A 72,089-nucleotide genomic window follows, 5' to 3' on the forward strand; every position below is an offset into this window, starting at 1 on the left:
ATATTGGAGTTAGTCCATACAGATTGCTAATCGAAATATTAGGTGAGGTTGTTAGACCCCCGCTTTTTCAATTGGTATTAGAGAAGGAAAACACGCTAAAGACCTTATAAGTCTGTGTTTGTAGCGATCTGACTATGGACGAATCCATCTCTAATAACGTACCAGTTTAGAAATTACCAGATGATTCTAAAACGTGGATTCACCTAAGAGAACTGTCACATCTAAGTCAATATATAAACATTCTCTTGATGTAAAAACTGTTGATTAGGAAACTCTCCTAGAAGAACAGTTAGATGAACTTTCTGATGAAAATGATTCAGATATTGATAGAGATGTTGATGAGGAAGTATCAGAGTATGTTAAGTTTTTGGATTCGTGGAATATGAAGAAGATTACAACTTCTCATGTCTCTCCTCTTCCGACTCCTCTCTGTCCAGAAAACAAGAAATTGAGAAGATGTTACGCAGGTGCTTATTTTTCGAATCGTTCTAACGAATCGGTCCTCAAGGATTCTGAGGAAAACCTACGTATGAAGTCACTTGAATATGATAATCTTTATCAAAAGTACTTTTTGTTGGAAGAGAAACTTGCAGAATCTGAAGCAAGGTTTAACTCTCAACAAATTAGTTTTGATGACAGAGAAAGTGCTTGTCTCGTTCGAGAAAAACGCATTGAGGCTGATTTAACTGCTGCTCTTGATAAAATCAAGTGTTGGAAGATGACTTGAAAAAGTTCGATACTAGTTCAAGCAAATTAACCACTATGCTAGGAGCAAGTAAAAATCATCGTGATTCACGAGGATTGGGCAATAAGGGAATAAATGCTCCAAATATTATCAAAGAGGTAACATTTGTCAAGGCTAGTGATCCTTCTCAACAAAAGGTTTCCACCGATGGAAAAAGTGAAATACCTTCACCGCAAGTTAAGGTTCAAAAGAGCAAAGTATATCAACCTCCAAAACCAACACACATGAATCCGGGTAAGAACGTTCCTTATATTTTTCATTATTGTGGAAACAAAGGTCACCTGGAAAGGAGATGTTGTTTTCGTATAAGAAATGAAAAACTTTATGATATTCTTGTTTGGGTGTCAAAAGAAGTGATTAAACCGGGATCATATGTTAAGGCTAACACTCTCGACATTACAGGTTGTAAATGTCCAACCTTTAGGCAAAGGAATCAGCACTGTGATAATCCTAGATTTGCCTATAAACATCATACGAAGTCTTTTCACAATCGTAATGGTTATCAAAAGGATAAATTCTTTAATACTAAGACAAGATCTTATGCTCCCAATTGGAGAAAGACTAACTTGCAAAAGAATAGTCAATCCAATTCTCTTCCGAGAAATCTTGAAGAGAGTAATGAGAAGAAGGTTTCAGTTGTTCCTAAATGCACTCAGAAGTGTGTACCAAAGAAATCCAATGATGATTTGAGTGTGAAAATGAATGATCTTCTAGAAAATTCCATGACTATGGAAAAGGCAGTATCCATGATGTTGGAACTTAACAAGTTTTTTAGAAAAATGGGGATGTGAAAGGTTCTAAAAGCGATCTCTTTCATGATAATCCAAAGGTCACTTGTGGTGAGCAAGGCATTGTTCACCCCAACGCAACTTGATTGTGTTGTAAGTGCATCCTCACCAAGGAATGTCCGGCTATGTATACGGTGAGGGAAGCACGAGATTAGGGGCACACATATTATGTTCGGTAAGGGTATAGAATTCGACTGGATTCTTCTAAAAAGGTATGCCTATAAACCTGAGAAAGATTTATGTTTTTATTTGCTTAGAGTACTTATAATGATCCATGTACCTTGCTTATCGTTCATTTCTACCTAACTTGATTTGTATTTAAGGTTCTTATATGTTTAGGTTTGAAATAGTAGTTTGGGATGTTTGGACTTCATGGTACACCTACCTGGTATGCATAACCCCATTTAAAATCAAAATACAGGGTTTTAAGTACGCATACCCGTTTGCATACTCTCCCAGGTCATGAAAATTCGTTTTCAAACCCGTATGCGTACTTAGTGTCGATATTCGGTAAACTTGTTTTTGGTCGTAACTTATTCGTCCGAACTCGGAATGACCTCATTCTTTTGAATTATCTTCCTTTTTGGATTCTCTTCAAAATAGAAATGAAAATTCCTCAATTTGGATGAGTGAAGAATGGTCCTTGTCCTGTGTCTTGGTTTTGATTGTTTTTGCTCCGTTTCGTTGCACTTGTTTCATTTTTCTTGGACTTGGGCACTTGGATTCTTGGGGTACCTCTCTTCTAAGATCTTTTGTAGCTTCACAAGAATGTTGTTGGTGAATCACAAAGAATGGGCAATAGAATGCGTTGCTATGGGATTCTTGAATGTTCACAACCATCGTATGTGAACTATGGTCCATGGTCGTTAATGACTTTGTTTGATCTTCCTTTTTAAGAAAATGTTTTTATACGCCTTTGGTAGCTATTCTTGGTGTAAATCCGTGCGAAAAAGATTGATTCTACCTTCTAAGGACAAAGGTTGATTTTTGCAGTATTAATCTTTATGGTTTTATATATTGCAATTTGTTATGAGATATGTGTATTTGTGTCTGTGAACTATTATTGTCCCATACCTTGTCGAAATTTATCTCTTTCATATGTCGATATGAAAGTATTAATAAAAGATTGATGAACTTTTGACAAACAAAAATTGAACCTATTATGTCGTTATGCAAATAATTGATGAAAGATAGGATGAATTTTGTCTACAAAGATTATGTCTATTATATGTCGTTATGCAAATATAGATGGAAAATAGAATGAATCCTTGTCTATTCCGCAGTATTGATCTTCCCTGATCCATATTTTATGTATATACTGTGTTGCTCCATAAGTCTTCTTATGTGAGCATTCCCGACTAAACTAATCATAGATTTGTTTGTGATTAATTTGGTTGTGTATTCTGATTAAAATTAATTATGGGCTCTCTTGTGATTAGTTTGATTGAGAATTTTTGGATACAAAATCATTTCCTTATGGTTTTTGGTATCCAAAGAAATCCTTCTTTTCTCGTAAAAGTAAGGTCGCTCTTGTTGTTCTTTCGGAAATACCATCAAATGGGGGAGAGTTCTTTTGAACTTGCGCTTAATTTTCATATCATTTTGGGGAGTGCGGCTGTGGAATATTTTAGGGGTCATCTTGTATCTTTATAAACTCCTTGATGAATGCATTTAGCTTCGGCTATATGATTGCATCTAAACAAGTTGATATGAAAATTTCATTAGGATCCCGTTTTCGTACCTTTGCCAATTTTATTGACAAAAAGGGGGAGAATTAATATGTAGTACACACTACAAATACATATGTTTTACGTGTTTTACAGATCATTATGTAAGGGGGAGTGGTTTTCATGTTGAGATGAAAGTATTGACTAAGGGGGAGTGATACATATCACCATAATATTGTTGTCGAAGTTGTGATATAAGAACTTTGATACTGTGTAATAATACTATGACACTGTATAACAATGATCGAGAGCTTTTGTTTTCTCATTGTTATGGCTACGGATCTTCAACAACTATGATGCTGAATTGAACATCTATGGAATCATGGGAGTACTTGGAAAGACTAGGTTTTCGAGTAATGTTGAAGCACCAAGGAGATCAAGCATGTGGACGAGAAGCTACAAAGTTTTGTTTATTTTGTAATCCATATGTATTGATAGTTTCTCCACTAAAATTGACAAAGGGGGAGATTGTTAGAGCATTGCTCGGTCGAACTCTTATGCGTTTCCATATCAAGCATGTTTGTCAAGTTTAGTTGTCAAAACTATATGTCTTGATTTCTAGACTACTTATAGCTAAGTCTCGTTTTAGGACAATTTAGTGTAGTTAAGCTCCAGACTCCGTGGCGATCATATTACGAAGATGAAGAAATACTCAAGGAACCAGTGGAACTTCATCCGACTAAAAGGAATGTGGAGACTTGAACTTATCTATCACTCAAAAGTCTATCTACTCTATCTCCTACTCTTGAGACAAAGTTGTATAAATTTGATAGTTTTCATACATATACATTTGCTATTTCGATCCGAGTTTACTCGCCTATCTTTTTCTCGAAATATGTTTTGGTAAGCTTTCTCTCTAACCACTTTTCATCTTAACCCGTGACGAAATTCATGATAACGTTTCAATATCGAAAATATCTTTGATGACGATAGTTGTGAATAACGACTGTTATAACGTTATAGAAGAATGTTTCAATGATCGAAATGTAGAGTTGAGATTACGTAACCAAGTATGGATGTAAGCATATATAGTGTGTCCACACATTAGTGTATAAATGCATGTGCCAGAAACCAAGTGTATGCATACGTGTGCATACGACATGGTGAAGGAGACAGGTTGAGTACGCGTACCCGCGGAAGTTTTCGAACAGAAAATTTCTGCTGAGTTTGTAAGTTTGCAAACTGTTAAACTAGTCACCTTAGGTACGCATACCCGTACGCGTACCCACGGAAGTTTTCGAACCGAAAAATTTCTGCCGAGTATGTAAACCCAAATCCGGTACCTATGGTACACGTACCCGTACGCATACCCAAGCTGGTTATATTTCTCAAATCGGTAGTTTCATGAACATAAACAATTAATCAATAAGGAATGCAATCTTTTCAAACCGTGGCTATATTGTTCATGAATTGATTCAAGTGAATCAAACCGATTTTGTTTCAATTGTGTCTATTCATAAAGACCTAAGCAATTGAACAACTCTTCAACTAGTTCTTATGAGTCATTTGAACTAGTTGTGAAGAAGATGAATACGGTTAATATTGAAAGTGCTCATATGGCTAACCATTGATTAACTATTTGTGAACCAACTAAGTGTACACATTTAGGTACGGTTACTCAAACCTAAATGAAGTACATTTCATTTGTGTGTGAAAAGTTAAGTTTCGATCTAACGGTTGAAAGATATTAGCTTGGTTAAATCAGGTTTTTCATCTAACGTCGAATATTGAATGCTTTGTTACCAAGGTAACTTGGATTGCAAACCCTGATATGAAAACTATTTAAAGGAGACATCTAGCAACTGGAAAAACTAATCCCCACACCTCTCGTGTGATACTAGTTGGTTTTTCTAGAGTCGATTCTCCTTTAACCTTAGGTTTGTTCTCGAGACCCTGTAGGTTAACGACTGAAAGACTTCATTGGGATTGTGAAGCCAGACGAAACTACTTCTCTTGTAGTTGAGCATTCTGATCTTTCCATTTTCCGTCATACGAGTTCAATTGAATAATTGACTTGAGATTATATCTCCGATAGGGAAAGATAAAAAGAAATCACAAACATCTTCGTCTCATCGTTTCTGATTCCGCAATATCTAGTTTCGCTACCAAACAATTTAGATTATTGTGAGGTGATTGATAATTCTAGGTTTTTCTTTGGGAATATAAGTCCGGGTTATAAATTAGTTCATGTTCACCTTGATTTTATCATATGACAGAACAAAACTCATAGGTTTATCTGTGGGAGATAGATTTATCTATTATCGTAGACTTTTCTGTGTGATACAGATATGTTTATTAAAGTCTTCGACTTTGGGTCGTAGCAACTCTTGGTTGTGGGTGAGATCAGCTAAGGGAATCAAGTGCACAGTATCCTGCTTGGATCAGAGGCATAAGGAGGAGCCCAACTGTATCTTGAATCAGTGTGATATTTATTAGGGTTCAACTACAGTCCAGGCCGAAGTTAGTTTGTAGTAGGCTAGTATCTGTAGCGGCTTAATACAGTGTGGTGTTCAATCTGGACTAGATCCCGGGGTTTTTCTGCATTTGCGGTTTCCTCGTTAACCAAATTTCTGGTGTCTATGTTATTTCTATTCCGCATTATATTTTGTTATATAATTGAAATATCACAGGTTGTGCGTTAAGATCAATCAATTAGAATATCCAACCTTTGGTTGTTGATATATATTGATTGACACTTGGATATTGGTCTTTGGTACCATCCAAGTTATCTCTCTTGTATTTGATAAAGACTCGCAGAATTTCATTTTCTTGAGTATATATCAAATCGAGAGATCGAGATATTAACTCTTTGATATACTTTTATCTAGATTGAGTCTGACTCTACAGTCGGTTCTCTAGAAATTATATTGGAGTTAGTCCATACAGATTGCTAATCGAAATATTATGTGAGGTTGTTAGACCCCCGCTTTTTCAAAAACTATGATAGGAGGTATTACATTTGTTGTGGATCATCATATTATTGGCTATCTGATGAATGTACCTATTGGGGGTGATCGATTTCCTCCTCCTGAGAATGAAAGATTAACTCCTCAAGTGATGTCTAATCGCCTCTTTGATAGAGATTTTTCTCGGAGAGATGGAAAGATCAATGTTCGTGGTACTGAATTGTTTCTGAAAGTTGCAGCAAAAATTATTGTAGCCAACATGATACTAAGCACCATCGACAACAACTTATGGACGAGATCTCTTGCAGAATTGGTTTTCTATATTGTTGAAGGGAGAAACATTGATTTATGTGGACTTATTGTCAATCAGATGATAAGTGTGAAACATTCCCGAAGAAAACTCTAGGTTTCCCCTGCCTCATCTCAATGATTTGTGGTAATTTTAATACCACTCCTTTCGGATCTGAGAGTGATGGTCCAAAGATTCTGAGTATGGCAAGTATCAATGCAATGAAGCAATCCTCATCATGTGCACCAGCAAGTTCTTCTGCAGCAACTAACACTGAACTGATTCGTCTCAAAATGAAGTTGATTGCATGAAAGAGTAGTTGGAGTATGTTGAAGCAGAAAATCCAAACCTAATCAAGAAGTTTTATGAAATTGCTAGAGATTATTATGGGAGAAGTAAGTGATCTCTGCTCTAGTTAATCTCTTACTGGCTTTTCTTGGGTTGTTAAACTGGTTATGTTATTTTTTAAACTTCTTGAACTTAATTTATGGTGATGTAATAACTTTAATGGCACCTTAGCTTTGAATGATTATTGCTTCTTTCAGTTAGATCGCTAAATGGTGCTAAGTTCATAAGAAGTACAAACATACTTTGTCAAAAGTTAAGTCGTTCACATGTCGATATGTAAGTACTGATAAAAACATGAATGAACTGTTGACATTACAAAAGTTAAAAACCTTTTATGTCATATTTTGATGGAAGAAAGGATAAAACTTTTGTTTACGAGGATTTTGACCATTGTATGTCATTGTGCAAATAGTGATGAAAATTGGACGAATCTTGTCTATTCCCCAGTATTAATCTTTCATGATCCATATTTTTTTATGAATATATTGTGCGGCTCCATAAGTTCTCTTATGTTGAGCATTTACGATTAAATTAATCATGGGTTTTCTTGTGGTTAATTTAATTGAGTATTTTTGGATTCAAATTCATATTCGTATGTGATTTGTTATGTCCAAAGAAATCCTTCTTTTCTTGTGAAAGTAAGGTTGCTCTTGTTGTTCTTTGGGGAATGACATATTATGGGGGAGAGTTCTTAATTGAACTTGTGCTTAGTTGCCAAATCTTGATGGGGAGTGCGGCTGTGGAATATTATAGGAGTTATCTTGTATCTTTATAAACTCTTGATGAACGCATTTAGATTCGTCTATATGATTGCATCTAAAAAGTTGATATGTGGTTTCCTTTAGTCATGAAATGTCTCTATGGAAATTTCATTAGGATCCCACTAGTTTTCGTACCTTTGCCAATTTTATTGACAAAAAGGGGGAAAATTAATGTGTAGTTCACACTACAAATACATATGGTTTTCGGATCATTATGTAAGGGGGAGTGGTTCCCATGTGAGATGGAGTATTGAATAAGGGGAGTGATACATATCACCATAGTATTGTTGTCGAAGTTGTGATACAATTGAACTTTGATGCTGTGTAATAATACTATGACACTGTTAACAATGATTGAGAATTCTTGTTTTCTCATTGTTATAGCTACGGATTTTCAACAACGATGATACTAAATTTACAACCTTTGGAATCATTGGAGTACTTGGAAGTGACGAAGATTTCGAGTAATGTTGAAGAACCAAGGAGGAAGTTCACGTCCCGTGAAAATCTGTTGGAGTTTGTAAACTGAAAACAAACTCATTCTGGGTACTTAAGTCCGCGTACTTAGGTTGGTTATTTTCTAAAAAAGATTATTCGTGAACTTAAACTTATATAAACTAAGGAATGCATGTTTGCAAACCGTGGCTATAAAGTTCATGAATTGATTTGAGTCAATCAAATCGTTTTTTCTTCGATTTTTTCTTGTATACTTCTATAAGATCTAAGCAATTGAACAACTCTCTAACTAGTTTATTTGAGTCATTTGAACTAGTTGTGGTAAAGAAAAATATGGTTGATGTGGAAGTGCTCATATGGCTAACTATTTGGTTAACTATTGTTGAACCAACTAAGTGTACATGTTTGGGTACGGTTACACAAACCTAAATAAACGTGCATTTCATTTGTGTGTAACAAGTTAAGTTCGATCTCACGTTTGAAAGATATTATCTTGAATCTAATCAGGTTTTCATCTAATAGTGAATATTGAATGCTTTGTTACTAAGCTAACATCGATTGCAAACCCTGATTTGAAAGTCTATATAAAGGAGAACTCTATCAACTTGGAAACCTAATCCCCACACCTTCTGTGTGATACTAGTTGTATTAGCTAAAGTCGATTCTCCTTTAACCTTAGGTTTCTTCTCGAGACCATGTAGGTTAACTACTTGAAGACTTCATTGGGATTGTGAAGCCAGACCCAACTATTTTCTCTATAGTTGCGTGATCTGATCTTGCTGTTTCTATCGTATTTGAGTACAATCGTAAGATTGGCTTGAGGTTGATTTATCTGATAGGCAAGATATAAAAGAAGTCACAAACACCTTCGTCTCATCGTTTGTGATTCCACAATATCTTCTTTCGCTTGTCGATTAAGATTATTGTGAGGTGATTGATAATTCTAGGTTGTTCTTCGGGAATATAAGTATGGGTTATCAATTGGTTCATGTTAACCTTGATTTATCAAAAGAAGAAACAAAAAATCGTAGGTATTTCTGTGGGAGATAGATTTATCTATTACCGTAGACTTTTCTGTGTGATACAGATTTGTTTATTAAAGTCTTTGACTTTGGGTCGTAGCAACTCTTAGTTGTGGGTGATATCTGCTAAGGGAATCAAGTGCGTAGTATCCTGCTGGGATCAGAGACGTAAGGAGGTCAACTGTACCTTGGATCAGTGTGAAATTGATTGGGGTTCAACTATAGTCCGGACCGAAGTTAGTTTGTAGTAGGCTAGTGTCTGTAGCGGCTTAATACAATGTGTGTTCAATCTGGACTAGGTCCCGGGTTTTTTCTGCATTTGCTGTTTCCTCGTTAACAAAACTTCTGGTGTCTGTGTTATTTCTTTTCCGCATTATATTTTGTTATATAATTCAAATATCACAGGTTCTGCGTTGAATCGATCAATTGGGAAATCCAACCTTTGGTTGTCGATTGAAATTGATTGATCCTTGAATATTGGTCTTTGGTACCTTTCAAGTGATTTCTCTTGTATTCAATTAGACTCGCAGATTTCTATTTGCTTGAGTAAGTATTGAATCGAGATAGTGAGATATAACTCTTTGATATACTTTTATTAAGATTGAGTCTGACTGTCTAGTTGATTCTCTTAAAAGTATATTGGAGCTTGTCCATACAGATTGCTAAGCGAAATATTGGGTGTGGTTGTTAGACCCCCGCTTTTTCAATTAGTATCAGAGCAGGCAAACACATTTAAAGACCTTATAAGTCTGTCTTTGTAGCGATCTGACTCTATAGACAGAAGTTATATCTCAATAAATGCACCATCAGATCTAGGGATTCCAGAATTCTCTTCCATGATTGATTTAATAAAATCTGTAGAATAAATTCTGTCAAAACCTCCACCGGGTTTAAAATCCCTTGAAGTTTTTCAGGAATTGAAAAGAAACTTGAAAGCTTATCTTCTCATGTTGAGTCTTATCTCCAGAAGAACAAGTTTCTCTTGACAAGGTAAATCAAGTTATGAGGAATAACATTTATGTTGAGGTCGACATTGATTTAGTGAGAGCATTGGTCCTCCTCTAAGTAATCCAATTAGTTGTAACAAACTAAATCATTTACAAGAAGAGTTTAAATCTCGGTCATCTGAGTATATCATCTTAAAACATGAATTGATTCAGTGCTCAACTCCTGACATTCCCTATGTGTGTAAGTTCATGAAGACATTACAACTATCTTGGTAGGGAATGTCAGGAGTTGAGCACTGAATCAATTCATGTTTTAAGATGATATACTCAGATGACTAAGATTTAAATTCTTCTTGTAAATCATTTAGTTTGTTACAACTAATTGCGTTAGAGCATTGCTCGGTCGACCTCGCAAACGTTGCTATCTCAAGCTTGTTTGTCAAATTTAGTTGTCAAAACTATATGTCTTTATTTCTAGTCTACTTATAGTTAAGTATCGGACTAGGATAGTTAAGTGTGGTTGAGCTCCAGACTCCACGACGATCATCTTACGAAGACGAAGAACTACTCAAGTAACCAGTGGAACTTCATCCGACTAAAAGGTATGTGGATACTTGAACTTATCTATCACTTAAAAGTCTATCTACTCTATCTCCTACTCTTGAGACAAAAGTCGTATAAGTATGATAGTTTTCATGCATACACATAAGTATGATACATTTCAAGCCGAGTTTATCCCGCCTATCTATTTCTTAAAATATGTGTTGGTAAGCTTACGCTTTAACCATTTTCATCTTTACCTGTGACATAAGTCATGATGACGTTTCAATCTCTTGAAAATTGCTTTGATGACAATAGTTGTGAATAACGACTATTATAGCATTATAGAAGAATGTTTTAATGATTGGAATGTAGAGTTGAGATTATGTAACCATCTATGGATATAAGAATATATAGTGTGTTTGCACATTAGTGTATAAATCCATGTACCGGAAACCAAGTGTGTGCATACGGAATTGGTAAAGGAGACAGGTTGGGTACGCATACTTGCGGAACTTTTCCACCCGGAAAATTCTGTTGAGTTTGTAGTTTGCAAACTAGTAAACCAGTCAACTTAGGTACGCGTACTGGCGGAACTTTTCTACCTGAAAAATTCTGTTGAGTTTGGAAACCAAATCCAACTCAATCCCGTTTCTAAGGTACGCATACCCAAGCTGGTTATTTTCTCAAATTAGTAGTTCATGAACTTAAACAATAAATTATAAGGAATGAAATCTTTGCAAACCGTGGCTATATTGTTCATGAATAGATTCAAATGAATCAAACCGATTTTGTTTCAATTGTGTCTATGTATAAAGTGTTTATTGAAGATCTAAGAAGATTTGAAGACAAAGAAGATATTGAAGATTTCTGATTTGGGTTTATAATCTTTGGTGTGCACAATACTTGTTTCGGTATAGAGGATCCAACTATAATCGGTTTATTCTTGTGGTAGATTAGATTGATTAGTTGTGTAGATATGCATCAATATAATTCTTTGTGATTAAAAGTATTGATTGCAAAATCTTAACAATTACTTCGGTAGTTAAGAATAAGATAGATCTAAGAACCTGATGAAGGAGTTTATTGAGATAAACAGAAGAGCCTTTGTTGAACTCATATCACTTGGTTGAAGAGAGTTGCTACCGAACAGATTTGTTGTTCCTTTACTGTTTGAAATACGAACCAAAGGAATTATTCACAGTACGTGACTTATTCATAAGTTGGAGGCGTGGGAATACAGACGAAACTAGGTGAACTATAGGTTTAGTTGATTGGTCTCAACTATACGAAGTTGTTTAGTTTTGTGTAGCGGCTTAATCTTGAGATTTTTCAATTCTGGACAAGGTCCCGGGGTTTTTCTGCATTTGCGGTTTCCTCGTTAACAAAATTTTGTTGTGTCATTTACTTTTATTTTCCGCAATTATAATTGTTGTTATTATAATTTAAAGTAAATTACACAAACGTTAATTCCTATTTACTTGATAACAATCCTATTGTGTTTGGTTAAGTCCGAACCTTTTATCAAGTAAACATACTTCGTTGTATTGTCTCGATCTCGTATCCGTATACGAATACACGAAGTCTGAACCGATTAGTTGTATTGTCTCGACTCAGTCCATAGACAATCACTTTCGGAGAAAGGACTTATAGGTAGGAAAAGTTTTAGCTTGAGGTATATTTGGGTACTCTCGCCTTTTCAGTCTCAATATTTCTATGTCCCTAATCTAACCTAATGGAGTTGACTCTAATAATCAAGCGTCTTCAAGTTTTGGAACTAAATTTGACAACCAAGCTTGACAATCCAACACTCGGTGGGTTCAACCGAGCAATGTTCCAATAGTTTTTCATACCAATACCAATTTTTTAACAAAATTACTAATACATTCAAATTAGCATGGACATTAAATTGTATTTAGTTGCAAGAACAACAAATAAAAGTTTAATATGACCAGAAATTTTTAATTAACATTATTATCCACACACTTTAAGGTTTTTATATTTCAAGAATGTTTTTTTAAATATGTACTTATAAGTACCTGATGAAGATTTAAAGACGAGTTTCAAATGTCCCACTAAGATTATTTTTTTCCTCAGAGTGTCAGTATGAGGACTGAAGAAAAATCTCATACTCTTAAGAATAACGAAGATATATTTTTAAATCTTTTAATATCATCGAATGCCCTTCAATATTGAAGACTCGAGAACAACAAAGACATCAGCGAGAACTTCATCAACAAAGGTACGTGAAGACTGATTCCTAATTCTTCATTATTTTTACTATTCTATCTTCTGAGACAATGATTTGGCTTTACTGTATAATAACTTACAAAGAACAAGTTTCGAGTTCAAGTGTGTACTTGACTAATCTTGAAACACGAACATAAGCAATGGATGTTCATAGGACTAGTCGCTTTTGAGGTTGAGAAAAAATCTTATTATTCAATAAACTATGTTTGTGAAAGAAGATCGTAGCAACAAGTTACATTCATATTCAAGAACTGATTTTCTTGTTTGCAAACTATGCAATTTCATGATGTTCCTGCAACTTGTGAATTTTCCCTTGTATGCACGATCTAATTTTTTAGTTCGCGAACTATGCACTTTTGGATATGTTCATGGGAATTCCAAACACTTCGAGTTTGTGAACCAAGTTTCTTAGTTTGGGCACTGGACAATTTTTTGGTGATATTAAAATCCAACTTAACTAGCTTGATGGTTTATGAACCATATTGGTTAATACGTGAGCTAACTTTTGTGCACAATCTTTAATCGACAAATACGCGGGTGAACATTCATCTTTGTATTACAAGGAAATTTTTTCAAAATAAGATGTTAAATTTTGTTGGGATCAAAGTAACTCGTAAATAACAAAACTTGTTCACGAACTTGTTTAAATTCAAGTACTAGTTGTTTAAACTTTAAGCAACTTTGCACGATTCATCATTATAAATAGATGACTCTTTGAAACTAAAAAACTCAATCCCTACACGATATGCATTATTTGGTGCTAGAGTCGTCCTCCAAAGACCTAGATTTCCTCGAGAAAAATAATTAGGTTACGACTTTGAAACCGTCACTTGGGATTCAGAAAGCCCGACCATTCTATTTTTTACTTGATAGATCTTTGTTATCTGAAATCTTATCATGATCATAACAGTTCTTTTTGTATTCTTAAAGTATGTCTCTTCGTATGCTATACCACCATTCAATAACTATCAATTAGGATAATCACAAAAAATGCATCGAAGTAAAGGAACACTTGTCCATCTACTGGAAATACATAGAGTGAACGAATGGGTCGTAATAGAGAAATTAGGAAACGCTTTACTCAAATCAAAAATTTCTGATAAACTACCGATCAAACAATCAAAAAAGCTGCAAACTCCTAAGAAATGCAATGTTAAGACTCATGATCTAGATAGCCTAATTTATGACACTGACCCCAGTTTGTGTATTCATACGTATATGCATTTTTATCTGAGCAGTTCACATTTTTCCCTTTACATTTCTTGTATAAACATGCTCTTCATCCGAGGGTCCATTTTCTTATACGGATGTTAAGACGTTGTGTTTGGGGTAGGTTACTTGTTGGGCCGACCGAGCGAGGCGAGTGAGGACCTTATATGATCACTTTTTTGTAAAATCTAAGTGATCAATTGACACAAAAAAATTGAAAATGATTAGGGCCGAAAATTCAAAAATGTCCCTCCGTCCAATTACTATAACTCCTTATGTATCATATTTTTTCAGGGATGTAATTGGAAAGAAAACTTTAATATAACATATCTAAAAATCCGTGTCTTTGAATTTTACAAATTTTATCTCGTTGAAAGGTTATAAAAAACTCTACGCAATGAGTACAAACAACAATATCAAATTTAGAGTTTTTACGAAAAATTCAAGGGGTTTATCCTTTTAGGCTCAATTTTTGAAAATTGAGTGCATAACAATTATACAAATCCCATCTTCAAATTCTTCTTCGATCGGCCCTCCCACCGTGTCAACTGTTGTACTAGTATTCTTGTATGGACACGCTGTGGATAGGGCCGCACAAAACGAACCAAAATTGTGAGCCGAAACCAGAACATGTTATTTTTGAACCGAACAAAACCGAATCTCAAAGTTGTATTTATGGTTGTTAGTTTTAGAAAAACAACGGTTTTTTGGGGACCATCCTTTTTTCGGGGGACCATTATTTTATTTTGGGTAAGACATTAGAAGTAAATTTAGGTCACCCCTTATCTAAATATTTATATTAATATCAAAATTACACATTTCAATTAAGTTAGTGTAATGATTAGTTGTATCATTAGGTTAACATAATTAGTGATTAGTGTGAAGATTAAATCAAAAAAAAAACTAAATAATTGAGAGAAGAGTGTTATCCTTTTGCAAAAAAACTAAAAAAAAAGTGTTTTTTGCGAAATAACCGAACTAAGGTTGGGTTGGGATATGTTTTTTGCAACTAACCGAACTACCTTAGTTCTGTGGGAAAATGTATTTTGCAACTAACCGAACTGTTGTTCAGTTGGGAAATACTTTGCGAAATAACTGAACTAAGGTTCGGTGGGAAAATATTTTTTGCAACTAACCGAACTATTAGGGTACGGTTGGGAAATGTTTCTTACAACCAACCGAACTATTGGGGTTCGGTTGGGAATTCTTTTTTGCGACGTAACTGAACTGATGTTCGGTTAGGTATTTTTGCGAAATAGCCAAACTGTTCTTCATGTTCATCATAAAGATGGAATTTAGATCAGTCACCTCTTTCTTTCGAATCTCAGCAAGGAGATGAATACTACTCAGATCCAGATGAATTTTACAGTTGACAATACATGCTCGAATCTTGATGTGCTCACTTCCTAATGATTCTACCAGTGAAGGTGAGGATCCGTCATCATCTTCATGAAAGAAGAAGTTAAAATAATATAAGAACCAGATGATGCAGGTAACTATGATTGATTAAATTAGTTCTGAATGTGTAGTTTTTGGAAAATGTATAGAACCAACATTAACCAATATTAGTGAATTTGATACAGTAGGGTCAGAATCCAATTCAAATTTAGCAAAGAAGAAAAACAAAGAGTAATTTTACAAGCTAGCGGGGAGGAGATGTAGTCTGGCAAGCTAATGGGGCAACAGCACTAACTTGATACAATAATTCTGGCACTCACCACCTGCACATACAACCAAGAAACGGGTGGTTTGGCTAGCTTCGAAGAACCCATTGATCTAGTTATTTTTTCTTCTCTTATGTAATAAAAAAGGCTGAATTTTATGGAAACAAGTGATGCTTTATTCCAAGACATTCAGAAATTTATCAACCAATCCTTCGTATTTCTTGTTAATAAGATTTCTAAAACAATAATTTGATGGCCCTTAAGCAAAAAAAAATTGTTCAGCTATGTTTTCAGGGGCTATTGGAAACGTAGACCTTTGCCCAGATAAACCTATTAAACTACTACTACTTCAAACGCGCCACAACCCTTTGGTTTGAAGCTACATGACACAAAAATATAGAAATTCTGATAAGTGCGCACAGACATTAGAAAGAATCCCTATATCAGTTTTTGATAGACAGCAAATCTAATGACACCCATAATTACGCATAAAAAGAAAGGCATATCAAGATCAAACACTATTCATCATAATTGGGTTTCTTTGTGCAACTGACAGTCATCTACTTTATAAGCTTTTGACTATTAAGCACACTGGAAATAGTGGTCACCCAATGGGGTAAGCCTAATGCACCAACAGTTCTCATAGGCTCAACTTAAGAAATCATCTCGGCAGAACTTACCAAATACAATGCGCCTATTTTCTTCATAATCACTAACATTTGTAGTTCATAACTAGCACGGCAACAATCTATAAAATAAATTTGTAAAGCTTCGAAATTTAGGTAAGTTCCCCTCACAAAAACACGCATTCACCATCTCATCTATATACGTTTTTTTCACATGCAATTATTCTAACAATTAAGATTCACAAACTTAGCAGTTGAATTCTTGTCAAAAAAAAAAACATTTAGCAATTGGACATCGTTTTCTTTCAAGCAGCAAATCAAATTGTTATTGTAATGCAACCAAATAAGGATCTAATCATGATTAACCCGAAGAATTAGCATAAGAGAAGGTTCGGTTCATTACCGTAGTTAGATTGAAGGAGAGTGTAATATGCTAGTAGGATTTGAGTCCTGTCTCGACTAAATTCTCTATAGATTAAAGTATCTCAATTGAAACCCTAATGACGAAGATGAAAACCAACCTAATTTATCATCAATTGAGCCACCATCTTCATCAATACAACCTCAAATTAGGTCACTGAAATTTCTCAATTTCAATCTAAAGAGGGGAATTAACTTGAAAGAGTAAATAAATCTGGTTGCCGCGACGGTGATGGTGGTAATGGTGCGGCGAGGTGGAGGTGACGTTTCTCTGTTGGAGTATGTCTGTTGAGTTTGGGGACGAGAGTTCCTCTGTGAGTTTGGGGACGAAGGAGAAAAAACAATGAAGGAGAAGGAAAAAAAAAAGATGTTGCCAGGATTCGAACCCGCGACTGTTAACTCAGTTTGACAAAAAATCTAACTACGAAAGGATATTTTTGGTTTTTCAGCACGGATACTTCTCAATCTTTTCGTGGTAATTGATCACTTAGATTTACATAAAAAATGGTCATATAAAGGTCCTTCCTCGCTTCGCTCTGTCGGTCCAATTAGATTAATTTAAATTTAAATTAAAGTAAAGGGTAAATATGTATTTACCTAACTTTAGGACACCCCTTATAAGTATAAGGAGGTTGGCTTAATAAGATCATGGTCCCAAAAAAATCATCGTCCCTGAAAAATGGTTCTAGAAAAATGACATTCTTGGGTTTACCCAAAACCGTAGTACTAATAAGCCCAGTTTAGTTGGAGTTGGTTCAATGTGGCTATTGCCTAAAGTCCTTGTTGTAAAAGGTTCAATGTGGCTATTGCCTAAAGTCCTTGTTGTAAAAGAAAGAGTTGGAGAGAAGGGTGATTCTGTGAGTTTTTGCAAATTTTAATTGACCGATAGTTGCTGAATTATTATTGCACTAAGTGTTGTTCTCGTAGGTTTTGGTGTATGCATTGACTTGTAATTGACTTATTTATTTGTAGATTTTAGAGATTAAAACAGATATGGATTGTTATCGTCGGTTTACCAGAAGCAGGCAGTGGAGATTGTTTTTGAAATACAGTGGTTCTCTATGAACCGAGAAAAAAAAACATGACAAAACCGCCACTCACAATTTTTATTTCAACTATCAATTGTAATTGTGCATAAAAATTATATTTCATCATCAATAAAAACCATTCTTTGGGTAAAACTTCTTTGTTTCTTCAATTTGCTTTTCTAACAGCTGGATCATCCAAAAAAAAAAAACATTATGAAATTGAAAGTAGAAACAAAATCCAAAGGAAGCTTCAGAAATCTCACCAAATTAGAGCAGGAACACAACAAATTTTTACAAGAGGATGTAAGAAAAGATACAGATGATGTTAAATTCAGTCTTCCAGTTCCACCAATATCAGCAGCAAGGATAATTTCTACGTCTTACTAATCCATCAAACTTCAATAGATTTTGTAGAATTTTCACATGTAATAGGTTGGTATTACCCAAAGCTACTTCTGATATGTTCCACTCTGCATCAGTTACGTTCATTCTTGATGGGTTTGTTTGGAGTTGTTTTTAAATCAGACATCCAATTTTTGGACTTTGTAGCCATTGAATTGAGAACAACTTCCACTAGATGCATTATAAGCAAGAAATATATGTCATTGTTATAAAACATAAGGTTTTAAGAGTATCCACATGGGTCAAACTCAAATATAACAGTATTTATTATTAGTTTTATGTATTTCCTTCTTATAAATTCATGGCTCAAATCTCTTGTCATCCATGTTCTCATCCCTTTCAATTTTTCTCGCTCTAACTATCGATCATTTATCTCTCTATTTTTTTACAGACTTTTGCCCTACTCATACTCTTGTATGGATATTGATGAATCAGCTGTCAGGAAGAGTGGTGGGTTTTTCGGACGCGGGTGTTGGTGCCTCAAGGCATTACCTGGGAGATCCATAGACAATATGGTTGACTTTGCACACAAGGTCGAGAAGATTGGAAAGGATGACCCATCTATGGTGGCTTTGGCTCCTCTACTATGTCCGCTATCTTAACAGTGGTAGTCGTCTTCGAATTTAGTGTTGGTAAGTTTAGCAGTACTCTGTATAATATTTTTGCAGTCGTCTTCATATTATCGTTCAGAGAACCATCAAATGATTGTTTTGGTGTTTTGGCTTGATAACTAGAAACAATAAACACATTTTTGCAGGGGCTAAATTGGGTAAAGGATTTAATCGAGCGCTGGCAACATTTTTAGCTGGTGCCTTAGGATTTGGTGCTCATCACTTGGCAACTCTAGCCGGAGACAAAGGGCACCCTGCAATTCTTTGGTTGTTTATCTTCCTTCTAGGTAAGGCCACCTGAGAACAAAACAAACTTTGTGGTAGAAAAACTCGTGAGATTTTTTATTTTGTAACTAATGATCTTTTATGAATTTATAGCATTTATATATGGTAACCTTTTTCTTTCATTTATTGATTATTTTGGCAGCGGTTGTAGCATTGTTTATCCGCTTCTTTCCAGGGATCAAAGCACGATATGATTATGGGGTATTGATGTTTATACTAACATTTTGTTTGGTATCGGTATCTGGTTATCGAGAAGATGAGATCTTAGAACTTGCACACAAAAGGGTATCAACTATTGCTATAGGTTGTTTAACGTGTGTGATCTTTGTGTTCCCTGTATGGGCTGGTCTTGACTTACACAAACTGATTGCTCGCAACATAGAAAAGCAAGCAGATTTCTTACAAGGTTTGTGACTGCTGTGTTGATTATCTTATTAACCAGCTAATAAATGCATTTATTAGTTTGATCTGTAATCTTAATTACCAACAGTAATTATTCTACAGGATTTGGAGAACTATATTTCGGAACAAAGAGGGACATGGATATGTCATGGCTTCATGGATACAGAAGTGTTTTGAATTCTATGACAGCTGAAGAAGCAATGGTGAGGAAAATATCTTTTAAGTGTTCATCTCTTTTATTAAGCCCATCCTTTCAAATGATTTGACCATCTACAGTAAATTTCAATAAGTTTAGTGGCTTACATGTACCAGACACTTGTAATTAACTATAATATTTTGCAATAAGTCAATAAGTTTAGTGGCTGTAGCACAGTACCAGACGTCTACTAATCTACCAACAGTGTAAGCTCATAATTAAATATGAATTTTGATGTGCAGTTAGATTCCGTCTGTTGTTTTCTTATTCAGAACTTCGTTTAGTTTGTCGACATTACCAAAATTGAATATTTTCATTGTACAAATGGATTATTTGCTATTCAGTGATCAATATCTACATTCTGAAATAAACCTTGAGTTCTGAAAGATATGCTTTTCTTGGTGTAATTTATTTTGTAGGCAAATTTTGCTAGATGGGAGCCAGCTCATGGAAAATTCAGATTTGGCCACCCATGGAAGCCATATTTGAAAATTAGCGGAATGACTCGGCAATGTGCATACAGGCTGGAAGCACTAAGCAACAGCATCACCTCTGAAATGAAAGTATGTTCAGGCAAATCTTTCTCCTATTGTTCATGTCCATGTATGTCATCTTGATTTGTAGGTTTAATAGCTGGCGCTTTGGTGTATACGACTCTACTGCCTATTACTTGCATCATTTTGTATTTCAAAGACTCTGTTATATATTTTCTGTGGTGCACTGTATTTCTCCCTAGGGTAGACCAGCATTCATTTATCAGCTTCCTTAACCGATTTGTGCTATCCACTTGCAGGAGCCATCGGAGTTCAAGAAGATAATTACACTGTCATGCATGAAAATAAGCGTTGAGTTAGTTAAAGCTTTGCAGGAAATTTCCATGGCAATCAAGAATATGACATACCCATTTACAGTTTCCACACATATCGTGAATGCTAAAACTTCTGCTGAGGATCTGCACAGAGCCTTAGAAGCCATTTACACTGGATAACACTAACATCTTGGAGGATGTCATGCCAGCAGCCTCAGTCACTTCTTTACTACTTGAGATTATTGAATGTACAAAAAACATTGCAGAGTCTGTAAAGGTGCTTGCTTGCTTGGCAAAGTTTAAAGGTGCAGATCTCGCCATTTTGCCAGAGAAACAAACAAGAAGATTGCTTCGCAGTGGAAACATAAAACCACATCATGCCGAAAATGATTCAACTCATGCTTTAATTATTGAGTATGCACCTTCAGCTATGGTGGAGTGATAAAATATTGTATGAGCCAGTTAGCGCGAAACTGAGGTGAAATTTGTTACATTTCAGTAAAAATATCAATATATGTTTTGTTTCTTGGTGATGAAAGTGAAAAGGGGTCAATTGTGGATCCTAGCTTTTAGTGTAAAGGAAGAATTACAATCTGAGTCTAACTTATAGATGAAAGCACCAATCTATATAACAATTTGTTCAATCTTCAATAATTGCAAGAGCATTAAGTTTCTCTCTTGGGGTTTTCATTACATGATCAAGTAACTTGATACAACAAGTAAGCAGAGAGCAATACGCTTCACTTTCATTTGGATGTGACAGGACAGCATTTCATGTTTCTTGTTTGCCCTCACATTTCACTTTACCTCGATTTGTGTTGTAGACCAAAAAGAAAAGCATTCTCAAAACAGAAATCCTCACCAAGTTGGTTTCATTTGGTACATAAAAGTCTTTGCTGAATCACATGCACAAATTTGTTACTCCATTTTTCAGTAAATGAGTCTGATCAAGAAGTACCACTACTTATCACATGACTATCAATTCCCAAAGGCCAAAGGGGCATGAGCTTCTCCTTTAAGCTTATATACACACACAATTGCAGTGTCTCTCCACACACTAGGCTTAAACAGTTCTGGGAGTTAGAATTCAATTGATCAAAATTTGCTGGTTTCTCTTGAAAGATAACAAAATGTCTGGAAGCGACTCACCAAAAGTTACTTGGACGATCAAGGAAGACCAGATACTGGAAACTGCATTTTTCATGCATGATGAGAACTCACCTAAACGCTGGGAAAAGATTGCAAAAGATGTGGGTGGGAAGAAAACTGTGGAAGATGTCAAGAAACGCTACATGGTCCTCCAAGATGCTATCGATTCTATTGAATCAGGGGAAAACTTTAAGATAGTGTATGAGGAGGATAATGAGGGAGACAAGAAGAAGAAAGGGAGCAAGAAGTAGTAGCTGAGCTGATGATTAGTAGTACTGTGGAGCCGTGGAGGTGCATTACTAGTAGTAACTAGTTAAGAAGCTTGGTAATATGTATCGGCCACGAAAGTAATGATAAATAAAGATGGAAGGAAAGAAATAGTCTTTCTGTTCCCATTAGTGTTATGATTTAGGCCTACTTGTTCATTGTACTGATTACTTCTTAGTCGTCTAAAGGAGTGATTTAGCGTAACAATGATATGAAATTCAGTACTAAGTATATCTATATGTTAATCACTTGAGTTTGTCAGATTGTGTGTTTTTCACCATTTTTGTTTTATCAGTCTTGAATCTCCAACATGAACCAGTAGTGCAACATAAACCTGTACAGAAAACCATTAAACCGAACATTTACAGGTTTTTTGTTACTGATAGAAGAGATAAAAATCATCAGGCCGGCTTGTAATGTCACCGGGTGTTTCCTGTGTCTGTCCTTCAAAATTAAACCAAAAGGGGTAGTAGTTCACTATTCTGAACCAGGTCAAATAGTGTTGACTAGCTAAGTGTTGATATCTTTTGCACTTGCAACTATCTAGGTTAACATTCATGCTTTTCATCAATCAATCACCTGCACAAATTGTTATGAGAAAGAGAACTGTTTCTCACTGTCATTATTGTTTCCCATGTACGAATACATATGCTTGTTACATGACTAACTGTTCCAACTTCCTAATTGTGTCTATCAAACTTTGACTGTATTTTACTGCAAACAAAAAGGCCCTCAGTGAATTCCCTAATGTCATTTGGATGGACTGTAAGTTTGTTGCATTTGGTACATTCACGGTAGACTCATGCTTGATATACAGGAAAAGAAAACAGAACTAAAACCGTTCCCCAAATGCATGTTACAGTACTTCCATGACCCAATTGGTGGCGACAGATCTGCTCACGAAGCTAAGACACAATCCGAGTTTCTTCTCTCTGAAGGCGACGACAAACCTCTTCCTCTCAAAATCAAAGATCTTAGCATCAAAGACTAGGAAGTGGGTGATGCAGTAGTACTGATCTAGGTTTAGGTGAATGATCTTAGCATCAAAGACTAGGAAGTGGGTGATGCAGTAGTACTGATCTAGGTTTAGGTGAATGCTGGCTAGTACCTTTAAATCGAATAAAAATGGAAGGAAGGAAATAGTCAATTCTCTTCTATTAGTTTTCAATTAAGACAGCACAGTAATCACTGTACTAAAACTTTGTTATATTCTAAATAGATGAATACTGTTGGCGTTAGATTTAGCTAAATTTCTTTTGTTTTGTCAATTTATCATAATTTGAAACCAAACAATGCCACAATAAAACAAGAAGATCAAATAAACACTGCAAAAATCACTGCTATAGAAGACTTTCTGTTTCATAAAACCCCATCTCAATCTTCATAACTTCAAAGCTAAAAGTTGAAAAGAAACCATAAAAAGGATTGAACTTAAAACCATAAGTGGGAAATATCAGTGTTGCTAACTCTGCAAACAAAACTTCAATAACAGATTATTGAATTAAGGTTTTTCTCTTTCCCTCCCTAATTATAAAACTTATTCACCACTCTTTTTTTTTCTGGGGCAATGCAAAATGATCTCTGATCTGTGATCTGATTCATAACCTAGTAAGGCTCGACTGGTGTGCGGAAGTTGTGTCCGGCATAGATTGCTTCTGAACCCAACTCCTCTTCAATTCTCAACAACTGGTTGTACTTGGCAAGACGCTCAGACCTGCATGGAGCTCCAGTCTTGATTTGGCCCTGGTTTAAGAAAAACGACAACATCAGAAGAGTTCCAACTCAGAATTAGCGAATCTTGTAGTTAACCAGTAGAACTTATACTAAAAAACAGCTCGAGTTAGGACTGAAAAATTTACCGTGGCTAGCCCAACAGCAAGATCAGCAATGAAAGTGTCCTCGGTTTCTCCACTGCGATGGCTGGTCATAACTCCCCATCCAGCTTTCTTGGACATCCTCACGGCTTCAATGCTCTCGGTCACTGATCCAATTTGGTTAACCTGTAGAATGAGAGGGTTCATAAGAAAGAGTCTCACGTAATTCAGGCCATAACATTACGAAAACAAAACTGATGTTTTACCTTAAGAAGGAGGGCATTGCATGACTTCTCTTTGATTGCTTTCTCAACTCTCTGCAAAACGTCAATTTATTTACTTCCGAAAGATGAAGAAATCAAGGAAAGTAATCACATTTCTATCTCTTTCTTCTTCTTCATTCCATTCTTAGATACCCATAGTTGCTAGATTACTAACCTTTGGGTTGGTGACCAAGAGATCATCTCCGACAATCTGTACTTTGTCTCCGCATTCAGCAGTCATCTTGGCGTAGTGTTCCCAGTCATCCTGGTCAAAGGGGTCTTCAATAGATACAATTGGGTACTCAGCGGCAAATGATTTGTACAGATCCTTCAATTTCTCACCGGAGATCTTTGCTGCTCCGTTGTTGTTCTCTTCTTTGAAGTTCAAGTCATAGGTTTTGTCTGATCCGTAAAACTCTGAGGCAGCAACATCCATTCCGATGACAACTTCTTTAGTGTAGCCAGCTTTAGCAATAGCAGTCTTAAGCAACTCAAGTCCTTCCTTGTTCTCTTGGATGTTGGGAGCAAAGCCACCTTCATCACCAACATTGGTTGCATCTTGACCGTACTTCTTCTTGATGACGGACTGCAAACAAGATGGTCTATTAGGTTAGGCAGTGAATTAGACAATATAAGCCACCATATGATTTAAGTTCAGATTTCCCTGTTCTCTTAGTCATGTCTATTTAATCAGAAAAAATAGTAGGCACATGTACAAAGAAACAAGAAACCATGACAAAATGATAAAGATATGCATATAAAAATGAAGTACCACCAACATAATCAGTTCAATAAGCAGGAAATAGATGAAATAGTTTGGTATGAACCTTCAAATTGTGGTATACTTCAACTCCCATTTTCATTGCCTCCTTGAAGGATTTGGCTCCAACGGGAAGGATCATGAACTCTTGCATTGCAAGCTTGTTTCCTGCGTGCGATCCTCCATTAATAACATTGAAAGCAGGAACTGGAAGTACCAAGTTCTTGTTACCAGCAAGGTTGGCAATATGCTGCAGAAAAAGAACAAAATCATATTAAACCTGCTACAGAAATAGGAATTAATTCATTTTTACATTCATGACAACATAATGATAATACATATTTATCAAGGTTGTTATTATACCTTGTAAAGGGGAATGTCCAAAACACTGGCTCCAGCTTTGCAAACGGCAAGAGACACTGCTAGGATAGCATTGGCTCCAAGCTGTAAAACAACAAACATGAACCATCAACAAATGCTTTTGATGAAGTTACAGAGTTAAACCACGGTATTCTTCTGTCAAATACCTTTTGCTTGCACCAACCCCACTCGTTGGTAGTTCCGTCAAGTTCTCGCACCATGAAGTTATCAATTTCGGTTTGTTGTGTTGGGTCCTGCATAGACAAAAGATGAGTTCAGATACAAATTTACACTCTAAATAGGAGACATTGTACTGGCAATTTCGTCTGAGTTTTAACAAGGCTTTCTATCGAAGAAATAGTACAGGAATTTGAACATCAAATAATTAATTTCTTCAAACATATAAAAAAGCTAACTGATTACAATTAAAGTCCAAGGACGATATATACCTTTCCGATCAATGCAGGCCCAATGATGGAGTTAACATTGTCAACAGCCTACACAAGAAAAGAACAAAACACCGTAATCAGTACAACTTCCCATAATGTAATTTACACAAGAAACTTCAGAATTTTAAAGCGATTTTCAAAATTAACCAACAAACCTTGGAAACTCCCTTTCCTAGGTATTCTGAACCTCCATCACGTAGTTCAAGAGCTTCGTAAACACCTAAACATCAAAAATCAATCACATTAATAACCTTAAATTGAACATTACATCCCAAATCACAATCATACATGCAGCTCAATGAACTCCTCAATTTCCAGTCAACACTCTTGAGTATTAAAACTAAATCTCTTTTCCTTAAGATCTATATTCATAATCAACGGACTCAAAAACACGCATCTAAATCTACTAATCACACAATTTCAAACCTAATTTTCTCCAAATCCAATAATTTTTATTAATCAAAATCTACCTAACAAGATCCATAAATTTAAAGGTAAAATTGAAAGGAAAAAGTAAGATTGACAAAAAAAAACAATTGATTAAATTGAATCAAACATAAATCCGAGCTTAATTCTTACCAGTAGATGCACCACTTGGAACAGCGGCTCTGGCGAAAGTTCCATTGGATAGTTTAATATCAACCTACACATCAATCAATCAACAAATCAAAATCCAAGTATCAAATATCTATAAAAAAATCAAACCTCAAAAAAAAGAAAAACTATCGGAATCATCGAAAACAATTTTAAGATCTAAAATAGAAGATATCGAAAAACACGAACCTCAACGGTTGGGTTACCACGACTATCAAAGATCTGACGAGCCTTGATGCATTGGATTGTAGCCATGACTGTTTAAAGAGAGATCGAAGATGAAGATTGAGAAGTTTTCTGAGAGAGTGTTCAAAGCAGTTAGAGACAAGTGATTGGTTTTTCTGAGAACCAAAACCACATCCTATTTGTAATGTAAAGTGAGTTGTTTAACACCGTTGGATCTAATCATAAACCACCACGACAAGTCTAGATTTTATCGCCGCTTGTTTTACTTACCTTTTTTTACTGTTTTTCTTGGTAATCAAGAACAAAAGGTTAGTTTGGTAAAGATTTGGGACTTGCGAGTGAATTAATCACGTGACGCTTACGTGGTTAGGTGATTACACGTGTAGTGGCATCATTAGATTATATCGGAATATTCGAGTGGCGTACTAGAATTGTTTTCGACTTATTTACGGGAGTGTCATTGAGGGAGTGTTTGTTTGGTGGTGTGCTCATTATGACCACACGATGGGGTCTTGAAACTTTTGGCCAAATTAGACGGATCTGGAATTTGAGATCGATTATTCCCGGAACAGGTGGATCTTGGTCCATGAGGGGAATATTACCAAGTCGACCGTGCTTCCCAACTCGCTGGCCACTTCCTAGTTAGAGCTAGCACTATGGAGAGGGATAGTCCCTCAAAATCCAAAATTATCATGTACTATGGTCTCCCAGATTCTGTGTAGGGAAGGGAAATCGTACGCGTACTGAGTACCCATTTATTTTTCACTTTACGAGTGCTGAGTACTCGTATTTTTTTTTGGTTTATAAACTTCCCATTTTCACTCCTTTTTTTACTAAAACTCGTATTTTTTGCCTATTTGAGTTTTTTTACTCTAAAATATTTTTTTACCTAAATAAATATTATACCATGAAAAAAAACGCGTACTAAGTACCCGTCTGGCACTATTCATACGGATACTGAATACGCGTCTAGTGTAAGGAAGGGATGAGGAGGCACCATAGCAAGTTGCCTTTCAAGTGCCATCCCTTCCCTACATTTGAGTTCTTAGGCTGAGTGTAGTGGAGTGACAGAAGGGACGATAGCGCCAGGTGGTAGTGGCCGAAGATCTAATTCAAAAAGCTTGATTTTCTCTCTACTCGAAAGCAGGGAACGTTAGCGGGGATTTAAACCTAGGCGAGGAGACAGTCATCGCCAGAATAAAAAAATAAAAAATGAGGAAAGAGTTCTCACTTTTAAAAATTTAGCGAGGTCACAATCCTCTCTCTTATTTAAAAGACGGTTTCTTTGGGCCTTAATTGCCTTTGTCTTGATTTTTATGTATTCAGACTAGAGCTGGCAAACGGGCGGGCCGGGGCTGGCTTGTTACGGGTTACACGGGTTCGGGTTAACACGGGTCAAAACCCGCGGGTTGATATTCTTCACGGGTGGTCATTTCACCAACCCGCACCCGTAACGGGTAAAACCTGCGGGTTCACGGGTTAGCTGGTTTCTGCTTAGTTTCCTCTGATTTCTGGATTATTTCCGGCCACATTCAGGCCATCAAAAACTCTTGCTCCTCCAACCTAATATTCATCTAATTCATTTGACATTTCCATTCAATTCAATCAACAGATTACAGATTCAACAGTCAGTGACTCGGTGTCGCACCGAAATTAAAAAACTTAATGAAAGAATCAAGAAAATTGCAAAACTTAATAATAATTTGACACTAGTTTTGCATCATGAGAGGAACACAGAGTCACAGATACACAGTATGCTATTGCTAATCATTATAGTTTAGTACTCAACTACTCATCAGTCAGTTCATGATATCTTCAAAAAAGGAAAAAAAAACCTTCGAAACCGTAGTAATACCATTGTTTGTAACTTTGTACTTTGTATCACCAAGTGCAACAATAAAGATATTAATAACCACTTCCTGCACAAAATGTATATTGTGGTTAATCAAAAAAAAGTGATAACTGTCCAAAAAACATCTCCAACATCTTTTTTATACAAAATTTGGAGACACTGCGATAACTGTCTGTCCAAAAAAAAATCTCATTTTCTATGTCTATCTTTGAGTAGCTCCAACTATTCAATATGAATCTGTAATTTCAAGTAAAAATAAATCAAACAAAAGAAAATATTCAAGTAAAAAACATGGAATTTGCATAATTACCCCGCTTTATATTGAAGAAGTACGCATACTAATTAGACGCATAAGAACTTACTTCCCCATTCTCATCTGTCCTATCCTCCACTGCACCAAGTTCAAATCCTAATACATCTTCTCCAATAATCCCATTGTCTTCATCCATATCTTCTTTTCCTACATGGATAAAAACAATCAAAGTTATATATGAAATTTACACATTCAACTAAATGAAGTATTACTGATTTACGCGGTGCCACTTAGGCACACTTACCAACTCCATGTTTCCAACCACGAGTTGTTATCAACGCCTCAGCATTTTCAGGTAATAAAGAACTGCGAAATCGATCAATTACTCTTCCACCAATGCTGAATGCAGATTCCGAAGCGACGGTTGAAATAGGAATTGACAAAATATCCCCTGTCATTCTTGAAAGTACTGGAAATCGTTGTTCCTGGGATTTCCAATACATTAGGATATCAAGCGGTTGATTAACAAATCCATATTTCTCGCTAAGATATTGATCCAACTCTGACAAGTCAGATTGCAGATCACCACCACTTTCCTGTGCTGCAACATATTCCTGCATGAAACAAGTAATAAGTGAGTGCAAGGACCAGTTATCTTCTATAATGAGGAGGACATATAATATAACTTCATAAAGTTTGCACCAGTTTGAATACCAAAATTACCTGGATCCACTCACTTCCTTGATGGGCAGAATTTGCACCAGTTTGAATACCAAAATTCTGTGTTCCACTACCAGAAGCTCTTGACAAGGTGTAATACTCATTATAAAGTTTTTTCATATCTTCACGCACATCATCAACTTTACTTTCTAATTGTCTTACATCAGGATACAACTTGGAATAAGCAAAGTTTAGATACTTCAGTTTCAATCTAGGATCTAACACAAGTGCCATAGCTAATATAGGACTTAAGTTCTCCCAATAACTGTTAAACTTTTCTTGCATCTCTTTCACCATGTCCCTAATGAATTCAATTTCATTTGTGCTTTCTTTTTTTAATAACACCTGAACTTGACAAACTCCTTCAAAATATAGATTGGAGGTAGGATACTTACTACCAGAAAACAAAGTTGTGAGATCATAAAACGTCTTGAGAAACTTTGTGACCACTTAAATTTGATCCCATTCTTCGTCAGTTGGGCAGTCTGTATAGTCTGAATCCACCTCCTTAAAGTGAGCGAAAACACTTCTATACACAAGACAACTGTCTAACATAAGATAAGTTGAATTCCATCTGTATAAAAAAAGTAACAAACATTCAATGAGTATATTATAAACAATAATACCATTCTTTAACTGTATAACAAAATAAAAGTGGAAACCCACCTTGTCTTAACATCTTGACGAACACCCCTTCTTACTGCAGACATTCCTAAAGTATCAACAATGTCCAAGAATTTTTGTTTTATTACTTGGGACTTTTTAAGCGACTTCACTGACTTTCTTAACTCAAGAACAACTGGATCAATCTTCACAAGTCCATCTTTTACAATAAGAGCTAAGATGTGAGCACAACAACGCACATGAAAGTATTTTCTTTGCAACAAGTCTACTCTGCATAATTCTAGCACAAGCTCCGTTATTTGCAGCATTATCCAAGGTGATGTTGGATACTTTTTCTTCAATTCCCCAATCTTCTATCATTGCAAATAGCTTGGCATAAAGGTTTTCACCTGTATGAGGTAGTGGAACACAAAAGTTAAACTCCTTTAGTTCCCAATTTTGATTAACAAAGTGGACAGTTAAAAGATCTGAACACTCAAGTAAGTGCTTCACCTGTATGAGGTGGTGGAAGTTCACAAAAATTCAGTAGATACTTCTTTAGTTCCCAATTTTGATTAACAAAGTGGACAGTTAAGCTTATATACCCTGTAGTCGTAACAGAGGTCCACATGTCTGATGTTAGACACATCCTACCTGTAAGGATTACACATACATATCATCAAATCTTATCATAATTAATTACGATGCGATAAATTAGATTCAGATGAGTCAAATCCATACGAGTCAATTGAGTCAGGAAAAAACAAACAACCCGTCAAGTTATTGTCATCCTCTGTTGTCCCAACGGTGCCTATAGCTATATGATCCAATACAAAATGTCTACTTTTTCCTTGTGCACGAGTGATAAACACTTGATGAGTAGTTGCATCTATTCTACACAGATATTGATGAATGTAAATAACCACACAAGTGTGGAGAAGATGTTATATGCAGCAACACGCTGGAAGCTATAACTGTAGTTGTCCACCAGATGAAAAATTAGAGATTAACGAGCTCATAAACTATTGTACACCTGACGAACAAAGACTTCCAGCTGATCAAGAAAACAAACGAAGACTTCGTATCGTTGTGATTGAATCATCAGGTAATATATAGAGTATATGATAATGATTTTTCATTTAGATACAGTTTCTAACACGATGTACATTTACAGTTTACTGAAATGGAACATGCGAGGCATATGTTTAACCAATCCTTCAAACTGATCCAAATGTATTGGAGTAAGCATAGTCATAATACTTCTGCTTGGGATAATTGGCTATTGGTTAAACAGAAAATTTCAGAAGAGAAAGCAAATGAAACTGAAGCAAAAGCATTTCGAGAGAAATGGGATCAAAAGTATAAAACAAAACATATGGTGTGGGTCAGCAGGATTTGAAATTTTGAATCGTACCTGGAGCAAGTTTCAATATGTTTCGAATAACTTCTTTTTGTGCATTATGTTTTTTGACGATATCGGCTTTCCCAGTATTCCTTGATATTGGTTTAGCATCCTCATTTAGATAAGCACATATGTCCCTAAATTCTTTCCACTCCACCAAAGCCAATGGGACATTTCTTGCAATGAGTAATTCTGAAATAAGATCCCGAAACTTCATCTGATCAATTTTGCGTAAGCGGGAAGACAACTGGACATTCTTTGCAGATAAAATCATTTGCCTTATGTCCTGAGAATGACGCTCACGGCACTTATGCCTTTTCATAGATGAGGTTCCACCTTTCTGGCTATCATATTTATATCCCACTTTACAAGCCTTGCACACTCCCTTCTTTGATCCATCTTTATATTTAATGAGATCAAAATATTCCCAAACATCAGATCTAAGTTTATGTTCCTTTTCACCTGAAACTGGTGCAGGTGCACAATCAACAGTTGTAGAGCCATCCAAAGGATCTACCATCTCAACATCATCATCCTCACCGTCACTACTCATAACATCGTTATAATTAGTTTGTTCTTGTACACTTGACATCCTGGAATCTGGATGGATCCACAAAGAATAGGTCAAAGACACAAAAATCAGTACATTACTTACTAGTTACTATCATGGTTAAATAACAAAACACTCACAGAATTCAAACGAATAAAGGAAAATAACTTGGACAAGAAAAGAAAACAAAATCCATCAGATTGTTAGTACTGTCTACTATCATGGTTCATGGACTAACATCAGCAATTGACTTGCAAAATGACTTGCTGAAAACCATAAATCGTAAGTGCCATTTAAAAATCAGAGTCAGAAAGTGCTGGTAATATAGATAAGTTCATAAAGTCTAACGAAACTCCTTGAATACTACAACATATAGATAAGTGTTTTTCAGGTGTGCTCAAATAATATGGATCACTATAAGGCTTCAATTGCACAACACAAACAATATGGATCACTATAGTACCTCTAACTCCTGCACTATCAGTTCAGCTCCATCACAACTATGACCTCACCACAACAACATCATCACCAAATGTAGTTTAACTTATCCATTCCTGCACCACTAGATCACTCAAAATACACACAGAACAAGTAAAATCTTCATCAACATCTTCTCAGTCACTATACAACAACCCAACAGCCACACTAAAGCTATCACCATTACCATTTCCTTGTCCAGTTCACTACAACAAACAAAGTTTTGTGTAACTGATGTCAATATCACTTCTAAAACTCAGTTTCTGTTTCATTCTTAATAAGTACCAACCTATGTAAACCAAAATAAACCTAAACCCCAATCAATACAGCTCCATTTTATATAGACATAATTCTTAACATCATAAGCATTCACATAATCTTAATAATGAACTGAAGGGTATACTAATTTACTTACATAAATATTTACCTTGCAAAATGACTCAATCATCAACTTTGGTCATTGATTGAGCAGTGAAAGTTTGAAACATAACCAATCTAGAGAAATTATCAGACATGACATGAATTACATAAACATAACCAATTTAGGATTAGAACTTAGAAGATTACCTGTCCTCAACTCTGAATCTTCCACAACAAGATGAAGAATTAGCAGAGATTATTAACAAAACCCCAATTCGAAAATCTAAAAAAACTCAAACTAATCGAATCACTATTTGCAGAAGTTAAGATGGAGAAGAAGACTCGTTGTTTTGAAGATTAAAATCAATTAGAAATCACATTTAGTTGTTATGGTTGGGATCCATGTTTCCCCCGCCTATTTTCTTCTACAACCAATATACAAACAACATAATTTTGGATACCATGAATCAAAATATATGAATAACATCCTAAGAAATTAAACAAAATAGAGGAGTTGACAGTAATTTCAGGTTGAAGCTAAAGGTCAAAACCAAAATCATCAGATCTATGAAGACAATGTAGTATCCATGTAATTTAAACATGTTTTTGTTGAATGATCTTCAATTCATACATATAAACATTGAAAGCAAAATCGTTCGAAATATTAAAATGATGAAATTAAAAAAATCAGAATCTCTAAAATTGTTCTTCTAATGATCAGTTTACATAATAAAGATGAAGACCAAAAGATAAAGAGATGAAGAAGATACCTGTAGATTATTATAAGTTGTCTGTAAGAGATGATGATTTTCCTTTGAAGATGTTGCAGAAGAAGAGAAGGGATACGAAAAAGGTATTTCGCTTTATTTATAATCAACCAATTCATTAATTTACTGTTTACCCAGGAGTTCGGTCAGGTGATTGCCGCTGCGGACGGAGAAGAAGAAAGAAATCAAGCAGAGATTCAGAGAAGATAACGCTGCTACTGCTAGGGTCTCTTCTTTTTTTCTTTTATGTTTTATTTATGCTCAGGACACGTATAGAAACTGATATGGACACGCGGCATAAATGGACTACGGGTATACGGGTTATATCCGCGGATTTACGGGACGGGCCGGGTTTATCCGTTCTCACACAAGCCGGCGTTTCTCCAACCCTAACCCGGCTTGTTAATACAACCAGCCAAGCCGGGTACGGATTTTCACGGGCCGGGTCGGGTCGGATTTATCCGCGGGTTTTAACTGGTTTGACAGCTCTAATTCAGACCCTTTAGAAATCAAGTGCTAGAGTAATTCAATAGTTTGATTAGGGGTAATGAAAAGTGGTTACTGCAACGTGTCAATGAGTTTTGGAAATAAACTAGTGATTCACATGTTTTGTTTGAACCACGCATCCTCACTTTCACTTTTTCTGGCAGGTTAGGTCCCTTACCTCGCCCAGGCGAGTCTTCCTTCATCGCCCAAATCCAAGTTACCTCCCACATCACTACACTCAGTCCCAGCTTCAACTTGACGTGTCACCACTGTACAACCCATACCTTTCCTCCTCCACTACACTCTGCCTTAGTAATTCGTTATGCAGTTGGTAATGTGTTCACCGGTTAAAGTTCTTTGATTAATAAGGCAAATAATTTACCAGTTAAAGATCTTAGACTGATACGGTAAATAAAATAACTGATCAGGTAAATGTCATGATAGGAGAATGTAGCCAGTAATTAAACTAATAATAAGTAGGTGATATCATTTTTTAAGCAGTGGCCTCTAATGTGGTTTAAATCTAACACTTGAAATGGTGAAATCCGACTGAAATGGTGTACGGGCAGTAGGACCGTAGGAGTGAACTAAACTTGTGTACGGATAATAGGAGAAATCTTATGGTATTGCTGCATTGACTGTTGGGGTGAACCTAGGGACCAACCAAGGAAAATGGCTCTTGGAAGATTATATATCCATATAGGGGAAAAGGGTGTTAGGTTCACGGGTACAAATATTTTTTGTATTTGGCCATCTCCAAAATCTAGGTACTTTTGGAGATCTTCTTTGGCTGTGAACCAACTTGGGAAACAAGTTTGGTATTAGATACTTTTTGGTCTTACTCAATGTTGGTCTACTGATTAATAATGGTCTTTTACAAAATGTCAAAAACATTATTTCAGCCAGACACTTTGTCTGTCTAGCCTTTGGAAATTTATGTAACAGGTAAACAGATCATAAGTAACACTGTGACACTATACAGTACCAAACATGTAGCCATCACCAACTATGACAATCTAAAAAAAATGAATTGAACCCAAAAGAAAAAAAATAAAAATAAAAAATCAATTTTTGGATTAATGACATTAAATAGTAAACCTGCCGAGATTGGGGTATGCCCAAACTAATTGGGGTATATCCAAATTTAAATGAACATGTGCCCTTACTAAGGGAGGTCAAAATGTGGTAAAGTTATTTTAATATTCCTGCACTAATTAATCTAAAACTAAACCCTAAACTTAAAAACTAAAAACCGTTTAATCTTCTTTTAATTATCTTCTCTAATCCCTCTCCTCTTCTCCTTCCTTCATCTTTTTCCATCCACCAAAAATGGTTCGATCCAGTAGCAAGAGAGATTCAACAGGTAACATGAGAAGATCCAAATTAGAGGGAAAAGGTAAGGAAAAAGTTGGAACTAGCAAACCCGAAAATCCAATCCCTGAGAATGTTGAAAAAACCCTCCACCGGTGAAAACAAGACTGTAAGTGATTTCTAAACTCAAACCCGTTATTCTGATGTGTTGTATGATTGTTATATAAGGTTAGAAATCGCAAATTTTGATTTTCATTGTTTTTGGTCGGCAATGTCGATACTTTAAAACCACGCCGGCTGTTGTTTGTTGAGTAAGCGCGGGCATGGTATTAGGATAAATAACCTGCCGACTTTTCATAACAGCCATGAAGATTGTTAGAAAAAACCCAGGGCCGGCATGTTATCCAATAACAAACCCTGTCGACTTTTTTCTTGTCGGCATGGTCTTAGACTTGTACCATGCTGACTTTAGGTCACATAAACCTTAATTTCATGAGTTAACCGTCGGCATTGTAGATAAATAAAACCCTGCCGGCTCTTTGGTAGCCGACATTGTTATGTTTATCGACCGTGCCGACCAGTACATGACCAAACCATATGAAAATTTGTAACAATTTTCATCTCTCTCCCGCTTTATGTGTATGGGTAAGTGGTGAGGAATTGATTATTTTTCTCTGAGAAACAATGAGAACAGTAAATAATTCTTCGCCATTTCCCCATACACGTAAAGTGGAAGGGAGAAGAAAATTGTTATCCAAATTCATGAATGTACCGACAAATATCGTATGTTCAACAATGTTGTTTGTTTTCATATCTCTTATTTGTGCATTGTTTAGGTTCCAGAGGAAAAAAAAAGAGGATCCACCTTGTTCGGTTACTGCAGAAGAGCTATTACAATTTATTGACGCAATTTATCCCAATTTGGAAGATCTTAAAGATGAAACTGAAAAGAATTGCCCTGTAAGAAAGTTACTTCTGAGGGGTAAGGAAGATCCTGAAGAATTTTTGAGGTTTATGGACAGTCCTAGCAATCCCCTCAACTATCAAGAATGCACATCATCATAGGAGGAAGAAGAGGAGGTTGATCCAAGGACTTTTTTCAGGGCATGTGACTTTTCTGGATTGAACCCTTGTTACAATGAGGACGGTGACTACATAGGTCCATATAAGGGAAAAGCAAAAGTTGATGCTGCTGAAAAAGCTAGTGATGGTGAAGAAGCTAGTGATGTGGAGGAAGGTAACAACAACAAGAAGGATCCATGAAATTCTTAAACTTTATTATGTTTCACTTGCTTGCTTTAGAAACTTAGATTATGGTTGGAACTATTTGAATTGTTAGTTGTTGGTTTTAGACTTGTTAAACTTATGTTAATTTTCAGTTTCAGTTACTTTAGAAGTTATTCTTTTTTGTGCGCTTTTAGAAAAATTTCATGTTTTTCTTAGTCGGCATGGTGTGTAAATTATACCTTGCCGACCGTATCAGGCTTTTACATGCCACTATGCTGTCAAGGAGTAGCGGTCGGCATGGTTTGAAATCTCTACCTTGCCGACTTAAATGTTAGTTGCACTTTTTAGTACAAAGTACAACCCATTGAATGCTCAACGGCTAAAAATTTCAAAATCAAGATATTATGTGTGTTGTTATTATAAAAGCATTCTCAACTTCATCTTCAACCTTGCATAAAGAATGGAAGTTTCACCACCAAATATTTGTAGTTTTTGTACACTAAGTGGTCATTTTGCAAACGATTGTCCCCTTGAAGGAAGCAAATGCACTATTGAAGGTTGTAAGGGATTCTTATTTCTCATGAAAGCTGCAGTAGGAAATGTATATCAGACGTATTCTTCAAAATGCACTTGTTGTGGGTTTTTCTATTGGATAGATGAGAGCCTAGCTCCGTATGAAGATGAAGTTACTAAAATCAACCTTCTACCATGCACAGATCCATGTTGCGACGGTAAGATGAAGCTAATTACCTCTCCTAAGAAATTGTGTACCGGAAAAAGATATTATTTATGTCCCAAATGTGTTAGGGTTAAGTTTTTAACGTGTGTATGCTTTAATTAAGATTTGTATCCGATGTATAGTCGGCATTGTACTAAATTAAAAGCTTGTCGGCGGCATAATAGTCGGCATTGTACTAAATTAAAAGCTTGTCGGCGTGCATATAACCGGTTTGTTCTCCTAATACACCTTGTCGGCTCTGGTAGAAGATAACATCCAGGAATAACTTTTTTGAGGGAGTTATTAGTCAGCATGGTTGTCCTCATAAACCATGTCGGCTACATAAAAGCCGACATCTTGGCAAAAACAAGACCTTGCCCACTGTCCCAGGAAGGTTTTTTCATGTGCTGTCATGCAGTACCGCCGACAATCTGACGAAAGAAAATATTGCCGACCCTGGTACGGTCGGCAGGGTCTTGTAACAAATACAATGCCGGCCAAATGAGTATACACCAAAAAAACCACATCCATTTCATTCATTTGTAGCACTCCAAAGTACATTACACAAAATACGCATGCAATTACAAAAGTACTCCAAAAAGTACGAATGTTTTGTGTAGTACTCCAAATTACATTACACAAAAGATTCCTTAGTTCCTACCATAATCAATCATCACTCGAATCTATTGGAGGGAGTTAATTAAAATCTATTGAACTTCCTTTAGTCAAATCTATGGGACATTCCCTAGACTCATCTAAAACATTCCAAAGGGTCATGTTGTCCTCATAAAGTTTCATCCATTCCTTGCTCTTGTTGTTTGTGAACTTCTCCCAAAAACTAAACCTACAAAGAGGAGGTAATGGACATTCCTTGTTAAGTTGTAGACCAATAAAATGATTTTTATCCACCAAAGCCATGACAATTCTTCTATGCTTGAGTTGCTCCATGCAAACCGCATGTTTCGGTGCAAATGCTATAGATAGTCCCTTACTAAACCACGCAATTCCACGTATCCGACAATAGATGGCCACACTCAGTCATTCTCAACCAATGCTCCCATTTGACCGGTGCATTTCCCTCCGGGCCTTTAACACTAGTTAGCAAATCTTTAAAAGTTGTTTTTTTGTCCTCCATGGAACCTTCTAGCATCATTGAGATATGAAACTCCTTGTTGTTTTCTAGTCGGGCAACCATCTTCTTTCTTATGTATTGGCATTGGGTGAGATTCTTCTTGACCGCTCCACTTAGGTGTCCCAATTGTTGCGAGACAACGTGAAACCCACAATTTTCATATTTCGGGACGTCGTCGGTACCAATAACGAACTCTTGAATAATTGGAGGGAGCTGGACGCGATACTTTTGCAACACCGGTTGTACTACCTTCCTTGGACGACCTCTTTTCTTCGCAACATCTCCTTGGCTTGCTTGACTCTCAAGAGGTAGAGTGCCGTTTGGATTCAAGTTTGAGACCGTTGGTGTAGTTGAATCCTTCCTTGGCCGACCCCTTTTCTTTCCAAAAAATTCCACACTTGCTTAGACTCTCAAGAAGTGGAGTTCTATTTGGATTCAAGTTTGAAACCGTTGGTGTAGTTGTTTCTTTCCGCGGACGACCTCTTTTCTTTTTAGCCGGATCCTCCTTGTATTGCGCCTCGTTATAAACATGTCCGGATGGGTCGCACTTTGTACTCAAATGCTCTTTAATTTGTTCCCTTTGGGATTGATCGCACTTTGTACTCAAATACTCTTTAATTTGATCCCTTTCGGATTGATCGCATTTTTTAGTCAAAAACTCTTTAATTTGTTCTCTTTCTTCCGCCCTCGTCTTTGTGGTAGGTGGTTTACCCATTGGATCTTATTTCGACGATTCTTGAAGTTCTTCCATAAAAGGGTAAATAATCGGCATCAACTTGTGCTTCATAGTTTGTTTGTCCAACCTATTCAACTTGGGGTACTTTTCAAGGATTATTCTCCCAAGTTCCATGTCGCCAAACTCTTCACCGGGATCTTCTCTTGGAGCCGGTTTGAAAGATAATTGCTTCCAATAAGGATCGATATCATCAAGAGGAATGGGAGTTTTATACCTACCAAGCATATGACGACATGGAAGTCCGATAACCTTCATTATCCTACACTTACAAGGAGTGCTCGGGTCGTCAGACTTTTTATACTTTTTAAACAAGGCGAGATGTTTCATCATAAAACTTATTGCCCAATGGGAGACGTTTCTATGTATACCAACAAGCATCCAATCATCCTCCTTAAACTCCCTCAACTTCCGGAAGCTACTTTCTTGGAATTGCTTTTTTATCTTGTCGATATCATTATTAGTGTAATCATGGATAGCATGTTGCACCGTCACAAGCCCATTTTGACTCGTGAAAAGTAGACCTTTTAGTCTCCCATGAGCTTGCTCTACCATACTTGTGGATTCAAGTTTGAAATGTTTATAGTCGTAAGTAAAAGCATACACAAACCTCTCTTTGTGTGGCCTCAACCATTTTTTCTTGCAATATTCTACTACTTTGGGGTAGTTAGTCCCCCAATCATCCTCGAAATCCTTCAAGTTTAACTCATATCTTCCCACACTCATCGACCAAACCACCTTATCCCACGCTTTCATGAATAACCCAAACTTGATATCACATTCTTTTCATTCTTCGTCTTCTTTCTCTTTCTCCTTCTCTCGCTCCTCTTTAGTTAGTTTGCTAACACGTTCATCTTCCTCCTTTACACGCTTAGTTCCTTTCTTTGCTTTCGATTTTTGGATATGATTTCTACAATTCTTCCTAAGATTGCATTGTATATGCCAAGTGCAAAGGAAATCTTGTGCATTGGGAAAGACTATCCTCACGGCGTTCATTATTGCTTGCTCATTGTCTGTGACTATAACCCTGGGAGTCTCGTCTTCGTGGTAGAGAAACTTCAAAGTTTCCAATGCCCAAATATAGCTATCATCCTTCTCACGATCCATAAAACACCATGCCACCGTGAACGATTGCTTATCCGAGGTTTGTCCAACAATGTTCAACAAAGGCATGTTATACCTATTCGTCTTATAAGTACAATCCATGAACAAAACTTGGTAAAAGCAACGCGCCAATTGAATCATATCAGGATGAGCAAGAAAAATACGATCCACCTTCCCCTCCGATGACTCATGGTGCCTCACCGTGTAGTTGTATTTGTGTATTAAGCATTGTGATTCTTCCATCACCTTTCTTCCATCCCATTCAATTATTTTAATAGTTGCCTTGGCCGCATAAATTGTAGACAATGAAGAAAGATTATCTGGGTCGTCCCTCTTGAACTTACTAAGGAGCTTGCTTGGTTTAATTCCCCAATTTGTTCTTACTTGTTCGAACTCGTGCGGTTTCAACTTGGCAACTTGACAATGCCCTACAAGAGTTTCCGGATCTTTATGGTTATGCCAACCAACATCAGCTATATCCATTCTCCACACGTTGTCGGTTTCCTTGTTCCTCCAAAAAATAATCTTGAATGGGCATCCACACTTCTTTGACTTTTTCTTGTACACCCTAGTCGTCTTCTTATCATACACATAACCCTTTCTCTTGTGACTTTGGTTCGGCGACCCATAACACTCGCATACCATTTCAAACCGCGTAGATTTTTGTTGGGTGTTTTTCACTAGAACACACATCTTCTCTTTTGCTTTCTCAATAATCCATTTGACGGCATCGTCTTTTTCCTTCCATTCCAAATCATTAGCATAATATGCGGAAGTATCAGGACCCCTAATTTTCTGAGCTTGAGGCTGATCCTTCATCGGTAACAATGCAACAATCTACAAAACATCAAAAGTTAGTTGATATGTATTCACAGAGTCGGCATGGTCGACATACAAAAGCCTGTCGACAACAAAACAACCGGCAAGGAATCAAAATTTAACAGTGCCGACCAAACTAGAGTCGGTAAGGTTCGAAAAAAATAAGTTGCCGACTAAAGCATTTTCAAGTAATGACTCCTGTGTTGTAAAACTTAAAGTCGACATGGTCGACATAACAAACCCTGCCGACAACAAAACAGCCGGTAAGGAATCAAAATTTAACAGTGCCGACCAAGCTAGAGTCGGCAAAGTTCAAAAAAATAAGTTGTCGACTAAAGCATTTTCAAGTAATGACTCCCGTGTTGTAAAACTGAAAGTAGGCATGGTTTTATAAGTCTACCCTGCCGACACAAATGTTGCTCATGAAAATTCGGCACATTGTTCAATTAACAACCACGTCGGCGTGTGGCCGGCATGATCGACAAGCGTTGACCCTGCCGGTCGTGTGCAGCAAAAGTGAAAAAACAAAAACAAAATCCATCATTTGCATGGAAAAATCACAATCTTCACCACGTAGGTTGTCTACCTGATTACTTGCAGCTCCATGCTCTTCTTCTTGGTAATTGGATTCTACATTTGCCTCAACATATTCATCACTTCCATACCCATCATGAGTTTGAGGAAAATAAAAGTGAGGGTCATGCTGTAATCCATTTGATCATGGTCTGGTAGATCATCATACAAGCACTCATATGTAGGAGGAAAGTTAGAAGGCTCCCCACTTCAAAATCAGGATTTGAATCACTCATATCACAAATTTCTCAACCCCCCCAAAAAAAAAACTTCCTCTACTACTTCATTCTACTTCTCTCTCTAAATTATTTCTAAAACCCAACTTATAAATCAACTAACTAATCTAATCATTTTAATTAAATTAGTGCTAATCATTGTGGGGGCATTTTGACCATTTAGAAAAAACCAGGTTAAGGGGTGGCTTGGTTTTACTTCATAGTGACCGTCTTATTGGGTATACCCCAATCTCGCCAGGATAGTTAAGGTCCTTAAGAGCATCCACAATGGACGATCAAACCTATATATTTGGTCAAGAAACGAGACACAGCGGGACAGACTATCGAGTAAAAGCTGGACCAAAACCAAATCCCAGACTATATTTGGTCTGGGACCAAGACCAAACCCAAATATAGTCGAGCGAACGTATAAAGTGATCCTATGATGGGGCGAACGTGTAAAGTGATCCTTGTGATGGGGCGGACATTATATGTGATCCTTGTGATGGGACGAACATTATATGTGATCCTGAACAAATGGGGTGGACATTATATGTGATCCTTGTGATGCGGCGAACATTATATATGATCCTGACCAAATTTACTCTTCCATCTTAGTGTAACACCACGGACGGACTAAACTCAAATTTGATCGTTTTGTTTGGTCTTTGATTTTTGGTTTTGATCGCACCACTGCAACCGTTCTAAGGAATATTAATTGTATAATTTGAATATATTTATTAAATCTTCCTTTTCCAAAAGAAAACAGGGGTGATTAGTGTTAATGTGACGGGACAAAAGGTGCCATGTATTCGTACCAAACTACGGTTCTGACTTTTTGCTTTTTGAATATTGAATTCAATCTCTCTCAGAAGGACCGACCAGTAACTGGGTGCCGCTACCAGAATTTATTTTTGTTTTTTTTCTAGATGATGATACAGTGGTGGTGCGCCACAAAGAATGCATCGGGGAGGCGTTATTTTGTCCCTTTCAAGCATGGGTTTGTACGTCTTAACACTGTCGTCATACCTCGGCCGTAGAGAACACAAAAAAAAAAAAAACTTTATTCTTAAGTATATTCGCGAGTAGGTCATCAATCTTGAATCTTGATATTGATAGCATATTAGCATGGACTTGCACTGCTGTAATTGTTTTAGGCTAGACCGTAAGTCAACTATGGAACTGAAATTTTGTGGTATTAAAACTCGTATGATATTGGAATTTTTGAATGGTTTGACAAAGAAAAATTTGATTTGCCTGGTCCATGACAATTTAGATACGTCACGGTTCATGCTTGTGCATAATTTGCCAAGGTACTTTTATTTGTTTTTTTGGTGTATAAATGGGTGACTCCGAATTCAACATTGTTAGGGATCCAATTTGTCCAAAAATTATTAATTGTTAGGTACTAGTAGTGATGGTTTGTCTGTATTTCTTAACTAGGGAAAGTCAGTTGGATTTGTATTTGTTTAATATTTGCGAAAGTCAGTCACCAATCCATTGTAGTCCAGCCCGGTTAGGATACCTGGCTTTCACCCAGGCGACCCGGGTTCAAATCCCGGCAATGGAACATATTTTGTTTGCATTTTTGATTTTTTTCTCTGTAAAGAGAAAAAAACTTTATACTTTGTTTGCATTTTTGTAAAGAGAAAAAAACTTTAATGTTCGCAATGTTCAAATCCCGGTAATGGAGGTTTTTTCCATTTTTGTTTTTTTTTTCTCTGTAAAGAGATAAAAACCTTTAATGGTGGCAATGGAATATTGTTGTGTTCTTTTTTTCGTTTTTTCTTTCCGAATATAATAAATTGACTACCTAACTAACTAAGCCAATCACATTCGCATCCAAACTTACTAAACTGTGGTTAACTGGGATTCGTCTATAAAACACAAGAAAGGTAAAAGATTAAAATGCGTAAAAGTAATAATAAATGTTATCGTAGATCAAAAATGATAAATTTATGAAAGAAAAATGAAAAAAATATAGCGAGAGATAAATTTCATGTTTTGAACATGATAATGGGCTAAACGTTATTTGGGGTGAAACTACATTAAATAAGAATGTTCTTGACTAATCACTAATATGAGTGGGTTGAAGACTAATTTTTTCAAAAATCTTACATAAAGAAAAATTTATGTCAAAAAGGCAAAAACAGGGACGAACTATAGCCCGGATTAGCCCTTGCTATGACCGTCCCTACTTTGTGTTTAATGTGCTCAGCACCGTCTGCTAAAGGCAAAAGTGTGGCAAGCTTGAATAGATAGCTGCAGAAACTTCCCTTTTAACACTTTTGATTCATATGGATGGTTCGATGACTCATTATTAGGCTGATTAGGAAATGCAAATTGCAAAGGCAGTATAAAAGTCAAAACTGAAACTGTTACTCGATAGTACAAAGCTACTAATCCAATGGGATGTGGTAGATAGTGTTTTTTTATTTTTGAAAAAAGTTACCGATTTATTAACTCAGAGCGTTACATTTCTTGGGAATTTAGTTCCCATAGAGTCTGCACTTGTGATGTTTAAAAGAAAATTCGGACACATATTATACCAAATTTTTGTAGCTTGTTCTGCCGGGTCTTGTGCTTGGTTCTTTACTGCTTGATTTGCAAGTTCGTCAGCTGTCTGATTCGCTTCCCTGTATACATGTTTGATTCTTGTGTGCGGTATCTTTTCCATAAGTGCATTAATTTCTGCCAACATACTTCTTAGGTACCACGGTTGTTCATTTGTTGTTTGTTTTCTTAGTTGTATTACCGTTGTGGAATCCATTTCGAACCATACCTTTGGCAAGTGTTGTTGATTTGCTATTCTTGCAGCCAGTAGTAGGCCCCATGTTTCTGCTGATGTTGATGTTGTTATCCCTAGAGGTGTCGCCATTGCAAGCAGTATTTTTCCTCCATTGTCCCTGCGAATTATTCCCGCTCCTGCTGGTCCTGGATATCCTTTTGCTGCTCCATCGGTGTTGATCTTTATCCAGTTATCCTGAGGTGCCTCTCATCCTACCATTATGGTCGTTGTTTCTTTTGGTTGTTGTCGTCGAATTTCGCCTCCATATGCGGTACTATTGGTGTCAGATGTTGTTGTGCCCAAATGTATTCTTCACACATTACTTTTATTATCTGAGTTATTGGGATCGGTGATTGATGTTTCGTCGATAAACTGAAGCGTTCCTTGCTAGCCACATATGCCACATTGTAAAGGCATGTAATGTCTTTATTTCCTGTGTTATATTGTGACCGAGTGTTTCTTGTAACGTCGTTGGTATTTGGTTGTTTGGGTTCTGATTTTGGTTTGTTGGGTTATTTTGGTTTGTATGGGCTGTGATTTGCCGCCAGACCTGAATTGCTCTGGGGCACCGGAAAAGAAGATGTGATGTTGTTTCTGGCTCAGCATTGCATATCGGGCAAAGGTTAGTATTTGTGATATGTCTTGACGATAATGTGTTGATGGTCGGTACGCCTTCAAGGGTAGCTTTTCATAGGAAAAGCCTAATTTTTGGTGGGCATTTCAGGTTCCAAACATTTTTGTAATTTGTTGTGGATGGTTCTGTGTTGTTCTGTGGTGGGGTGCTATAGGTAGTTGGTTGAGTGGATCTGTTTGTACCATTATTGGGTGTTTGGTTTGTTTGCGAGTGATGAACTGGATTTTGTGTTTGGTTGTTGAGGGTTTTATTTGAGATGAGTCTGTGGTAGCCACTTTTGGAATTGTATTCACCGTTGTTGGTGTGTGGCCAAATGATCATATCTTTGGTTGGTTCCTTTGGTAGGTGGATGTTGTATATATGTTGAGCGGTTGGTAGGTGGATGTTTTATATATGTTGAGCGGTTGATGGTGTGAAAATGGGATTGAGGATTGTGTGGTTCCAAGTGTTCGTGGTATGATCAGTGAGTGATGATACCAAAATATCTATTAGTGGTGGGTGGATTAGTTTGGTTGTTTGGTGTGGGATCCAGTTACCAATGATAGATGTGTTTCGGCCATCTCCAATTTTAGCTAAACATTGTTCCTGCAAAAAATAGCTAGGTTAGTCAAACTTTTCCATAAGGGGCTTGCTATTGGTTTTGGTTGTTGAACTGGGAATGCTAGTAGTTGTTGGTTGTGTAGATATTTGTCTCTGCTCATTGTTGCCCAAATTGACTTGTCATCTCCATGTACTTGCCAGACTTTTTTCAAGAGTAAAGCCTGGTTATGTTCTCTGCTCAAACGTATTCCCGTGCCTCCCTTTTCTTTTGTTCGCGCCACTCTCTGCCATCCGATTGGGTGTAGCTTTCTCTCTCTCTTATCATGGCCCCAAAAGAAATTTCTTATGATTTGGTCCATCTTGTTGTGTACATGGACCGGGAATAGCTGGGTTTGCATGGCGTGATTTGCAGTCGGTTACAGCGAAGTTGTGATCAGTATGAGTCTCCCAGCTTGATTGACACATTTTGTAATCCATTCTTTTGCCTTCTGTTCCATTCTGTGTAGCAAATCTGTAAACATATGTCTACTATCGCGTCCCCTCTTAAAGTGGATACCCATGTACATCGGTGGTTCTGGTGTTGTTGGTATCTCAAAAAAACAACGTAAGCCATTAATATCATCTGGTAGAAGTTTCAGGTGATGGATAATGTGTGACTTATCTTTGTTGATTTGTTGTCCCGTCGAGTTGCAGTATGAGTTTAGTAGAGCTCGAATGGTTTGGCATGTTTTTGGGTTTTCCACGCAAGATATTAGCAGGTCATCTGCATACATCAAGTGGCTGATTGGTGTGCTTATTGCTGAGATTTTCATACCTTTGATCTGTTGTGCCTGCTGGTTGGATGCAAGATTCGTGGAGAGTATTTCGGCAAATAAAATAAAGATGTACGATGATAACGGGTCTCCTTGCCGGATGCCTCTGGTTGGTTGGATGTTACCATATGCCGTTCCATTAACATCGATTGAATACGTGACCGTGCTGATGCATGTCATGATCCAGTCGATGAATCGATGCGGAAAACCAATTCTTGTGAGTGCAAGTTTGATGAAGCCCCAATCTAGTGAGTTGCACGCCTTCTTGATATCTACTTTCATCGCAATTTTTTGGTGTTTTGATGGTGGAGTAGTTCTGATGGTATGGAAAATTTCATTGGTGATTGCGATGTTGTCTTGGATGGATCTCTTTGGCACGAATGCACTTTGGTATGGGCTGATGATGAACTGTAGGATTGGTCTTAATCGGTTAACAAGGATTTTGGTGATGATCTTATATATTACATTACATAACCCAATTAGTCGGAAGTGTGATGGTGAGGTGGGGTTTGAAATTTTTGGGATTAAGGTGATGTTGGTGTGATTTATTGGGTTTTGTATGTGGTTGTGTTGAAAGAAATAGTTCACCACAGCTATGATTTGTGGGCCTGTTGTTTCCCAGACAAATTTTAAAAACTTACTCGTGAATCCGTCTGGCCCAGGGACTTTCTCAGAACCTATTGACTCCAACGCCTGTTTGATCTCTCCTTCAGTAACGGGTGCCGTTAGCAACTCTTTGTTGGCATCCGTTATTCTGGGATGGATTCCTTCAAATAAGTGCATATCGATTGTTGTCTGAGGAGCCTAGTATTGATTGGTGAATTAGTGAACAAATGTTTGGGCTATTTCCTCCGGTGTATCAACCAATGTATGGTTTTCTGTCTGGATTTGCCTTATGTGGTTGAATCTGCGGTGGATTGTTGCCTTTGTATGGAAAAAGGTTGTATTTAGATAGCCTTCTTGTAACCATTGTACCCTCGATCGTTGTTTCCAGTAGATCTCTAGGCATTGCACCATTGCGAAGTGTGAGTTTCTTGCTTGCAATTCCCGGGTTAACCAGAAATCCAGTTCATTGCATGTCGATCTTGCACATTGGGCTTGTTGAATTTGTATTTCTGCTCCTTTGATTAGGCCTAGTAGGTATCCAAAAGTGTTTTTTCTCCAGGGGTGCAAGGTTTCCGTCGTATTGTGCATTCTGTTGAGCATATTTGTTGGAGCGCTCGGATGGTAAGCCTGTTCCCATGCATTTTGTACTACTTCTTTGAGGTGTGGGTGTATCAGCCATAAGTGTTCTACTCTGAAATTCTTTTTTTGTGGTTTTGGGATGGATTTTTCTTTTAGTAGGATGGGTGCATGGTCAGATCCAATTCTAGGTAGGTGTTGAAGGATGAAGTGTGGGTTTAGTTGTAGCCACTGTAAGTTGCCCAATCCACGATCTAACCTCTCTAGTATGAGATTTTCCCCTTGTTGTTTGTTCGACCAAGTAGACGGAATACCTAAAAATACCAAGTATATAAGACTATTATGGTTGATCACCTCTTTGAAAAATTTTGCTTGATCATGATGGACGTGTCGACCTCATTTTTTCTCCTCTTGGCATACGACCTCGTTGAAATCCCTCATAAGTAGCCATGGTAGGTTGTGTGGTGGGACTATGTTGTTGAAGTCTTTCCATAGATCCCACCACGCTACTTGCTGTGGAGGTCCATATATGCCGGTGAACAACCATGGGGTTTTTGGTGCAGGCGGTATGATGTATGCATGAATTACACTTTGGTTTGCTAATAAAATCTGGACTTCAAGGTGTGCCGACCACATCAGGCTAACACCTCCTTTCCGTCCATTACAAGAGAGTGCAAAACATTCATCAAACCCTAATCTATCTTTTAAAGTAGACATATAAACATCAGACGCAAGAGTTTCTGAAAGGAACAATAAACCTAATTTGTGAATTCTATTGAATTCACAAATTTTCTGAACTGTCAACGGATTGTGAATCCCTTGACAGTTCCAAGCTAGGTAACTCATGGCTGGTGCGAGCCCTTGGCCTTTCCATGGGGACGCTGAATGTCATTAGTCGCTTGTGCTTCATTCTCCTCGTCATCCAGAGATAGTTGCCAAGCCGGTGTGCTACCAGATGCCTTCTGTTTGTGTTTAGCTGTTTCCTTAGGTTCTTCAGTTTTTACGGTGTCTTTGGTTTGTTGGGTCGAAACTGATGGGATGCTTGCTTTCCTGCTTCTTGTTAATGGAACCTCATATTGGTGTTGTTGTACTAACCTTGTGGATTCACATTGAAGAGATGATATGGAGAGGAACTTTCTAGCTTTTGGTGGTGGTAGAGCTGCAGAAAAATCAGGGGTTGGTGGAAGGTTGAGGTGTTGGGGCACTCCTTTCCTTGGGTATTCTTTTTTTCTTTTATATGTTTGTACCTGTGGGTTTGTTTGTGGTTGGGGTTCAGGTTGTGGGTGAGGTTGCTCTTCTTCTACATGCTCTGTCATTTTTACTTGGTTATGTGTGACTCTGACATGGGGGATGCCGTTTACTTTTGTAATGAGCATACTGACTGTTGTGTGCGGAGTGTCAAGTGCATTATCCAGAGTCTGAACATAGATGGGACTGAAAAAATTGTGCAGCTGGTCGTACCAGATTTGGTTAGCAGGTGCAAATGTTTTTTGTAGGTGGGCCTTATCTTGAGCTTGTTGGGGCACTTTTGGCTCTGGTTGGTGTTGTGAGTGCACTTGCTTACCCTTATCCACAGTGCTTCTGTTTGTATCCTGTCGGCTGGTGGATATGATTATTGGTACACCAAAGTGGATCGGACCTCCTGTTAACAGGTTTGGTATATTATCTGTTCCAGCATTTTTCCCGACCCGAATCCGAACCCGAAACCATGTATGGTCCAGCGCTAGAGCCTATCCCAAATGTCTTAAAAACCGATCCAGGTCCAAACCTAAAAGTAGAATTATCTTTTCCTTGTGGCAGGTTTCGCAGAGGGTTATCATTCTTTCTTTCTGCAGGGGGATTTGCAGGGTACCCAAGGAATGTTTTTTGTATACTGATGTCAGAGTTAACTGAGCCATGCTGCGTAGAACTGGGAGGTGGGGACCAGTTGAGACCTTGCTGAGTCTGTGACGGTTTCAGGCGGGTTTGGATCGGTCTTGATACTGTGTTGTTTTGCCTGACTCAAATGAGCCGATTTTGGTGTTGGTGGTGATGGTGGTGGTGGGGGTGGGGGTGGTTATTGTTTCAGATGATGTTGGTGGGTTTATGGTTGGTAGTTCCCGGTGTTTGTTGCTGGTGATGTTATTGTTTCTTTTGTGCCGACCTTTGATGATGATTCTCCGGCTGGCCTGTAGGATTGTCTGGATGAGAAGTATGAGAACGTTGGTCTTGGTCTTGCTGCTCTTATCTTGCTGTTGAGTCTGTGATATGGAAAAAGCGGCCGGTTGGGATCTTGTAGTGCATGTTGCCTGTTTAGGAATACCGGACATTCATCCTCGATATTTCCAATAAGACCACATATGTAACACAGTGTTGGCATATGTTCGTATGTGAATTGAACCCAACTTTTTGCAGTGTTATCAAGAAGAATACCATGCATAAAAGGTTCGGTTAATAACATCTCTACGTTTCCTCTTACCGGTCTGCAATCTTGGTCGACCTTCATCACTTCACCAGTGTTGCTTAGGAGTTCTCTGACCGATCTATCGTCGCGCATATCACTTGGTAATCCCAGTAGATGTATCCAGAACATAACAGTCTTAAAGCAAGCAAGAGGGTTTTGTAGGTAGGTTTTCCAGTCTTCAATCAAAACTACCTGGTTGGACATGATCCAAGTTTTTGTTTCCAATATCTCTTCTTTTGCAGCAACATGTCCCAGAGTACATTGTATGATTCTATTGTCTGTATTCGGCCAGGTTTCAAACTTTGTGATCTTCTTTGGGATACCGTGTTTACTTACTGCTTGTTTGAGGCCTGAGAAAGTTATGTTTCCTGCTAGTACCATGACAACCAGACTTTTATCTTCATGATCATGCATGAGGGTTTTCATTCTTTCAGTGAGTTGAAAAAGTGCAGTTTCCTTTATTTTGATTTGCTTTTGATTGTAACAAGTAATTTTGTTATCCTGGAATGATTGAAGTTTGTCCTCTTGGATTTTACTTTCTGCAGATTCACTCTTTTTGTTTTGATTCTGTTTTGATTCTGTTTTATAACCTCTACCTCATCTTTTTCCTGTAAAGTGGACTTTGGTTTTTTCTCTGTGTTTTTTGGTAACTGTTATTGGTGGGAAGAGGATTGAGTGGAAGAAGACGATGAGAGGTTTGATGTAGTGGGTTTTGGACAATAACAGTGAGAAGAAGGTTTTGGAAAGGTATGAACTTTGTTTATGTAAAAATTTCTTGAAACTTGATGGATTGTTGGTATCTGTGATTTCTTTGCAGCATCCGCAGCTGCGCATGGTTTGGGTGATGATTATTTTTGTTTTTGATGGGGCGGCCATGCATTGGCTCTCTGGTGAGGTGGGAGGAGGTTCATTGGTTGTTATTGTTTAATGGTGAAGAAAACGATGTTCTAAAATGATGGAGGATACTCGATAGTTGATAGATACGACCAAGAAGGATTCAAGCAGAAATTCTTCCGTAAAGTGTATGGTGGGGTTATTTGGATTTCAATCAGTTTAGAAATTCTTCCGTAAAGTGTTTGTAACTGCAGATCGATCTTAAAAAACGAAGAACTTAGAACACTTCAGAGAATTGCTTGCTTGGAGATATTCTTGACTTAGTCAACACAACGGCCATCTTGACCATGAAAGAGAATTTTTGCTCTGAACTTGTTAATTGTATTAAGAAGACAACTTATACATATAAAGAACTAGATGACTATGTAATTTGATAGTGTGTTTGATACAACTCCATGTATATAATTTCTTTTATTTTTTCTTCATAGGAAGTTATAATATTGACACATGTTATCATTTGATGATTTTATCTTTTTGTATATTATTTCTTTTCTTTTTTTTTTTTATAAAAAGAGAAGAGATTTTATTAAAAAGAAATAACGAGGTATCTGCTAAAGATAGAAACAAAAATAAAATTACACATAAACAAGCTCATAATTTTGAATAGAACTTGAGTAGTTCAAATGATGCATCTTTCCGAGTTAAAACTAAAGCTTCCGCCTCAATAATTGAATCTGAAACATTTCTATAGTTTTCTTCAAAAATGCGGCAGTTTCCTTCTCTCCAAAGGTCCAAATGATAAAAAATGAAATCAAGCCCCAGACAGTTTTACCATTTACTAGGACATAGGAATCAAAATGTATATGAAAGTTGAGAACGATACCAAAAATCCGCTAGCATTTTTATTGACTTAGAAATCACCCATGCCCAATTAGATGGTATCAAATGCATCCACACTTTATAGGCCACCTTACAATGGAGCAAAATTTTATCTTGAGATTCAATGCCATCAACACAAATTACATAAAAGTTATAAATCTGAATTCCTCTACGCTGCAACAGATCAATCGTATTGCTATCCATGAATTTCACACCACATTAAGAAGCTAATCTTAAGAGGAATTACAACCATCTAAATGAAAGTATAAGGAAAGTCTTCAACCCCATGTTTTTTTTAATTAAGTTTTTGTATAAGCTTTTCACCGGGAAAAAAAAGAACAGAATTGCGCAAAGACCATCTTCTTGTGTCTTGTAAAGTTTCCAAAGAGGGAGAGACATAACCAATTTTAAGAACAATATCTGCTACAAAATTGGATTCTTCATTATGTAAGATTCTTTTGAAATCAAATTTTCAATTATTTTCACCTGTAGTCATGCCAAGGACTTGTAAAAATATGTTTCCAATAGTTTAATAGTTGTTAGAGAAGTATTACCTTACCATGTATCATTCCAAAAGAAAACACTACGACTTGAATGTGGGTGAATAATGGAGATTGAACTTATCAAATCTCTAGTCTCTGCAATATTCCTCCAACATGAAACACCAAAAGTAGTAGAAACTTTAGCTGGTGCCCAGTATAGAAATCATCACCATATATTTCTACTATAATTTTTCTTTTGTCAAAGACGAGTTTTCTCAAAAGCAAATCTCCAACACCATTTTTCTAGCATAGCAAGGTTCATTTGTTTCAAGTTAACGACTCCAAGTCCATCTCTTTCCTTATTTGTGCAAACCATCTGCCAATTAAATAGATGAGAGCATTTGGAACCTTACTTATGCTCATATAAGAAATTACATACCTTCTTCTCAAGTTGCTTGATTACACTTGCAAGGGCTTTGAATAAAGAAAAGTAGTATAATGACAAAGAAGAAAGGATACATTTTAGAAGGGTAAGCTTACTACCTTTGGAAAGTGGACCTTGTGTTAGAGCAATGCTAGGTTAAACCCACAAGTTTCGCTATCTCAAGCTTGTTGTCAATGTTAGATGATCAAAATCTATATGTTGATTTATAGTCTACTAAGTCAAGTCCCGAACCAGGTTAGAATTTGGTTGTTGAGTATCAGACATCACCCTCGGAGACTAAAGATCGACAAACAAATTTGGAGAACTTCTATATCAGGTATGTGAAAACTGAACCATTATATTTTACCCACTATGTTACCATTCTATCTTTTTAAGACGATGTTTTATGACTTCTAGTATGTTTACAAAGAAGAGATTTTGGTCAAGCTTGTCTTGTTAAAAATCTTGAAATATGATTATAAGCAAAGATATTCAACGATCTTTAACAACATTAATTCTAAACAATTTATTGTGTGAATTAATGTGTGGGTCGATTAAAAATTTCCCATGGAAATGTTTCAAACATCATAAGAGAGAAATATTGAACTATCTGATATTTCTGCTCAAGATAGAATGGCGAACCAGTCCGCAAACCATAAATATCTTGGTTCATAAATACAGGAGGGATGGCGAACTAGTTCGCAAACCGCTAGTGCAGATGAGAACAATTCAAGAACCGTTTTGAACTGATTTATTAAAGTTGGTATTATGGGCTAGCAGTTGATGAACCCTCTTCATGAACCGTGGTCAACTGAGTTCGGTATTCTTGTAGGGTTGGCGAACCCGGTTGACGAGCCGTTGCACCCTGACACATGAACATTCTTAAAGGTTCACTAACCTTTGTACCATCCGTCCCAGTAGATTTTAGCAGATGCTCAGAGAGTTATTTTTTAAGTATGTTTAACATTTCTAGAACTCTCCCAAACACTTCTAAGCCTTCATTGATCATTCAAACACTTATGTGTGTGTATTATGATTAAATTATTAAGTGTTTAAATGAATATCAAATTTCTTTAGTTCTTTGGCATACTTGCTCCCCAACAATCATTATACACGGTTTCAGAACCAGTTCCTAGTGTATATTCTTATATTGTATTTTCATGACCTAAAAGTGTTTGCTTGATTCTCAGGTTATCTTATCTTGAATTCTAATCATCCCCTGGTCTTTGAAAAACTACAAATAGAGACGCTCTTTCAACTGGAAAATTGAGTCCCTGACACTTTGTTTCCTAGTTGATTCCAGAGTCGTCTAGGACCTCTAGGTTCCCTCTGAGAAAACATAATTAATTTTACGAATAAAAAACTTTGCTTTGGGGATTGTTGAAGCCTAGTCCAACTATCTTTACCTTTATATTTCGTGTATCCTGATCTTGCTTTTCTGTTATCGAGGTTTTCACAACCTCTTTCAGACAAGATATATAGTAATCAAAAAGTCCTCTTCGTTTCAGAATCTAAGAGGTGGTTAAGAATCTCGACTGCTCTTCGGGAATCGTAAGTTCCAAATTTGTGAGGTTTACTAGCGTGTCTATTGCAAAGAGATTTCCCCACCTTGATCTTTGATATATACAAAAATCAAATAGGCTTATCTGTTAGAGGAAGTTTGGTATCAAAACTTGTCACTTCGGCTGAAGCAACTCTTAGGATGTAAAGGACGCCATCTAAGGGAGTCAATTGCGCAGAGGCTTGCGAGGTTCAAGAAACGTAAGAAGTGTGACAATAACTGAGTCGCTTGGAGGGTGGATTCAGTCTCAACTACATTTCAGTCCGAAGCTAAGTAAATAACACCATTCATCTAATGAATACTGTTAAGAAGCTGAAAGACCCTCAAAGTGAATTAGTTCTACCGCGTAACTGCGGAGGGGTCTCCAAACTGTACTTTACTATGCGTACTACATGTCCTGCAGCTTTTGATGATCACTTTTATCACTTTTTGAGGCATTTAATTACGAATGATGGTGGTGGCTTCGGCCCTTTGCAATATAGACTGGCCACCCTTCCCATCAGAGACAGGGGTTTTAGGATTTATACCATGAATGACACATCAAAGTACTGCTGCCTTGCATCTCAGTTTCAGACTCAACAGGTTCAGCAAACCATCTTACACAATAACTTCTCAGCAGATCCAAGTCCAACATGTCAGCAGGTTTTGCTAACGTACAATCAGGTATGTGGGCTCACTACTTCTTCACTCAACTTCAATGTTACGCCCCTTCTTCCATGCATTCTCTGGCAGTGACCTATTTTGAGCTTGTAATGAGGCAAATACCCACTAGGTTCAATATGACAACACGTGATAGTGTGTTATGGCAGAGTAATAAGTTGAAACATGCTCAAGATTATCTACTGGCGATACCTATAGATGGTTTGAACCAAACTCTTGGCCCTAGACAGTTTCTAAGTGTGCTCTGCTATCGACTTTGCATTCCTGTTTTTCCAGAGAATAGTAGTTGTACTATTTGTAAAAGGGATATGAACATTTTTGGGGACCTTGCACTACACTGTGCTAGTGAAGTTGGTGTGAAATTCAGAAATGATCTTGTACGTGATGTTTTGGTAGACATTTGCTTCAGGGCCAGTGTTTCAGCTGGAAAGGAAGTGGCTCTTGGACTTTGGTCAGATGGGAATAATACCTTGTTTCCTGCTGACCTATTGGTTTATAATTGGGAGAATGGAAAGCAAACATGGCTAAATGTTACGGGTGTCGCTTCATTCACGAGTGACATTCACACCTTCATCCCGAGTCAAGCAATTGCTAAAGCAGTTTTACGCAAGCGAAACAAGTACTTAGCTGTATGTGAAACACATGTCTATGGTTTTAGAGTTCTATCATTCACTACATTAGGAGAACTAGGTGATAATACGATGACATTCGTGAAGAGACTAAAGAACTGCATTGCCAACAACAATGCAAACTGCGATAACGGCTATTTTCTATTTCATAGAGTAGGAATGGCTATTCAAAAGGGTGTAGGGGCACAACTAGTTGCTAGGCTTCCATCAAACTCAGTGTAATCAAACTTCTGTTTTTTGTTTTTATTATATAATGCTATAATTATAATAATAATAGTTTTTTAAGCAAACCATAATCATAAAATTCTTTATTGAATAATAAGAATAATAAAAAAATATATATTACTTATATATATTTTTTATTTTTTATAATTACAAGTGTCGCCAGGGGATTTTATTAAAGATAAAAAAGTATTACACAAGAACGGTTGGGAGTCGAGCCACAAGCTGAGCCCCTACGCCTTTTCGAATAATAATACCAAGCCTATGAAAAAGAGAACCGTCAACTTTGTTATTAACATCTTGACTACCTAGGCAGTTCTTCGGTCTAAAGATATTATAATTAAAAATATATTTATTAAATATATTATAATTAAAATATAATTTATTATAGTTAAAGTGTATTTAAAACTAATTTTTGAAATATGTTTATTTTCGTCATTAACCACATCACCAACATTTTAAAATACTAGTTTACCAAACAAAATTTACAGTTTTTTAATTTCACAGTACTTTTTAAATTATAGTTTACCAAACGTCATGCTGATTTATTTCCACATCACAGCACAACAAGTCACATCACAACACAACAGAAAAACACTTTTCTAAAACTCACAACAATACCAAACTAGCCTTAAATGAAGGGACACACAATTGAAGAGAAAAATATACATGAGCTCATATTTGTAACCTACACTTAGGGATGAAGCTTAATCCTTGTTACTTATTGATTCCATTACACTTAGTGGTGGAATAGATCTTGTAACCTTACTCACAACTATGACACAATCACATTCCTAACATTATGGATGTAGGCGGAAGCAGAACCATGTAACCTTGTGTGTGATATACAACTTATATATCTGCTTAGTTATATCAGTATTGTCTCATATCTCGAATGTACATTTTAACACTTTGCATCAACTCTATACAGAGGCATCTCTACTCACATAATATACGATTCTATGAGCTGCAGATCTCATTACGATGACTATCAGAATATTCTCCGAGCTGATCTCATTACAAAAAATTCGTAGTTAAAGCTAGCTAGATAGCTACATTCACGGAAAACACGAAAAATTCTATCTTCAAAAAAGAAATGACGAACATACATTGAGATTTTTATAAGATATACATAAAGCAAGACATATATCATTTCTGTATCATTTGGGTTATGCTTAAGTGCAATAATTTATTTTATTTTATTTTATTTTATTTTATTTTTTTAAGTTCTTTCCTTGTCTAAAACGGAAATGATTTACACACCACAACAGGTTGTCAATGTAGAATCGTTGTCTGTCAAACCAGCGTGAACTAATCTTTCTAGTTTTACCCAGTCACCGCATGTACCATTGTACCTTCTTGTACGTACGGGCAGTGTTCATTTACCCATACTTAAATACACAGGAGCTTAGCTGGACATTGGTTAATTATATGGGCAATGTAAGGCTGCTCCGGGTAAAGAATCAAAACTATCGACCTTGATACGCTTGGGCTGCCTTTTTGGTGTGTTAATAGAACCCCTGGATCTCATCGGCCCTAAATCGGTTGTTTCAGACCAATACGGTTTCTCGTATTTAGCAATCAAGAGACTTCTGTTATTGATATGCACAGGAATTTGGAAAGAGTATGACTTTCTTAATTTGCTTCTTCTTTTTAGTATATATAAGAGAAACATCCAGCAAAATTAGTTTACATCAAATTATTTTCTCTCTAAATAATCGAGTTCTCCTAAAATTGATTCTACAATCGGCCCTAAACCCTCAAAATCTCCTGTAATTTTTTTTTAGAAAACAATGATATTGCAAAAAGAAAGAAAAAAAAGAAGAGAAAAAGCATAACAAATTATTTCGGTGGTTAAAAAATTTCTAATCTAATCCTCCAATAAAGTTTGTATATTAAAGCATATAATAGATATAGTAGGAGCATACAAATATATTATCGAGTTTGATATGATATTATTTGAAAGTATTTTGTACTAGTTATTGTATTTTGCATATAAAACTAGTATGTAAAGATTGTATATCCCGTTAATTTCCAAATACGAAAGTATTAACCAAGTCCTCAATATCGCAAATGAGTTTCCATAAATAGCATTTTAAATCTTGCATCTTCAATCAAATCACCGTTCCCAGAAATGAGTTTCTACAGGTAACTTAAACTTATCACAAATCTGATAGGGAAATTATTGATATAGAAATCATAACCACATCTTATATAGGAACAAAAAAGAAAAGAAAAAGATATCTCTTTACGGTTCTATAATTTTTTGTTGGTCCTCTCATTTACTTTAAATGGAGAGAGAAATGGATATTGGAACTTCCTGTAATTTCATATGTACATGAAAAAGAAAAATGTGGTAAACACATAACCAAAACTAAAGTAGTTGACACATCCATCTTGATTATTTCATTTGCCATCATTATTAGGTATAACTATGCTCTGCAATAGTACCAAGTATTTAACTAAACAACTTTTTTTGATTGACGATAATCACTCCATACACTAGACATGCATAATAATGTAAAAGAATTTATGATAAAGATATAAGATATACTTAAAATTGCAATTACAAGTTCCCTTTAGGAAAAAGCAATCAGATAGGGAAAGAGAAATACTATATTCCAAGACCACCTAGCTTTGGCATCCCACATAATCAATCAAGATGTGTGATCAAGGAATGAGTTTGTTAGATTCCAAGACCACCTATTTGTAGAGTTATGACCAAGGCTTGTTGGAAACAATATCTACCAATTTCGAAAAACACTTAAGATTGAACCCTATTTTCGAGGCTGAAGGGGGGGACATTTTGGGGATGCAAAGGCCAAAATATGGATAGGGGGACTTAGTTTATATGAAAGTCTTTTTTTTTAAATTCTTTTTATTACATTATCACCTTTATCACTTAACTAACCTAAATATCCCTAGCCGAGTCTTCGTTCTTTTCCAACTCGCTTCATCTTCTATTTTTAATTCATTTTCTTCTTGAACAATTGTTTCAACGACGACTAATCATCGCTTCTGAAAAAAATTCATCATCGATTAAATTCTTCGTATAAAAATGACAAGGACTAAAGAATTGAGTAAAAGAAACAATCGTCATAAAAAAGAAGCAAAACTTGCAGTGACATCAGATGAAGAAGACGTTGAAACATAAAATGAAGAGTCGGTGAATAAAGGCTTCGAATACTCCTGAAATGGCTACCATATATAAGAATAAAAACCCACTTTCTATTTCGGCTATTGATTGGTTAAATAGGTGAGATTCGATGAAATTAGGTTTTCATATTCAGTTTCAAAAGCAGTTCATCGTTGGAAATCCCAGATGTAACTGAGACCTATGGTTAGGTTTTCTCAGCCGTATGTTTTTATGAATAACCCGAAAATCAAAGTTTGTCATTGTTACGGGTAGGTTTTCTCGAATGTTGATTTCCTAACCGTAATTGTTAATTTCTCAACCGTAATGTTTATTGTGCTAGATGTACTTTTTTCTCATAACCTAAAACCCCGGAATTTAAGTTTACGAGTGAGACAACCAGTGGGTCGCATCTTAACTCGTTCATATCCTAATGCTAAGCCCAATGCTAAAGCCGTTGAAGGAATGCCCTTGGATTCTCACACAGGATTAAACGCGGTAGAATACATTGTCAACGTAGAATCCTAGTTTCTAAAATGCAAATCTGTAGTTTATCGGTGAAACCATTGTGAACTAGCTAGTCTTTCTAGTTAGTATCAGCACATGTACCTGCTTGTACGTAGGGGAAATGTTGATGCACCCATATGCACACAACATACTTAAATATACAGGAGCCTGGCTGAAAAATTGGTTAATTAGGATGGGATAACTCAATGGTGGATGGCTATGTTCCTTCATGAGGTTTAAGGCTGCTGTCGGTTCAAAAATATTGACCTTGATACGCTTGGGCTGCCTTTTTGGTACATTAATATATAATCGCTGGTTTTAAAATGCAAATTTCGAGATCTTCTGTGAAACCAGTATGAACTAGTCTTTCTAGTTAGGTACAGTAAACCCCTATAAAATAATAGTGTCGGGACCGACAAATTTTATCAATTTATCGCGATATTCAATAATTGCATAAATTAATAATTATTAAATTATATATTAATTAGTTTTATCAAAATATTATCTTGTTTAATTCTAAAAAACAATAATCAACAAAATAAACCAATACACCTTATCCACAACAAATTATTTTCGTCATTGTAAGATTTGTCCAATGGATGACATCATATCAAAGAATCCAAGTGAAGTGAAGCGTTAGAAAATAAATGAACTAGAGAATTATAATATTTAATCAATGGATTGAATTATCACAGTCGAATGAATGTTGAATTTCTTTTAAACAACCCCCAAAAGATACTATTTCAGATTTGTTAATCGACGAAGAAATAATTCAGAGTGTCATGGGAAAATATGAAAGTAATAATGTGGAAGTCGAATATGAAATTGTAGTTACAGAGATGCCTTCGCGTAAAGAAGCTATCAAAGCTACAGAGATATTGAATAAGTTTTTATTGAATCAGGAAATGACAACACCAAAAATTATTCTAATGTTTAGAAAAATCCAAGATGAAATTCAATGTGACATCAATTTTAAGAAAAACCAAGTCACAACAATCTTTTCCAAATTAACATAAAGGTAAAACTAAATTTGTATAAATTGGAGAGTTATTAATTTATATATTTGAAGGGACCTATAGAAAACTAAAAAAAGTTATTATTTTATAAATTTAACGAATTATTAATTTAGCATGTTGGACCCGATTCGGGACCGACAAAATTTATTAATTTATCGTGATTATTAATTTATCGCGGATTAAATTATAGGGGTTCTACTATATTACCAAGTGAGCGCATGTACCATTATACCTGCTTGTACGTACGGACAATGTCGATGCACCCATATGCACACAACATACTTAAAAAATACGGGAGCTTAGCTGGACGTACATTGGTTAATTAGGCTGGTATAGCGCAATGGTGGATGCCTTAATCTGCTTGGGCTGCCTTTTTGGTAATATATTAATAGGACCCCGGAACCGACCCTAACATCCGTAGTGTTGTTTCAGTCCAAAACGGTTTCTCGTATTTAGCAATCGATACTTGAATCGACACTTCTGTTTTGAGTATAAGCAAAGAAATTTGGGAAGAGTATGACTTTCTTAATTTGCTTCTTCTTTTTAGTATATATAAGAGAAACATCTAGCTAAACCTAAATTAGTTTAGCTCAAATTACTTTCGCTCTAAAAACCTTTATATTCTTCTAAGCCATCTGGCCCATCTCTGGCCCATCTCTCATCATCATCTTCACGTTAGCAATGGCGACAACAATATTTTCGAGCTCATCAACAGCAACAGCAACAGCTGGTCTTCCCAAGTTTGATACAATCCGAAGAAGTGGTTCTGTTCGTCTAAGACCACCACCATCTTTTCTTTCTCTCAAACCTCGAAATCCTGCCGGCTTTGGTGCCTCCTCAATCAGCATGCAGCGTCGAAGTTCTATTTCTAGTATTACTGCTGTGGCGACGATGTCAATGAGTACTAACTTTCCCAGAGTGAAACTTGACGGAAAGGCGGTTGCGGAGGAAATCGGAGATGAAATCACCGATGAAGTAACGAGGATGAAGGATGCAACTGGTGTCACACCAATGTTAGCTGTTATTGTAGTTGGGGAGAAGAATCACTCGCCGGTTCATCTTGAAAACAAGCTCCAGGCTTGTGAAGCAGCAGGGATCAAAACTAATGTAGTTCGTTTATCAGATGATTCCTCGGAAGAAGAAGTTCTTGATTGTATTTCGCGATTCAACGAAGAACCCTCTGTTCATGGCATCCACATTCAGCTGCCTCTACCTCGTCATATGGATACGGCAAAAATCTTGACTGCTGTTCGAGTTGAGAAAGATGTTGACGGATTCAGTTCACTAAAAACACGAGATGAACAGCCGCCATTTAAATTTCCTTCCGTAATTCCATGCACAGCCAAAGGATGCATGGAATTGTTGTATAGATGTGATCTTCGTATAAAGGGGAAATCAGTAGTTGTTATCGGCAACGGAACTGATACTGATATTGTTGCACCTGCTGCCGCATATTTACTGCAGAGGCACGGTGCCAAGGTCACTGTTGTGCACCGTGGAACAGAGAACCTCAAGGAGATCATTAAACAAGCAGATATCCTCATCTCCGCTGCAGAAAGAGCTTATCTGGTGAGGGCTCGCTGGATTAAGCCAAGAGCAATTGTCATTGACACCGGCAATAACATGATGACAAGTCATCTAGGCTCCTGTCAATTTGTTGGGGACGTTTGCTATGAAGAGCCTTACGAGTGGGCTTCAGTTATAACTCCAGCACCGGGAGGAGTGGAATCCATGACCACCGCCATGCTTCTATCAAACACGCTTCTGATAGCTAAGAGGGCTCTTAAGTTTGAATGACCTGTCTGGGACATCTTTTCGGTTTTCAATTCATTCTTAATTCTTTAAATTCTTTTGTATTTTATTATGGAGAGAAATTTATTATTAATAAAATTCTTTTTTAGGGATTTTAATAGTTTACGGCGTGATCCCACCGTAATGAATTGGAAACACCACGATGTGGGACTAAAAAGTTTCATTTAGGTATTCTTTAAATGACCTGTTGGAAAACGATTAATAAAAAAATTATTTTTTAAAGTTTTAATAAAAAATTATAATTTATTATTTTATTTTGTGAATGAAACTTTTTAGTCCTACATCGTGGAGTTTCCAATTTTTAGTAGTTTTAAGAAACTATATAAACCTTTTAGTCCCACATCGGGGAGTTTTTCTTCTTAAATTGTTTTATTTCATTATATAAAGAAATTCACTACTTTTGTAAAATCTATGGGAACGGGGTTGCTCTATATTTTAGAGGGACCCCTAAGGAAAAATATTTTATAGCGTTTCTTAAGAGTTCGTGATTTTTCTTAACGATTTTTTCGGAGTTGCCAAGCTCAAGTTGAGCATCTACTACATATGATAGTAGTAGGTGTAGTAGGGTGTTTTATCCTGGAGATATCCGTCCTGTGAGGGCTATAGCATCACTCTTGAGTGTAGCCGGGCGCTAATGTCTTAAGGACAACGTGTTGAACATGTGACTCACTCTGTTTTTCCAAAGTTTTGCCTTGTTGCTAAGTATCAATAACTTTTTCTTATTTGATTTTTCCTTGTTTTTGATTATTGCACCCAACAATCTTAAGAAATTATAATTTGTAATAATCGAAAATGGTTGGTTGGTTTGTGAATCATGGATGTTAATTGTGGAGTGAAAAACAAAAATAATTTTTTGGTCAGATGTAGATTTTCGATATTATCTCTTAACCTAGAAGGAATTTCAATGAACCCTTTTGACACAACGTAGTAGACATCCTGATAGTTACCCACGTAAAATTTCAGAATTTTTGGAGCTGTAAAAGTATTTTTTTGATATTTTACAAAACAGACAAATGTTCCTGAAAAATTCTGACGGGCAAACTTTTGTTGTTAACTAAAGTATTTTTTATGGGGTAATCATGAGTTTTTTAATATGGTGGTTCAAACGAAGTTTGTAAATCTAGATATTATCTTCAAAACTCATATTTTATCTTCCGTTTCGGAACTAAGGTTTGTGAGATGTGGTGTATTAGGTGATTGGGAAATTACCGTGTCCGTGGTCAGAGTATAAACGAAGATTGTGACATGAAATTGAAAAGGAACATGGCTACCAGGCGCATGTGGATGAACACAAATCTTCCAAAGATGACAAAGGCGGGAATATCAAACACAACTCTAACCGTAGTCTTCATAAGAAAGGTATGTTTCGTAAAACTGAATCCGGCGTTACTTTAATTAAGGGTGATTGTTATGTTTGTATAATTCCGGGCCATACGGTAGTAAAATGTAGACAACATAAAACCTTAATAAGTAGAAAGTTAATGCTAATTTAGTTGAACCAAATTAGAACGAGTTTATTCACATGATGTCGGAAGTTATTTTAACAACCAATGTGAGAGACCAGAAGGTGGACTCTGGAGCCACCAAGAATGTTTGTTGAAACAGAGACCTGTTCACCTCCTATCAGAGGATAGGGGATGTCGAGAAACTCTTTTTGATTAACTCATCTACAATAGAGGTTGCATAAAAGGAAAAGGTCGAGCAGAAGCTCATATATGTAATACTCTCACATTGAATGAAGTTTTCATGTTCCAAGCATATGCAAGAATCTTGTATCTTGTCTATTGTAGATGGAAAAAGATTTAAGATCTTAATTGAATCTGGAAAACTTGTTGTAACAGGGCAGTTATTTTTTAAGCAAGAGTTATAGGACTTTGGATCTATATAAGCTTAACGGAAAAAATTGATGATGTGAACATAGTTGATTCTTGTGCTTTCTTTATGTGATTGATTGTTTTATGTGGTAAGCTTGTAACCGTAAACTTATAAGTCAATGCTTAACTGGATAGCATAGGCCGCGTACCCAAATTTAGTTTGGACTTTGAACATAAAAGTGAAATCTGTGAAGAATCAAATTTGATTTAAAACCTTTTAGCACAAATGTTCAGAGTAATTCTAAGCCTTTAGAATTAATTCAGTTAGGCCTAGATGACATGAGTTCAACCTAAAATCACTGTGGTAAAAGATGGTTTATAACCTCCCGTACCAGACGGGGGATGAACCGTTGTCGTCGACTCGGGCCACGACTCCTATGCCGTGTGCGAACCCGAGGGGCCGAGGTGATATTGTAATCACCGTCCTTCCCTGCACACAGTTTGTATTTAACTACCCTTCCGTAGGGTTTAAAAAATTAATAATAATAAAGTCCAAGAGTCCAGTCCAAAGTCCAAATAAAGTAAAGTGCAAAAGAAAAAGAAAAATAACCTAAAAAATATATAAAAAATCTCTCTTTTTTTTTTCTCTCTTTTCTATATATAAAACAAAACAAAAAAAAAAAAAAAAAAAAAAAAAAAAAAAATCTCTTTCGCTCCTTTCGCTTTAAGCTTTTCCTTCCAAGGTCCTTAGTACTCCACTTCGAACCTGCAAATCAAAGACAAAAAGAAACGTAAAAAGGAAAAAAAATAAAATAATAATAAACCTAAAAAAATTCTACCTAAGCACAGGTCCGCGTCGGCGGCGCCAAAAACTTGATGTATTTTCAAATGTTGTTGTAGATAGTGGTAAAAACTGGGTTCTTTTCGAACTTGTGAAGGTAACTCTTTTTTTTTAGATTTAAACAAATAAATAAATGAAGGAAATTAATAGCAATGTCAAGATTTAGAAGGATTAAGGCTCAGGATTCACTACCACTCCAAGTTGATTGGTTATAAATAATATTTCATAAATTATTATTAAGCTCTTTTTCTTATTAAATCACTTTTTAATTTAAAAGGTGTCCAAATATTAAGTTGTAATCCTTAAGCATGATTTATCAAAGAATTATTCTAAGCATAAAACATCAAACTGATTCACAACTAATTAAGAAAACCATTTTATCCTCTTTTTTATATTTATCCAAGTGAATTAAATAAAGTAAATAATTAAAGAAATTATAAATAAAAATATTACCAATCAAACATGAGTGAATAGATCCTCCATTGCCTCAATCACCAAGAATTTAGCCGCTCATCATGTTGGAAAAACTCTCAAAATATTTCATTGATGCTCAAAAGTGTTTTACAATGAGAGAAAGACAAGAAAATGATGTAAAACAGGATTATGCGACCCACAGAAAGCGTCCAGAATCAACGACAGAGCTAAAGTGCTGTTGTCGCTGAAGAAATACGACCCACAGGTGACAGTCGATTAGTTGATAAACGACTGTGCTTTAGAGTCTGTTCTTCACGTTCTTCCTCCTCGCAGCAGCAGCAGCAGAACCAGACTCTCTGTAACTTGGATTTTCTTGCTCTGTAGTGCTCTAAACCTCTCCCAATTCTTCCTAAGCTTGACTAGCCCTCTCTGCTCGACACTAGGGACCTATTTATACACAACAGGTCACTCAATCCTTGTAATAACTCCAAGAATATCCGGCCATAAAAGAATATTTTCCGATATTTTTTTACTTTATTTCTCTGATTCGTTACGTTGTTTCCTGGTTTATCTCTTTCACGCATCATCTATGAGTTGTAGGAGAAGTTTCCAGCCAATAGAGTTAACCCATGCACGTCTCTTCCATCCAACAATTCCAAAAATAGGATATCTTCCCTATTTGAGAATATCTTCCCTGTTTTGATTCCCACCGATTATCTAACCAAATTGGACCGAATCCAACACCCATACCAGCTATGTCTAGGCCCTAGGAACAAACCCATTTAATTTGGGCCATTTAATCTCACTGGAACACCTTCGAATCCTCAACCCTAGTCACGGCAGTTCAAGACAGTTTTTTTCCGCCAAAACTGTTCTTGATGTTTTCATCACCTGGTGATTATCCAGCCAAATACGATCGAATTCGATGCCCAAAATGTGTTTATTAAGCTATATCACATCTTCCTACCAAGTTTGAGCCATTGAATCGCACCACAACACCTTCATTTTGTCGATTGAAGTTCTGCCAGTTGATGAACCAATTTTTCCCGCCAATTTTGAGAATTTGAATTGTTGAAGAAGGTGCCCCTTATCCTGGACTGGGGTGCGAATAGCAGATGCCTTGGGGTGACCTGGGGGCCCCTTAGTAATTAGGTTTCCCCTTATCCAAAAGCGAGAGTCCGAATAACACTTGTCCTCGGGTACCAAAATCAACTTTTCGAGCCAAATTTTCCAAAAATGTTTATTTCCTAAAAATACATAAAAACACAATATTAGTACAAAAATAGAGTTCCAACAATACTGACATTGAGGACAAATTAGACACAAAAATGTGTCTATCAAATACCCCCAAACATTATTTGCTAGTCCTCGAGCAAATTTATTCTTGAAAAGTGACCGAGTTAATCTCGGGTGGGTTTATCAGAGGTGTACCCACAAAAACCAATACTCCAGACCCTAGCTATCTACGCAGAACTTGGAAAGCACTAAAGAACCTCCTTGGTTGGCATACAATTATTGACTCTAAGAGGAAGAACCCTGATGCGAAATTCCAATTGCTGTACACGAGTTTGCACTCAAGCATACTAAAATTCATATAAGTGACAGAGCTCTACTAAGATAGTTTCACGATGGACATCATACTCGGAGTCAGACTAATCACATGAAAAGATTAAGAAGATGGAAAAAGAAAAAAATAGATGGTTGAAAAGTGAACGGTGTTTCCCATATCTGTCTGAAGGCCTCTGCCAAGGTGAACCTAACCTAAATGACTGAGATACCGGTCTGACTAATATTAACACACTGGCATATACAAGGGAACCAGTGGTCAATAACTTAAATCTAGATCAACAAACTGGCAAATACAAGGGAACCAGCAGTTGACTACACATAGCAATAACCATTTTTTTTTTTTTTTTTTAACTTAACGGCATGAATAGATCTTTTGGATCCAAGCGCATGCTTCTTGTCAGCAGATTACACGATAGCTCCCACGGGTCCTGCATTCCACGCTTGCTTAGGCGACGGAAACAGGGATAACACACGCATATTGCTATCCAAGTGTTAATACTTATTCTGATTGGTCTAACTGGTCCGGTCAATTTTTTTTTTTTTTTTTTTTTTTTTTTTTTTTGAAAAGGTAACTCAGTCACTCTATTTCACCCTAGCAAAGTAACAACTTGAATCGTGTGCCCACCAAATCACTTGGAACAAAAGAAAACTAAAAATAGAAAGTGAAAAGGACTCGACAAGATATGGCGAAACTATCATGTTATTTCTAACACCTGAGCTCTGTGCTTTTATGAATAGACTCTATAGATGTTTCCATCTAGTCAGATTGGTTCCTCAACTCCTAAAACAAAAATGTTTCCATCCACTTAGATTGGTTAGTGCTATCCTTAATAGGCGTAAATTTCTAGGCTCTGGAGTTTATTTATTATGCAACTAAAAAGTTTCTCCCATACCCCCAAACTTAAATCTAACATTGTCCTCAATGTTCTAAAGATGAAACTAAAAGCATGAACAAGGAGAAACTGTTACCACTTGAAGCAAAAGAGATAAGGAAGGACATTACCGTGTCGCAAGAATATTGGGTTACCTCCCAAGAAGTGCTAAGTTTAAAGTCATTAGCTAGACATCAAGTACCTCTAAAAGAATTGTCACCTTCCAAAGTCGTATACCAACAGTCGAAACAATTGTGGGTCCATAAGACCAAACAGAGCTAGCACAAGTATGAGACAACTGCACTGGATTAGAAAAATGAACAGAAGGAGTACGTCCTCATCTAAGGTTTCTGTTAAGACAACTGGGTTTGCATGATTGAGCTTCATACTTGCGTCTTGATAACTAGAATCATCCGCAAAATGGGTCTCTAAAACCTGGGTTACCTCCTGGACAGTATCAGGAGGATTGGGTTGCGGAATCTGAACAGGCTCTAGTAGTATCTCAGACGTACAAGGTTCGAGTCCCAAGTTAGGATTTTCGATTAGGGGTACTTGACGATCACCAGACTCATCTTTACCCCCAAACTTAGGGTGAACAAACTCCTCAAATGGACCAAAATCTATGGGATTGATTCTAGGGTCCATAAAGTCGGCACAATAACTAGATTCTTTTGGGGATTGAACAATATCCTCGTATAATGGATTATTAAAGAAAATCTCTAGCATAGGCTCATCAGCTAGGGTGTTTGTCAAGGCTACCTCCTCCGAAGCACTGGGGAGTTCATCAAACAATGGATTATCAAGCATATTGCAGGCTAACGGATCAGGAACTAAAGTGCTAATCATGTTCACTACTTCTAAATCATCTATCTCAGAAGACTTAATGACATTGAAAATATTTAGCTCAGTAGTCATATTACCAAAAGATATGTTCATAAGTCCGGTTCTACAATTGATGACAGCATTAGATGTGGCTAAGAATGGGCGACCTAAAATCACCGGGATGTGAGCACTTGGGTCCTGAACTGGCTGGGTGTCTAGAACAACAAAATCCACTGGATAGATAAACTTATCAACCTCAATCAGAACATCCTCTATGACACCACGAGGTACTTTGACAGACCTATCAGCTAATTGTAGTGTCATATTGGTCGGTTTCAGCTTACCAAGACCTAGCTGGTTGTATACATGATACGGGAGTAAGTTAACACTAGCTCCTAAGTCCAGTAATGCCTTATCGACCATGTGGTTACCAATTGCACAAGATATGGTAGGGCATCCAGGATCTTTATACTTAGGGAGTGTTTGGTTCAGAAGAATTGAACTTACTTGACCAGCTAAAAAGGCTTTCTTATGAACATTAAGCTTACGTTTCCGTGTACAAAGATCTTTAAGGAACTTGGAATAAGCCGGTAGTTGCCTAATTGCTTCTAGTAATGGAAGGTTTATGGTAACTTTCTTAAAAACCTCCATTATGTCATTAAAGTTTGATTCATTTTTCGTTGGTGCTAATAGCCGGGGAAATGGGGCTCTGGGAACGAAGTGAGGCTCAACAGGACCCTCATTTGTCTCTTTAGAGACTCTATCAGTCTCTTCATTCTCTGGCTCAGACGGGTGAACTACACATGTTCATTATTAGGCATCAACCTTGTTGTCAACTTTCTTTCCACTCCTAAGGGTTGTGACAGCGTTCACATAATTGTACGATTTCTCTCCTTTTGGGTTGGGATCAGTACGACTAGGAAACCTTCCATCTTCTCTCTCACTTATGAACTTAGCTATTTGTCCTACTTGAAGTTCTAATTTGGCAAGACTCTGGGAATTATTCTTCAATTCTTGCCTAGTTTCTTGTTGAAAACTCATGTGGTTCTTTGTTAGCATTTCATGGTTATTTGCTAACATAGTGAGAGTATCCTCTAAGGTAGAGATCTTTTTCTCGGAAGTGTTCTGAAACTGGGTTTGACCTGAAGAGTTCTTAAAACCAAAACCTGGGGGAGGCTGAGAATTGCTAGACTGGCCTTGACTCTGGCCCTTAGACCAAGAGAAATTAGGATGGTTTCTCCAACCAGGGTTGTAGGTTTCTGAGTATGGGTCAAACTTCTGACGGTTCTCAAACCTAGCATTGTTATAGACAGCATGGGCTTGCTCTTCACTAACCTGACCTTCCCAAAATGAATTATCGGGCTCTATTCCACAACTAGAGCTTGAGAGGCTCTATTAGGTTCAACAAGGGACCTATTTTTAGACTGACCCATTTCCAAAGCTTCTAACCTTCTAGACAAAGCAGCAAACTTAGCATCAGAGCAAACTCGTATCTACCATATTGGTGCTACTTCTATTGACCAAGAGTCTTTTAGGGGGTTCAACACAAGATTCCCACTGTTGGGATTTTTCAGCGATAACTTCTAAGAAGGTAAAAGCATCATCATCACTTTTACTAGTGAACTCACCAGCGCACATAGACTCAACCATGGCTTTGGTCGAATAGTCTAAACCATCATAAATAATTTGTACGAGTTTCATCTTATCAAATCCATGGTGAGGACACTGAGATAGGAGATCATTGAATCTCTCTAAAAATCTATAAAGAGACTCTCCCTCTTGTTGCACACTAGCACTAATTTTTGCCTAACAGTTGCAGTTTTGTGCTTAGGGTAAATTTCATATAGAAAGCAGCAATAAGTTCCTGCCATGTTTCAATGGATTCAGATGGTAGGTTGTTCAGCCAGGTCTTGGCTTTATCTCTCAAGGAAAAGGGAAACATCTTAAGTTTCAAGACTTCATCAGTAAGGTCTTTTATTCTAATTGTCCCACAGATTTCCTCAAAGTCCCTAATATGGAAATAAGGGTTCTCATCATCTTTTCCTAAGAATATAGGGATCATCTGGAGAATACTAGGTTTTATCTCGAAATTAGCCGTAGTGGCTGGCAATTTAATGCATGAAGCTCGGTTGGTCCTAGTTGGGAACATGTAATCTTTCAAAGTTGCCATCTTTGGCACAATTGGAGTACTAGGGGTACTCCTCTCACTCAGAGATAAATTCTAAAACTGAAGATTCCAAAAACAGGGCTCTCAAAAGAACAATCTTCGAGCTCCCTGCTTAATCAGAAGAACTACTAGGTTTTTCGCTAATCAATCGACCTAGAGTATCTCTTTTCCAAGCCCTATTAACAAAATCGGGCATACACTAAAAAAAATCACAAAAGAAATAAAAATCCTAACAGGAAGGTTCTAGCAATCACACAGCAGGTGACTCGACTTTACCACACAGCAAACCTAGAGATTTCTAGCAAACAACAAGCATGATGGCTCACTTAGATTGTTTCTAGACCTTCTATATCTCGAAAGGGAATTCGTTACAATTTAAGCAAACCCCTCTGGAATCAATCCGAGTCAAAGTAAGTTGAATCGAGGCGAGGGAAGCTTAGTGGAGCTTTGATACCCAAGGCCTCACCGCAGTACAAGGCGGCGCAGTCACGCATTCAACTCACAGAAACCGTCATGAACTTCGAAGTATGCTAAAAGAATAACCAATATCCTTCAATGAAATTTTCCTAACAAGCTCGATACCCTATAGGTCTCTTTCTAATCAGATTTTAAAGCTTGGGTTCGCGTTAGGTTTTGTTCTCCTAAAGCGGGCAAGAAGGGAGCGGTGATGAAATCCGAACCCTTATCTTGTTTAGGCCAGGCCTTGCCCTTTACTAGGAAAATAAAGACAGTCCAATTCGTCCTCAACAATAGCACCTTAAGGAGTACAGTAACTCGCTTGCAGGGGATTCGCGAGTGTTTCGATTGGACTTACCTCCCGTACCAGACGGGGGATGAACCGTTGTCGTCGACTCGGGCCACGACTCCTATGCCGTGTGCGAACCGACGAGGGGCCGAGGTGATATTGTAATCACCGTCCTTCCCTGCACACAGTTTGTATTTAACTACCCTTCCGTAGGGTTTAAAAAAATAATAATAAAGTCCAAGAGTCCAGTCCAAAGTCCAAATAAAGTAAAGTGCAAAAGAAAAAGAAAAATAACCTAAAAAAAATATAAAAAATCTCCTCTATTTTTTTTCTCTTTTCTATATATAAAACAAAAACAAAAAAAAAAAAAAACAAAAAAAGAAAATTCCTCTTTCGCTCCTTCCGCTTTAAGCTTTTCCTTCCAAGGTCCTTAGTACTCCACTTCGAACCTGCAAATCAAAGACAAAAAGAAACGTAAAAAGGAAAAAAAAATAAAATAATAATAAACCTAAAAAAATTCTACCTAAGCACAGGTCCGCGTCGGCGGCGCCAAAAACTTGATGTATTTTCAAATGTTGTTGTAGATAGTGGTAAAAACTGGGTTCTTTTCGAACTTGTGAAGGTAACTCTTTTTTTTAGATTTAAACAAATAAATAAATGAAGGAAATTAATAGCAATGTCAAGATTTAGAAGGATTAAGGCTCAGGATTCAC

General features: G+C 36.7%; 3 protein-coding genes, 1 long non-coding RNA gene and 1 other non-coding gene across 5 annotated transcripts; 3 read left to right on the forward strand and 2 right to left on the reverse strand.

The window, feature by feature from the left end:
- The first annotated feature begins 18,566 nt into the window (after positions 1-18,566).
- Positions 18,567-21,004, forward strand: LOC113307912 (aluminum-activated malate transporter 2-like). The gene is made up of 6 exons (XM_026556378.1): positions 18,567-18,760; positions 18,886-19,026; positions 19,167-19,430; positions 19,529-19,629; positions 20,042-20,185; positions 20,416-21,004. Exons 1-6 carry the CDS (start codon positions 18,715-18,717, stop codon positions 20,608-20,610), a joined length of 891 nt encoding a protein of 296 aa, XP_026412163.1. The 5' UTR covers positions 18,567-18,714; the 3' UTR covers positions 20,611-21,004.
- Positions 21,005-23,158: 2,154 nt separating this feature from the next.
- LOC113307911 (enolase-like) lies at positions 23,159-26,435 on the reverse strand. The gene is made up of 11 exons (XM_026556376.1): positions 26,276-26,435; positions 26,072-26,135; positions 25,648-25,712; positions 25,493-25,540; positions 25,211-25,297; positions 25,047-25,127; positions 24,751-24,933; positions 24,099-24,509; positions 23,927-23,977; positions 23,706-23,846; positions 23,159-23,589 (listed from the first exon to the last, which is right to left on the reverse strand). Exons 1-11 carry the CDS (start codon positions 26,339-26,341, stop codon positions 23,452-23,454), a joined length of 1,335 nt encoding a protein of 444 aa, XP_026412161.1. The 5' UTR covers positions 26,342-26,435; the 3' UTR covers positions 23,159-23,451.
- Positions 26,436-28,502: 2,067 nt separating this feature from the next.
- LOC113307913 lies at positions 28,503-32,604 on the reverse strand. The gene is made up of 3 exons (XR_003339367.1): positions 32,557-32,604; positions 31,620-31,702; positions 28,503-28,584 (listed from the first exon to the last, which is right to left on the reverse strand). It is a non-coding gene; the product is annotated as an uncharacterized LOC113307913 (long non-coding RNA).
- A 10,466-nt stretch (positions 32,605-43,070) lies between these two features.
- Positions 43,071-43,144, forward strand: TRNAE-UUC. Its single transcript has one exon. It is a non-coding gene; the product is annotated as a tRNA-Glu (tRNA).
- A 17,857-nt stretch (positions 43,145-61,001) lies between these two features.
- On the forward strand, positions 61,002-62,117 carry LOC113311848 (bifunctional protein FolD 4, chloroplastic-like). Its single transcript, XM_026560648.1, has one exon. The coding sequence runs from the start codon at positions 61,002-61,004 to the stop codon at positions 62,115-62,117; it is 1,116 nt and encodes a 371-aa protein (XP_026416433.1).
- Positions 62,118-72,089: the final 9,972 nt, after the last annotated feature.

Source organism: Papaver somniferum, chromosome 9, assembly GCF_003573695.1.
Source record: "Papaver somniferum cultivar HN1 chromosome 9, ASM357369v1, whole genome shotgun sequence".
Taxonomy (NCBI): domain Eukaryota; kingdom Viridiplantae; phylum Streptophyta; class Magnoliopsida; order Ranunculales; family Papaveraceae; genus Papaver; species Papaver somniferum.

Excerpts from the sequence above, each read along its gene's own strand:
- LOC113307912 (XM_026556378.1), top strand. The coding sequence starts at position 18,715 with ATGTCCGCTATCTTAACAGTGGTAGTCGTCTTCGAATTTAGTGTTG. Across the intron at positions 18,761-18,885 it reads CGTCTTCGAATTTAGTGTTG|GGGCTAAATTGGGTAAAGGA; the intron begins GTAAGTTTAGCA and ends ACATTTTTGCAG. Across the intron at positions 19,027-19,166 it reads GTTGTTTATCTTCCTTCTAG|CGGTTGTAGCATTGTTTATC; the intron begins GTAAGGCCACCT and ends TTATTTTGGCAG.
- LOC113307911 (XM_026556376.1), bottom strand. The coding sequence starts at position 26,341 with ATGGCTACAATCCAATGCATCAAGGCTCGTCAGATCTTTGATAGTCGT. Across the intron at positions 26,136-26,275 it reads GTGGTAACCCAACCGTTGAG|GTTGATATTAAACTATCCAA; the intron begins GTTCGTGTTTTT and ends ATTGATGTGTAG. Across the intron at positions 25,713-26,071 it reads TCCAAGTGGTGCATCTACTG|GTGTTTACGAAGCTCTTGAA; the intron begins GTAAGAATTAAG and ends TTTGATGTTTAG.
- LOC113311848 (XM_026560648.1), top strand. The coding sequence starts at position 61,002 with ATGGCGACAACAATATTTTCGAGCTCATCAACAGCAACAGCAACAGCT.